At 44.5% G+C, this 72,089-nt stretch overlaps 1 long non-coding RNA gene across 1 annotated transcript; it reads right to left on the bottom strand.

Annotated features, from left to right (window-relative positions):
• Positions 1-17,964: 17,964 nt before the first annotated feature.
• LOC147000239 (uncharacterized) lies at positions 17,965-70,248 on the bottom strand. The gene is made up of 4 exons (XR_015046096.1): positions 69,855-70,248; positions 67,008-67,100; positions 18,641-19,073; positions 17,965-18,214 (listed from the first exon to the last, which is right to left on the bottom strand). It is a non-coding gene; the product is annotated as an uncharacterized LOC147000239 (long non-coding RNA).
• Positions 70,249-72,089: the final 1,841 nt, after the last annotated feature.

Raw genomic sequence — 72,089 nt, 5'->3', positions numbered from 1 at the left:
AGATGAACCCAGCAAGAACAACCCTGATATACTGTAGCTCAACCAATTTAAACTTATCCACGACTAGCTTACAAATAAATGAGATTCAGACCAGACTATGGTTATTTTATTTGGCTTTGATAATTACTCGGGGGTATGTCCTAATCTACTTTTCTAACTGTAGGCCTGGGCACCTCCCCAGTGACGTTCCTCAAATCCTTGCTGTTTCTCTTGGCCATGTGCTCAGGGTCCATCCTCTCTCATGGCTCCTTTGCCTCCCTCTTCCTCATTCTCCACACCAACCAGGTAACTTCAAACCCACCTATCTCTAACTCCTCTAGTCATTGGCTGTAGCCATTTTTATTTAGCCAATAGTTTTAAATTAAGGAACATGGTTTGCTCAACAAAAGCTGGTAACCATCTAGGACTTAGGGTACAGAATTTAGTGTTGCAACACATAGCAACAGACTAAACCTCAACAATGTACTTAAAAAATAATTTTGGCAAAATCTTTGCTATGTAAATTTTCCATCTGCCCTAGTAACCATCTCCTGTCTCTGTTAAAATTGTTGAAGGTATAACCTGGGGCTCAGACCTAAAAGAGATTTAAGGATGACAGTGTATGAAAAATGCACAAGCCTAAGACACACACACACACACACACACACACACACACACACATATGTATATGTTAGTAAAATCTTCTATCTGAGGTCAGCTCTTCTTTGGGCATTTGCCACAGCTGCTAGCATGCTCTGTTCCCCAACCCCCAGTAAATATCTTCCCCCTTCTTTCTCTGTCTTGTTTTTTGTTTTTCAAAGGCAGGGTTTCTTTGTGTAGCCCTGGCTGTCCTGGAAATCACTTTGTAGACCAGGCTGGCCTTGAACTCAGAGATCCACCTGCCTCTGCCTCCCGAGTGCTGGGATTAACTGTGTGTGCCACTACCACCCAGCCTTTTATTAATCTTTTAAGTCTGTGGAATGATTTCTCACTGGAAAGGCATGTTATTCCCATTACAGAATTCAGACCAATACAGAAAGTGATTACAACTCAAGATAAAGCAAGCCAAAGGATGGATATCAAGGGGTTTCATATGGGAAAAAAGTGTGAAGGCTGGATTCCAGGAAGACAAGATTCTAGGAAGGGGGTGTGGCTTGCACTGGACCATTCTGGGTAGAGGCTATAGGGCAGGCACAAACAGATAACATGTCTGACTTCTGTGACCGTGGGAAGAAGAGACTGCATACGTGGTGGGCATATGACGGTAGTGTGGTACACTTACAGTACACTCCAAAGAGCAAGATGAGATGCAATAATCAACAGAGAGTTGACCTGTTAAAAAACCATGGCTCAAGGAAATTTGTTTAGCTGCAAGAAGGTTGGGTAGCTTAGGAAATGGGAAATGTCTCTGATTATCCTAAAAATATGGTTTGTAGGACATGGATTCTTTCATTTTGTCCTATTTTTTCAGGCATGGACATGAAATGATTTCCCCCCCTCGGTTACAATCACACAATATTAGCTATTTCTGGCTATGTAACATAGTTCTTGAAGAAGTACTATTTCTAGAAAGCATCCTGCCAGTGAATCGTGCAACTTGGCAGCTGGTACTTTGCTCAGTATCAGAAGAGAGGCCCTGCATGTCTTAACAAGCTTTCCCAGGACTAGTCTCTGTGTCTCTGATGTGTTATTGTACACAGATGCCAACCACGCAGTGATTTGGGATCTCTGTGATTGTGCTAAGGGTCTTGTGTGGAATCAACAGTGAAACCGGGGAGCCCAAAGGACGCACGGAAGAAGTGAGCAATGATGGAAGGAAAAGGAGGGGTGGGAGGGAGGATTTAGAAATAAGTAGCACCTACAGAGTCAGGAAAGAGAAGCCCGTGGTGGAGGGAAAGGAGGACACACTGAAAAGGCCAGGCTGACTCCATGACAGGTTTCAAATTGGCAGTTAAAGACTAGGCCTAAAACCCCAGGCTTCAGGCAGCTAGTCAGAAACTGCCCTCTACCCCCAACCCCCAATCTGGCCTGCAGCAAGGACAGTGGGTCAAGCAGTTTCCAGCCAGCCCCAAAGCCCCAGTAACAGAATATCAGAGATAGAGAAGACAAAGCCCACCTACCGCAGGATTCCCCAGCAACAGTTTCCAGCATCCTGGACCCAGGTAATGGGCCTGGAATGCCTAGAGGCAGAGTAAGACAAAGCAGACCTACGGGGAATTCTCCTAAGGTGTGAGCTCACTTAGGGGTCTCTCTATCTTGGGAGATTCCAGCATGCTGGACTTCTGCAAAATAAAACATGGACCATTATAATACCAGTCTCCTTAACTCCTTCACCAGGGATAGATCTTAAATGCATGGGCCAGAGGCAAAAAGGATCAGAAAGGCAACATAGACTTTTAAAAAGGGAGGGGAAAAGAGAGACACACAGAGAGACAGAGAGACAAAGTGAGAGAAGGAGAGCAAGAGAGAGACAGAGAGCCAGAGCGAGATTCTATGGAGGAGGTGTCCTAAGCCAGATCCTATAATTAATGACTGCCTCAAGTCATCTCTCTGGTTTTGTAGCTGGGTTATACTTAGGAAGTCCGGTCAGGGAGTAGGTGTCATTTGTGATTTAAAACTAAAGAAAATATAAAGGGAGAAAATAGCAGATTTTTAAAAAGCCAACCAAGCCCTCTTTCTTAAAACACTCCCTTCTCATTGGCTGTGTGAGAGTGCCAACTTCCTGTATCCCTTCTCCTGGGCCTCGTGAGGTGGCTGGCCGGCTTCCTGTGTCCCCCGTGGCTTCATTCACATTGTATGTGTTGCCTGGGCTGTCTTATCTAAACTCCAGATGAGGGAGTAGCCTCACGGTCCCCACCTCTGCCGCAGCTACCTGAGCAGTGCAAGGGGAGGTCTCCAGTCCTGGTTTATACATCCATCACATATACACACAGATGGACCCAAACTCCGGTTTCTGCCGCTTCACTGCATCCTGACTCAGAGATATAAACATATACTTGATGCTTCTGCTTGGACATCACGCAGACATCCCAGAGTTTATGAAGACAAAATTACACGCTTGATGTACCTGCCCAATCTTGTTCCTTCCACTCTCAGGCTACTGCCATCCATTCAGTTCCTCAAACAAAAATCATCGCTGGTCCTCCCTCTGCTTTTTTTTTTCAGCCGATTAATAAGCAAGTGTCAGCCATCCTGCTTTTAAATATATTGCAAACTGACCGTTTCATTTCTTCGGCTCAGTTAACCTCACAGTGGGAAGCCCTGTTCTCTGCTGCCTGGACTACTACTGTGTCTGTCCTGCCTGCTCTCTGCCAAGAAACAGAGGGCACATGCTCACTGTGGCCTCCAACTCTGTGCTCTGGCGCCACCCTACAATTCCAACCCCGTCTTGTTTGACTCTCCGTGTTTATTCTATTTCTTTTTTTTTTTTTTTTTTTTTTGGTTTTTCGAGACAGGGTTTCTCTGTGTAGTCGTGGCTGTCCTGGAACTCACTCTGTAGCCCAGGCTGGCCTCGAACTCAGAAATCCGCCTGCCTCTGCCTCCCGAGTGCTGGGATTAAAGGCGTGCGCCACCACGCCCGGCTCGTTTATTCTATTTCTGATCTTTTATCAATTCCTTTAACGCGTGCGTCTTTGAAATGACATGGCTGAAGACTGGGCAGGAATCTAGGAGGAGAGTGGGACCGAGAAGGAGACAACAACAAGCAAGGACTCTGTGGGGTGCTGAGCGCTCCTGAGACTGACACTGGGTGCCTCCCAAAGCTGTTAACAGATAGGAGGCTGCATTTGTGCCCTCCAAATTAAGGGTTGTCTGGAGGGCATAAATACCCCTTTCAGGCTGTACTTGGTATTCCTATGCTGAGGTGGGCGGCTGAAAGCTGCAGGTGTATTTGAAACTACAGCAGAGCTAAGGACCAAGGAGGACGGGGAGCCTGTTGGCCCTGGAGACCAGAGGAGTCTTCTGCTCCATGATTTTCTTGTCTTGGAGGCGTTGGTTGTATACGTTCCCTTGGCTTCAGCTTCTCTTCCTCCCATTCTGAAAGCAGCTGCGTCCCTTTGGTCTCCGTGTAAATCTCATCCCCTCAGAGGTGCGGGCTCCACCCCCCAATCTAAAGGAGGCTGCCCTTATGGCTGTCCATCTCTCCACTGTCCTGGGAAAATGCAGCTATGCAGTTAGCATTAGATGTTGTTCCTGTGAGCCACAAGAAATTGCAACTCTGTCTGTCCTACTTGTGTCTGCATGCCCACTGCCTGGAATCATGCTGACATACTAGGTACATCAGTAAGTGAATGAATGAACTTCAAAACCCTCAAACCTGCTTCAAGTCTTCCCTTTTTAGGGACCACCAGAGGCGTAGTATTCTATAAGCTTTCTCAAAAGCTACAGAAGTTGTGTTTTCTTGGAAATAATGGGAATGGTTGGGAAGGGAGAGATCACATATGAAGAGAGGAGGGTTCGGCAGACCCTGGTGGAGCATCCACTGTAGGTGAGACCCTGTCTAGGTGTTGGAGATACTGATTTGAGTGACGTGAGGTGCAGTGCCCGATCTCAAGAGGCTCAAAGGAGTTTTAAAGAGGCCATAAAGTCTGAGGTGATACTGAGGTGATAGAAGACAAAAAAAAAAAAAAAAAAAAAAAAAAAAAGCAAATTGTCTCAGTTACATGTGATAAAACACCATGACCAAAAGCTACTCAGAGAGGAAAGGGTTTATTTAGTTATGTTTCCACATTACTGTTTATCACTGAAGGAAGTCAGGACAGGAAATAAATAAGGCAGGAATCTAAAGGCAGGAGCTGATACTCAGGCCACGGACTTACTGACTTACTCCTCACGGATCACTCATCCTGCTTTCCTATAGAACCCAGGACCACCTGCCCACCGCTGGCTGACAGCCCTTTCTTATGGAGGAATTTTCTCAGCTGAAGTTCCCCTTTCTCAGGGGACTCTAGCTCATCAAATTGACATAAAACTAGCCAGGACACCAGACAATGTTTGTTTTTGAAGTGTGTTCAAAAACTGGTGTGCTTGACTGGTGCGTGTCACAGCAGTCAAGAGGCTGAAGTTGGAAGGTTGTTTGGGTCCATGAGTTCAAGACTCAAGAGTAACTTGGGCAGCATTGTAAGACACTGGGGGGGAGGGTAAGCAGGGAATAAAGGCATTTGTAGAGAGATTTGTGTTAGCATGTATATAACAATTTCTAAAGGGTTATTTTGAAACTTTTAACAATAGCCGTTACCAGAAATGACTCAAGAGTTAGGCAGAAAAGATTAAAAGTGATTTAACTTTCAATTTATGCCTTTCTACATAAATGTATTACAAGTGCATGAGTTTACTCTTTAAGAAATATGCTAATCAGGGCTGGTGAGGTAAGATGGCTCAGAAGGTCAAAGTGTTTGCCTTTAAGACTAATTGTAAATATAACTTTTATTCGCCTGATTAAATTGTTATCTCAGAGGCTTACTGCTGAATAAGCTCACCCTTTCTAGTTCTTTCAGAACACTAACTGGTTGGTTCAACTCAACTGTTCAGACCCAAACTCTTCTTTCAGCTGAATGACTCAAACCAGCTTCTGACTGAATTGCTCTGCTTGACCTGCATTCAATCCCCAGGACCCACATGGTAGACAGAGAGTACAGGGTCCTGCAAGTTGTCTTCTGTCTTCCACACTCATGCCATGGCATGAGCATGTATGTGTGCAGGAGCATGTGTGTATGTATGAACATGAACATGAGCATGTATGTGTGCAGGAGCATGTGTGTATGCATGAGCATGTATGTGTGCAGGAGCATGTGTGTATGCATGAGCATGTATGTGTGCAGGAGCATGTGTGTATGCATGAGCATGTATGTGTGCAGGAGCATGTGTGTATACATGAGCATGAACATGAGCATGTATGTGTGCAGGAGCATGTGTGTATGCATGAGCATGTATGTGTGCAGGAGCATGTGTGTATGCATGAGCATGAACATGAGCATATATGTGTGCAGGAGCATGTGTGTATGCATGAGCATGTATGTGTGCAGGAGCATGTGTGTATACATGAGCATGAACATGAGCATGTATGTGTGCAGGAGCATGTGTGTATGCATGAGCATGTATGTGTGCAGGAGCATGTGTGTATACATGAGCATGAACATGAGCATGTATGTGTGCAGGAGCATGTGTGTATGCATGAGCATGAACATGAGCATATATGTGTGCAGGAGCATGTGTGTGTGGAGGAGCATGTGCACATGCATGAGCATGAGCATGAACATGAGCGTGTATGCATGCATGAGTGTGTACATATGCATGAGCATGTATGTATGCAGGAACATTTGGATGAGCATGTGCATATGTAAATGTAACTTTTTTAAAAAGCGAGCTGATGAAGAGCAAAACAATCTAGAACAACAGTGCTTGCCTTTCTCCATCTCAGGAGACGCTTGAGTAAAAGGCTGTGTCTGAAAGCACTTTGAAAAGCCAGACCATGTTGGGTGATCACGATGAGCTATTGGAAACGATGGTGTTGGGACAGAAGATCCAGAATCCCGAAATGTGTGTGGTTGCTGACACAAATAAGCGTGGACTTACAGTATTTGCATAGTGGTTAGTAGTAAACTCACAAGGACTCTCAGCAGTGCCTGAGTATCAACAGTACATGGCTTGAACATTCTTAAGTAGCCGTGCTGGATCAGGGTTGGCAGCTGGGTTTTTTATGACAACTAAAACTCCTCCTCCTGGGAACTGACCTATTTTTTTCTTCCCCATTTAAATAAAGAGTAAAGTATCCGTTCTTGTGAGTGCTTGCTTTATTTTCTAGTATTGACAGTGAGTGGGAGATCTAGCCCGCATGTTGGTGTAGTTCTGTAACCCCAGCCCTGAGGAGGTGAAGCAGGAGGATCAGTAGTTTTGAGGTCAAGCTGGACTACAGAAAGAGACCCTGCTCAGACAAAAACCAAAACACAAAGAAACAAACAAGCTAAGTGAATAATAAACACATTTTTAAAATTCAGTATTTATTTCTCTTTTAAAGCCTAAAACAAGAAGCCTAATAAGACAGTGCACACAGGACTTTCTCCAGATAGACACCTTAAAAGCATGCAAATTGTAGAAGCGATCTGGTTTGGGCCTAAAAAGAGGAACTGAATGGGGAGATATTTCTCCTAGGTTTTGGGTTTTGTTTTTTCTTGCTTTAGGACAGAAGGGCCAGGGACCACTTAGAGAAATGCATCTGTTTCTACCATTTTGTTTTTCCAATGCCCAGGTGCTGTATTTGGGGGAATAGTATATCCCCAAATCTTATCCCTCAGTTCCCACAAATGGTGGTGAGGTGCACAGGGGTGGGGGTAGGGGGGTGGTGGTGGCATTTTGAACAGCCTTAAGGAAGAACAGAGGCTCCATCATGGAAAACAAAGTCTCAGGATTTTGTAGAAGTTTGATTCCACATGCACACAAAACTACATCGAAAGTACGGGGCTCGAGGTTTTGTGAGCATTAAACAAGGGCTGCCCCCCGCCCCCGTGCCCTTTTGCTTTTGCGTTCCTTCGTGGCCCAATCTGTCGCAGCCCCTAAAGCTCCGGGATGATTTTTCTCCCCTCAACGATTCCGATTCCGATTCTACAAGCAAGCTATTTCCAGCCTCCAGTCCCTTCTCCCAGTGCGTTGTTCTCTGGTTCCTTATTACCCCTCGGGGTCCTTGACAAATCAGTTTCTATCTCTTCAGCCACAGCTCCTCCCTGATAAAACTGCACCGCATTGAACTTTGTGGTTCTGTCCCTCTGGCAGAGAGTGTCAGGCTCCATCCAGCTCCAGTCTCCCTGTACCATGGCACAGAAGAGGTGAGTCTAGGAGCGCCTCCCCCACTTCTAAGCACTTTCCTCACCCCGTGCCCCCAGGGAGCTCTGCTTGTCATCCTAATTTATTTGCTTGTCTGGAGAGCAAAACGCAGAAGCGGCTGCAGTGTGACAACCCTTCCCTGCTCTCTGGAGTAGTCCCCCTCCAAGTAGCAGCTGCTAGGTACAGTGTCCCCAAGCTACTCCAGACAGCTCCCCACCTCTCTCGCTGCCTAGGTTCCAACCGCGTTTTGCTTTTGTGGAAGGAATCTCGTCTTTCTTCTCCACACTTGTAGAGAAATACCGGGGTGCTTGGAAAGAAGTCACAAAAGCGCTCCTGCTGCCTGCAGGTTGACGATGGAGGCACAGAAATATCTGCGCTGGAACAGCAATTTGTTTGATATCTGATTTCAAGCGCATCTCCCCCTTTCACTATGGATTCCACTTTTCTCTAATCCAGAGCAGACATTCCTTCAGCCTGGCTAGCCAAGGAAAAGGGCTGCCTATGGGCCTTGGCAGGCAGTAGGGGTTAGTGGTGTAAGTTGGGTTCCTTTGCCTATTGGGGGGATATAAAGGGTTGATCAGTTGTAAACATGTACTGGGATACACATTTTGGCTTTGTGGTCACTGAGATAGTGGTTATTGCCTCTTAGAGTATTCCTGATGGACCAGCGACTTTATCAAGAACTTTTCTCTAATTATTAATTATTATTATTTTATCATTTGGGTGGCTGGGTTTATTATTAATGTTGGTAGGTTTTGATTTGAACCAATTCAAGCTTGATTAGATTATATTAAAGGCAGGGTTTTGGGGAAGCTGCTCTCTAGTGAGTTCACTGGCCCCAAGGATCCAGGCCAGGGAAGTCAACATGGGGCTTGGGGGTAGGGGAGAAAGAGAGAAAGGGCTTGTGGGAATCAAAAGAAGGGAAGAAGATAGAGATAGTGCAATAATTTGTATATCCTTGGCCAGGGAGTGGCACTATTAGAAGGTGTGGCCTTGTTGGAGTAGGTGTGTCACTGTGGGCATGGGCTTTAAGACCCTACTCCTAACTGCCTGGAAGCCAGTATTCTGCTAGCTGCTTTCAGATGAAGATGTAGAACTCTCAACTCTTCCTGCACCATGCCTGCCTGGATGCTGCTATGCTCCATCTAGATGATGACAACAGACTGAACCTCTAACCCTGTAAGCCAACCCAATTAAACATTGTCCTTTATAAGACTTACCTTGGTCATGGTGTCTGTTCACAGCAATAAAACCCTAACTGAGACAGAAATATAGATAGATAGATAGATAGATAGATAGATAGATAGATAGATAGCAAAATATCTGGATTTATAGGGAAGAGTCTCTGGGGGAAAGGCAGCCAAGCCCAGCCCCTGGGCTGGAGAGTTTAGGGTTGAGGGCAGAGTATGCCAGGTAGGGACTGAGGGATGCTGGGAGAACCTGGAGGACAGGTCTGTTTCAATATGTAAAATATGTACCTCAGTCCCTTGTCCCAGGGTCCAAAACCACACAAATTTCATTTAACAGTTTTGGAGACTAAAGCTTGGAGCAATTAAACAATTCATATAAGCTCCCACAATTAGTAAGTAACAAAATACATTCTAGTCACTCAGATGGCTACTTCAGTAACTACTCTTTACATTTTTTTAAAATTAATTTTTAAGGTTGTCCTACAAGATAATGGTTCTTATTTCATTTTCATATAGACATGTCATTATGCTTTGTTCTGACTAGGTGCCCTCCCTCTCTGGCCTTCCCTGTGTGCTCCGCCCCCATCCCCACCCCATCCCCACCCCTTGTTCTTCACAGCACTATAATCCCAACTGCTCCGAAATCTCAGGTGTTTTGAGTATTGCCACAAAACAGTTTTGTGAGCCTGAAGCTTCAGGTCAGGTTGCCTCTTTCTTTTGGTTTTCTTTCACAGGAAAAAATTCTACACCTTGAAACTCATGCACAGTTAAAAATAGCATATGGAATTGCTTCTGGGTTATGTGTGGAAGACCAATGTGGAACATAAATAAACTATAAACAGAGGCTTGAGTCTCATTCCCCATATTTCTCCTTCTGTATAGGCAAATGTTCCATTATCTTATAGACGTGAAATTTGTTGGGACGTAGTGGGACACACTTGGGAGGCAGAGGCAGAGGCAGTCAGATCTGTGAGCTCAAGGACAGCTTGGTTTGGGAATAAAGAATTCTCAGCTGGGCCGGGCAGTGGTGGTGCACACCTTTAATCCCAGTGAAAGGAAATAAAACTTGAGACCTGTGATTCATGTAATTTATGTCAAATAGCCCAAAGAGTTGTTTGTGAGCTTTAAAACCTGGAGCTGAGAACTTAGCAGAACAGGCCAGGACATGCCCGGGCAGGCCCATCGTTACATGTCCTGACTGGCCTGGTGCCTCCCTATCTCCCGCCCTTCTGACAGTCTGTTGATGTTTAAATTGACCAATCATGTGAAACTGTGCCAATTCCTCCCCCAGCCCCACCCCTTTTCTATAAAAGTCCCTAGCTTCCAAGCCTCGGGGTCGAAACCACTGTCTCCTGCTTGAGATAAGTTTCGACCCAGAGCTTGCGCTCCACCATTATGGCTCCGCCATGTGGTCGAAACCACTGTCTCCTGTGTGAGATACATTTCAAACCGGAGCTCCGCCATTATGGCTCCACCATGTGGTCAACACCTCTGTCTCCTGCGGGAGATACATGTTGGCTCGGAGCTCCATCATTAAACTACCTCATGCTTTTACATCAAGATGGTCGTCTGTTCATGATCCTTGGGTGCACGCCTAACGGGAATTGAGTGGGGGTTTCCCCACTAGGCTCTTTCACCAGCACTCAGGAGGCAGAGGCAGGCAGATTTCTGAGTTCGAGGCCAGCCGGGTCTACAGAGTGAGTTCCAGGACAGCCAGGACTATACAGAGAAACCCCGTCTTGAAAACAAAAACCAAACCAAACCAAAACAAAACAAAGAATTCTCAGCTGGCATTGCCTTTCTGGAATATGCTGGGTTTACAGGTCTCAGAGGTTCCGAAGCTTTGTTTCTAGGTTAGAGACACAAGGAGTTTGAGGCCAAAGTAGCTGCTCCCCAACCCTCCACCCCCCGTGGGATGTGTGGTGTGGCTCAAAATAACCTCAAGTAGAAGAGTTGACAAACAAAATAGAGGAGAAGAAGATATTGAGGAAGAATAAAAGAGGAAGAATAAATTCTACCTATTCCCCAAGTAAATAAATGAGTGTGGCCTACATGTGTGTGATGGCCACCCTCCTGTCAGACATTAGGAAACAATGGCTTTAAGTGAAAATGTATCTTTGTTATCAGGGAATTTTTAGTTTAGTGAGGAAGTCCGAGTACCTTCAACACTCAACCACATCGGTAAATTTCAAATTATAACTCCTACTTAGTGCCATGAAGACAACATTCACGGGCTGAAGACAAGGTACTACTCAGGTCCAGTCTCCATCCCTTGAGAAGTGGGAGAGCAGAGATCTCAAACAAGGTGGAGCTGAGCAAGATCAGCTCCATCAGGGGTGTGATGTTTATTTCTAAAGTCGCCTCTCCACACCCAACTGGTTCTAATTGTCACCTCCTTCTCCTGGTCCATTGCCTCTCCCCTTACGCCATGCTCCTCCATCACTGTCACCTCCTTCCAGTGACTGGACGGTTACTGCTCAAAACACTGGGTGGTTGTCTGCTCAAGGGCTCATTTGTCAACAGCTCAGCTGGGCAAAAACATCTGGGAGCCAGTTGCTGAAGCCCTTTCTCCCTTCAGCTGTCTGCTCACCCACTGGAAAGCTTTTCTGAGTCAAATGTCCACCGTGTTCTTTACACTTACCAGGTTCATTCTCGTTTTGGCTTATAGAATACTTTGGCATTATCTTTTTATTATATGCAAAACATATAGTTTGATAAACAGAGAAGAATATGGGGAATATTATTTTCTTTTATTTTCACTCTACACTAGAAAAGACTGGAAACACTCACATTTCTGAGATAAAGTGGCACAAGGCAGTAATCCCACGGCACTCTAGGGTATCCTATTTCATGGGTCATGCTGTTCTCGCTTGTTCTAAGTTGCATTGACTTTCAAACCATTGTTTTTTTAGCTACAAGAAAATCTGATCAGTTTCTAGTAGGTCAGCCATTAGGAGTTCTATTTAGTTGAAAATTGAGAGGTTAATATTTTTATTAGGAATTTCTTACAACTGTTTTTTGTCTCCTGGTGGGCTTTTTCTGTTTGGATTCAAGGACTCAGAAATCCAGTGGGAGACCACTGTCATCAGAGACAGAGCATAGGTACTCAAAACACACTCTTGTTTCAGTTCTTCCCAGGGAAGCAAAAGGCACACAACCAGGAAAAACAAAATCACAAACCTGACCCCAGACTCCCAGCCACAGGACTTGCTGTTCTCTCTTAGGACACAACAGAGACAGTGAAAGCGCTGGAGGGGCACCGCCATCACCTCAAAGCAGTAAGTCCAGTAGCTAGCTGCACCACACGCAAAATGGCAGAGGATGCCGCATTTTCTTTTTTTTTTTCCAGAGCTGAGGACCGAACCCAGGGCCTTGCGCTTGCTAGGCAAGCGCTCTACCACTGAGCTAAATCCCCAACCCCTATGCCGCATTTTCAAAATGAACAAGTCTGTCTTGTTCCTGAGAGGTGTTCCCTTCCGGAGGTGCGTGTAGGATTTTCTTTTAGAAGAGGTTGGTAACTGCCCTGACCCCTTTCAACCCGAGCTTTCATTTCTGCGTAATTGCTGTAGGGTGTTTGCCCCATCTCCCAAGATAGAATTATAGGAATTTCATTATTGAGAAAGGTCAAGTGGAAACTATTACTAAGGCAGAACGTGATGCTTCCCAAAGGAACGTGCATTCTGAAATTCATTCAGGCAACAGTAGTCACCAGTTCAGGCATACAGTGTACATCCCTCGGCTCTGTCCCTGTCTACTGGGGAGGAGAGTAATCCAAGTGGCCACAGAGGTATGTGGGAATAAATAACCATAGCAAGTGCCAAATGCAAGGGAGAGAGCTGGAGAATAGAGAGAGTTCTCAGCAGCCTACATCTTGAAAGCCATTGTCTTTTTTTCTCATTGCTTTTGGCTATTTTCTGCCCATGTCTTCTGCTGTCTGTTCTAGAACATAGACCTAGTAGGAGAGACTGGGAGTGAGTCATTCACATACTAGTTTAGAACCTTTGTTCAGCCCCTGTAGGGGAGCTCCTGGATGGCTCCTGAGTCAAAACCCGAGTTGTCAAGACAAGCTGATGCCCTCTGAAAACTTTGTCTGCAACATCTTAATTCACCTCTAAGATACTTTTGACTAGGAGGAGACCACTGCACTTAATAATGTGTTTTAGCTACATGATCTTGTTTTCCCCACAGGGGAACTATTTTTTTTCCTTAGTTCCCATTCACAGGGAAAAGAGCAGACAAGATTGGTGCATCCCCCTTTTTGTCTCATTGTGACACAATAAACTTTATCATGACACAATTCTACGTTTCCTTGGTGGGTCTATAAATGTTATGAAGGTGAAGCCAGCAAGCACCGGTACATAGAAATAATTATTTGCTAAATGAATGAATAAATGAATGAGTACTTTGTAACAAAGGAAACCTGTTTTCTAGTGGCAGAAAAAGAGTTTGCCCCAATTTCCCAGTGGCATGTCACCAAACAAGTCTCAGACAGGCAGGAATTCAAGGCAACAATAAATGTCAAGGGCCAACCCAATTTTTCACATGCCTAGACTGAAAACCTATAAAGGACATGTGGAAACACACCACACTTATCTTAAGCCTTTCCCCAAAATGTCTCCCTCCACCTTTGACATGTCAGCTCTGCTGCCAGACGAGCCAGGGGGAACCCCTCCCCCCACACCTCCCTTCATTTTTCTTGCTCTTCCTCATATTGAGATGATTTTTCAGGAAAGTTCTCTTACATATTGAACCTAAAACCTTTAAGGTTAGTGTGAAGGACCAGCCTCGGCTTGGAGAGGGGTTCCTGAGAGAAGGGGTGTCTGGGAGCGGTGAAACAAATGACTCGAAGTCAAATTGTGGGTCCAAGTTGACAGCCTATATTCTCTTCTAGGAGTCTTTCAGACATTCCTCTCTCTCTCTCTCTCTCTCTCTCTCTCTCTCTCTCTCTCTCTCTCTCTCTCTCTCTCTCTCTCCTTGAGACAGCTTTCTTTTGCTGTTCTAAACACCAGCCCCTTGATTCCTAGAAAGAGACAGCAAGCACAAGCACAGACAATAAGCTAGCTGGGTGGCTGGGTGGCACCCCACCAATAAGTTACCATTCCTAACATATCCAAATGAGCTCTGTTTCAGGCTGACCTTGAACTCAGGAATCTACCTGCCTTTGTAAGCATAAACAAGAAATCTCAGCTGGGTAGGATATTGCCTTGGGATCACCACTCCCTAAATCTCTTTATCTCCTTCCTTAGTATCTTTCTGACAAACTGTCTCATAGTGCAGCTGCCTCTGTTATTTTAGGTCTCTGGAGATTTTATACAATTCATATTGCATCCTTATATTTTGCATAGTTGAGAAATTATATATTTTCAAACTCGTGCTTTCAGGGTTCTTTCCCACAGCCTTAAGGGCTGTCCTGAAGGTCACAGCATTCTACCACTTTGCTGAGACATCAACAACTTGCCTCCTAGACTCCTGCTGTCTTTGATTATCATGGAGTTATTAACCTTTGCAGAGAGGACATTCCTCAAAGGATGAATGTGAAAAATATGTACATTATTATACAAACAAGCCCTATGCCCACAGCAAACCCCAATACTCACAGAGGCCCACGACTGCTGGCTTTGTTCCAGGGGCAGGAAACCATGACATACTGTCCCTTACATGGTCAAGCCAGACTTAGCAGGTTAGAATCATGTCTTCATCAGGAGAGCAGTAAAGTGCCGTTGATACCAGCCACCTAGGACTCAATGTCCTGACCTCATTCTCTTAGTTAGAGTTTTATTGCTGTGATAAGACATCATGACCCAAGCGACTTGTAAAAAGAAAACATTTAATGTTGAGGCTCATGGTTCAGACTGTTAGAGTCTATGACTACCATGGTAGGCAGCATGGCAGCAGCAGGCAGACAGGCATGGTTCTGGAGCAGTAGCTGAGAGATTACATCTGACCCACAAGCAGGAGGCATAAAGACAAAACTAACTGGAAAGAGTGTGGGCTTTTGAAACCTCAAAGCCTGTCCCCAGTGACACAACTCCTTCAACAAGGTCATACCTCCTAATCCTTCCCAAATGGTTTCACCAACAGGGGACCAAATTCAAATGCATAAATCTATGTGAACATTCTCATTAAAATCACCACAGGCCCCTTCTCTTTTCTGTGCAAGCAACTTTGTTAACCCTTTATCTACCTGGATACTGTGTGTGTTGCAATCCCTGCTTGTCACAGCACCCTACTGCTGGTTCTCCACTGACACAGGGAAGACTTCAGGCTAAGAGATTATACCAAACTTTAAGACCTCCAGGTCTTTCAACTACACCATCCCTACTAAGAAGGTAGATATCACTGGATTTTATACCTGACCCAGTTTTTTTCTGTTCTGGGCCTTTGTTTTGGACCCAGATCAGAATGAGGGAAACTGGCAAGGTGGTCCACAAAACTGTATGGCTTCCTGCTGTTGTCACATTCCTCCCCACCTGTCACTCTTCTGGGGTGTTGAGTTTCCTGATCTAATAACTATTCAAATGTTTTCACTTGACTAACTGTATGCATCTATTTTGTTTTTTGTTGTTTTTGTTTGTTTGTTTGTTTTGTTTTGTTTTCGAGACAGGGTTTCTCTATGTAGCCCCGGCTGTCCTGGAACTCACTCTGTAAACCAGGCTGGCCTCGAACTCAGAAATCAGCCTGCCTCTGCCTCCCAAGTGCTGGGATTAAAGGCGTGCACCACCATGCCCAGCTTGTGCATTTATTTTGATAAGGTTTGGAGTCCTTGCTAAGATTTGGAGTTAGGGGTGAATTGGATGTTGTTGGTATTGCCTTGAAACTCCAGGCTTCAGCACATCACCCATTGTCTTAGACTGAGTTTTATTGCTGTGAAGAGACACCATGACCGTGGCACCTCTTATAAAGCAAACCATTTCATATTGGGGCTGGCTTACACTCTCAGAGGTTTAGTTCATTATCATCATGTCAGGAAGCAGGGCAATGTGCCAGCAGACATGGTGCTGGAGTAGAAGCTGAGAGTTCTACAGCTTGATCCTCAGGCAGCAGAAGGGAACCATGTGCTACACTAGGTGTAGCTTGAGCATAGAAGACCTCAAAGCCTGCCTCCACAATGACACACTTCCTCTAACAAGGCCACATCCCCTAATAGTGCCACACCCTATGGGCCTATAGGGGTCATTTTAAATTCGACCACCATACCCACATACCCCCAGTATTGTACGTGAATGGAAGAGTTTCTGGATAAGGTAAGCCATGCAGCGTTCCATTGTGAATGATGAGTAGTGAAGGGGAGAAGGTGGACTCAGTGTGGAGGCGTCTTGAGTTTACTGCTTCACAGGGGAAAGAGTAAATTAATAATGTGAATATTTCAACAGCATCTTCATGCCATTGCACAGGGAGAATAGACTCACTGTAGAAACAGTGAAAGTTCCACGGAGTTCTTGCAAATACAACCATGGCGTTCGGAGGGGTTCTGTTGTTTTCCCAGAGCTGGAGATGGAACCTCAGGTTTCACAGTGACCAGGCAAGCACTCGCACATGGGCATTACACAGCTGGTCCCAGCCTCAAGCTTCTGACTGGATGTGGAGTCAGGCAGGGTCATAGTCTCTATTTGGCCTCATTTCCTCCCGTGTAACTGTCCGTAAGTCTCTGCTCTTCCAAACCTCATTCTCATTTGCAAATGGAGAGGCTAAGTTGGATAATCTGCAGCATACTTTTTACAGCAGGAAATCTCTGGTTTGATGAAATTCTCTGACTATTAAGGAAACTAGAATAATCTTGTTGGTTTTGGTGAGGTGAAGCAGGTTTCTGGGCTGTCACCTGAAAGGAATTTCTTAAACCACAAGCCAGTAAGTTCCAATTTCAATGAGACAACCTGCACTTGAATTTAAATTGCATTTTAAAAAGTCAAATCCCTCTGCAGTCTGTCTGCATGGATTTAACCCCCTGACTGTTTCAAAATGACTTTCAAAACAAACAAAAAAAAGCAAGAGGATCAATGATTATATTAAAAAGATAATTCTAATAATATTACTCTCTCACAAGGAAAAGAGAAAACTAAAACCTCTCACTATTAGCTATTGTGGGAATCAATTTTTTTTTTATCATTGTGAAATGTGGAAAGTCTGGAAAAAGACACCCCCTAACCTTGCTGGGACTCCAGCAGCTGCTGTATCAGGAAGCACCGCTGCCCAGGGCTCAGCAGCAAAAGCCTTTCCATGCCTGAGTACAAAAGAGATTTGTCAAGTGACATGCCTGCTCTGCCTGTCTTAGACTCATGGGTGGGTGTGGGGGAGCACACACTCAGCCCACACTCATGTATGGGAATCAGAACTCTGGAGGCTGGACATTGTAAGAAGCACCTATCTATAACAAAAGACTGGATAAGTGCAGGTCTAAAAGGATGCTCAAAGGGAAAACCTTTGCAGAAATGACAGTGCTGCCTCAGGGGTTCAGAGTGCTTGCTGCTCTGTAGTGAGGTTAGGGTGAGGACCCAGCTCTCAGCTGCCTGTAACTCTAGCTCCAAGGGAGCTGATGTCTTCTTCTGACCTCCAGGATACAGACACATATGGACATACAGACAAACACACATAGACACAGACACACAGAGAGACAAACACGCACAGAGTGATACACAGACACACAGAGATATATACACACACTCACATACACACACACACACACACACACACACATGCATACACACATCCATGCACGCACTAAATAAATAAGTAAATCCTGGAGCTGGAGGTAGTGGGACGGTTCAAGTAAACCCATTTGCTGCTGAAGCCTGAGTTTGATTCCTGAGTCCCACATGGGGGATGGAGAGAATTAACTCCCAAAAGCTGCCCTCTACCTTACCTACCCGGGTACACAAATAAATAAATGTAACAATCATAAAAAAAAGAAAATGACCCAGAGCCCTTCAGAAGAAAGGATGTTTGATATTAATTTATCAACATGTAATTAGGACTAAGATTCAAATATATACTCTGTCAAGTGTAAAGATTCTGCCTTTTGACTTCTAGTTCCCAGTACAGCTTCTGTCTACTAAAGGCAAGAGAGCATGGGCCTTCACTGTAGCTCTGTCCCGGGGTTCTGGAGCCATGCTTCAGACTTCATGACCCTTTCTGTCCAGCTGCACGCCGGTCACTCTCTTGATGTGCCTCGTAGCATAGTTCTGGGAAGTGGTAAGATGAGCTTAACAAAGGAGCCGCAGCCAGGTCCCCTCTGTTCAGAGGAAGAGGATAATTTTGAATTAAATACAAGAATTACATGATGTGAAATGGAAACTAACTACTCCCTGCAGAAACTATAATTGCTTTTTTTTTTCTTTTCTTTGTTGTTTTGTTTTGTTTTGCACACCTAGAGTCACACTGGGCAGCACTTACCAATCTGGTAGTCTACAGTCAAGCCAAAGACTTTCGCTGTTGCGTTTGATTTCAGATATTATATTTTCCTTTATTACATTAATTGACATAGATCAATAGCACCTTAATTACCATGTAAATTTAATTTGTTTAATAGTTTCCAGCACACCATTTGTTCAAATGTATGATGATGTCTTTTCAGTGCCCTAAGTTAGGAGAGTCCTACACAGGTCACAAAGCACGTACCTTTTCAGTATAAGATAAAGCTGGAATGCTACACCCACCTGGCAGAGCTCCAGGAAGGATGCCTTCAGCTGTCCGGTTCTGTGACCAGGTTACTCAGTGGCTCTCCCCTCAACGAAGTGTTTGGAAAGTTCTAGCAAACCTGGCTCTTTGCCAAGCAACCAGGGGTGCATTTTCTCCTTGTAAATTGAATGAAACACCTCTAGGCAGACCCACCCATGGACAGCGCCGGGAACAGCTGCGTGGAATTAAATGGCATTTGTGCCTTGTATTGGTGATGGCCAAGAGCCAGGAATTCTACGGGCCAGCTGCTTACAGCCTACAGCACGCACCAAGAGCCAGATTGATGGTGGCTGGAGCTGCAGCCTCTCTGCGGACAGGCTGGGAATAGTTAATTTCTCTATTAAAGAATGTGGTGGGGCTGCTCCTCACTCCAGGCTCGGCTTTCCAGAGACTTGAGGAACTCTCACATGTCTACACAAGAAAAGAGAGAATTCAACAATTTTGCTACAGATTCAAAGACCATCATGCAATTAATCCAGCCAAAAAATGCCACAGGCATGTGTCCTCAGACCCGAAGAGTAATTACCTAGTGTGTTCACGTGCAACTATTTATCCAATCGATCTTATATTTAGCTACTTATTTTTGAGGTAGCTGACCTCAGCCTTACAGTCCTCCTGCCTCAGCCTCCAGAGTAGCTGGGAGTAGAGGCTTGCACTACTCTGCCAGGCTTTATGACACATTTGAGCACTAGGGTTAGAACTAGGAAGGCTTGCTAGTAGGAAGTTATTATTTCTTTCTCCCAGATAAATATGAAGATTATCTGGGAGATGAAGTGTGCTGCAGCAGCTGAGACTCTCCTGTGGTGGGAACCAGGCTCCTCGGGTGACAAGCTGACAATGCTAAGTGAAGGCAACTCCTTATATAGATAGAACTGAACAGAGAAGCCAGAACAAGACTCAGATGTCTGCAGGAATTTATTGTACAGTGAAGTCTGTGGTTTGAATCAGTGAAGAAGGTGCAGGTTGTATGGGACAACTTAGGAAAGAGCAGAGTACAATCTTACACCTTAGGTTATTCTTTCTGTCTAGATCTTCACTGATTGTCATGTGAGAAATCTTTTGCAATAGCTTCTGGTTGTGAACTAGCCAGTTGCATTACGTGTTTCAGCCAAAGGCTTGCTCTTAGAACCAAAACTGCTGACCATTTAACACCTAGTAACACTTTCTCATTTAGTTCTGTGATTTGTTTGGTGTCTATCCTGCTGCCAGCTGGAAGGATGGATATAACTCTGTATATTATTTCCCTGAAGATTTGCACGCCTTGTTTCTGACTATGATCCCCAGCACCTGTGTTCTCTGCCTTCCTAGTTGCAAAGTACTGACTTTGCTCAGATAACTGACCGAGTGGATAGGAGGTGTTTGTTTGTTTGTTTGTTTGTCTTTGATTTGTTTTGGGTTTGCTTAGTGTATATAGATATCTCTAACTCTACACTTGACCTAGTTCATCTCAAGGACTATTTATATGAGGCTTGTTTCTAGCCACTGAGACACGGGAAAGGAAGAATTGTGGGAAAACACCTGGAAAAAAAAAGTTTTAACTTTTCTAAGACCAAAAGGAGGAAAAACATCCCTCCTTTTCCATTTTGTGAGGTGCTTTCTCATTTGCATGCAGGACCAAACAGCCATCCTTTACTTGTGCGAAGAGACAGTCAATGTCGAGGCCACCAAAGATGAAGCTAACAGCCAGAAGGTGGAGGGAGCCATGGTCCATGTCACTGATGTGGTGAATGGACTTCCTGCAGCTACTCTTCTTCTGGACTACATCACAAATCCGAACACATTTTCTTCATCATTGAATCAAGTAGATTGTCTGTGTGATGTAGAATCCTAGAGTGGTCTGTGAATGTTGCATACACAATGAAATGCACACATAGAATGAGAAGACATCCTTAAACAGCGAGCTCAACATTGTCTTCAGGTAGATTCTCTGGCCTCTCAGAGTAGCATTTTGTCACATTTTGTGGGCTAACTCTAGACAATATTACTATAGCAGAGGCACGATCAGGATGTTTATGTAGTTGAGAAACACTGATGGCAATACTGAAAGGGGGGGTATGTCAAAATTTACAATCTTATTTAAGGTTAAAACATTTTCTTTCTTTTTTTATTTTTTGTTTTTTGAGACAGGGTTTCTCTGTATAGCTATGGCTGTCCTGGAACTCACTTTGTAGACCAGGCTGGCTTCAAATTCAGAAATCCGCCTGGCTCTGCCTCCAGAGTGCTGGGATTAAAGGTGTGCACCACCATGTCCAGCTAAACATTTTCTTTCTTTGTTTCTTTCTATTTATTTTAGTTTTTGTTTGTTTGGGTTTTTTTATTTTTTTTTGCTTTTGTGTTTGTTTTGTTTTGTTTTTTTTCCTAAACACATTTTCTCGGTGTAGCCCTGATTGTCCTAGAACTTATTCTATAGCTCAAGTTGGCCTAGGATTCAGAGATCCATTTGCCTCTTCCCCCTGAGTGCTGGGATTAAAGGTGTGTGCCACTATGCCCAGCTGAAACATTTTCTTATACTCCAAATAGAATTGTCTGTAATTTTAGTTTCTTGGCATTAATGAAAGCAAACCTATCAAAAATATATTCAAAATGTACTTCAGGAAAAAAATCTGTATATAGGCTTGTGTGATCTTCCTCTTCAGAATATCAAGTGGCATGACCATGACAGCGTTGAGTTCTGATTTTATTTGAAATATTGATGGGAAGGTGTTTTTTTTTTTCCTTTTTTCTTTTTTCATTTTCAAGGTCCAGATGTCTGTTGGAAAACTCAGAATAATAATGGCTTAATAGCGGTTTAATAGTTTGCTCTCCTGTAAAAGCTGTTTGGAAGCAGTTTTCATGGGCAAATGTCCTTGTTCCTATGTTGGTTACTTCTTCACTGTTGATCTGACATTCTCAGAGCCTGCTCTACATCCAAGATGGCTGCCTAACCTCAGAGCCTGCTCTACATCCAAGATGGCTCCCTAACCTCCAGTCATGTCTTCCAATTTCCAGTCAAGAGGGGAACGCATGCCACCCATCTTCCCCTTAATGACATTCTTTGGAAAACAATTGATATCACATTGACTGATATTTAGTATTTATAATAGAGTCCGGGAAAAGTTTTGAATAATCAGTTAAATAAAATCTGGGTGTCTAGAAATCGGGATTCACATTCTGTGGAAGAGAATAGATCCTAATGACAGTGGGCTGCTTGTAGTGTAGTGCAGATACAGAGAGATCTGCCTCCTCCCTGACTTGGACAGCTGTCAAGTGAGCCGATTCTCACTATGGAGTGAAGGGATTTGACTTACTGTTACAGATGAAGCGTCTAACTGCCATATCCTTTTCAATGTGTTACTGGTGTTGAGTTGTGACGTAGCTGCTTCCTTCCATTGGATTCTATGGCTGCTCTCTTGTTTTGCTGTTGAAACCCCAGAATGATGAGCACTAGTGCCCTTCATGCTTGTGAGGAAGTGCATTGCTCAGAGCCCTTAAATGTTCTCTTCTGCTTCGAGTAACAGGGCCTCAAGCATGCCAGGTGGGTGTTCACCATGACGCCACACCCCAGCCCGGTGTCTTACCCTTCTGATAACCATTTTGGAGTATAGAACCCTAGATTGGTTAAATATAATATCTTTTAAAAGTTTATGTGTTCTTTCACTGACAAATAAATAATGTATATGTCTATTGTGTCCATGTGTATTAACATGTATAGACTGTCAGCATCAGCAAACAGGACCCACTCTGAGGTAGAAGAGAACTGATTCCACAAAACTTCCCCCGACCCTACAATAATAATACAAACAAGAGAGTTTTAAAAGGGGGTACATTGTGATTAAAAATATGTATGTGTTACTAGTAGGATAGGTAAGTAGAGCTAAGATAGATTATCATAAACATAATTCTCTTTTTGTGTGAAGAAATTTAAAACCTACACTCTTAGCAATCTGGAATATGATAAATTATTATGAACTACAGTTATCATGTTGCACAGCAGAGCTCTTGAATTCATTTTCATATTTAATTGAAACTTTGTATCCTTTGGTCAACAGCAGCCCTTGGGAGCCATACTTGTGGGCTGTTTCTACAAAGTGAACATTTTTAGATTTTACATTTGGGCAGGATCATGTGCCATTTGATTTTTCCACTCAGCACACCTTCAAGGTTCAAGCTCATTATTGCAATGACAGCATTCCTTCCTTTTAAGGGGCTAAGTAGTATTCTATTGTATGCAAACACCACTTCTCCATCCATTCACCCTCTGACAGATTTTTATGTTGCTTCTGTATGCTGGCTGCGGTGGATAGTGCCACAGAGGCTGAAATAGCTCTTTCATTACCCAGTTCTGCAGTGGTTCTCAACCTTCCTAGTGCTGCGACCCTTTAATACAGTTCCTCGTGTTGTAAACCCTAACCATAAAATTATTTTCATTACCACTTCATAACTATAATTTTGCTGCTGTTATAAATTATAATGTAAATATCTGATATGTAGGATATCTTGTGACCTCTGTGAAAGGATCATTCGATCCCCAAGGGGTCATGACCCACAGTAGAGCCACTGTAGGAGTGAGTCATATGGTACTTCCATGCATAGCTCTTTTGAGGCACTTACCATAGCAACTGTGCTAATTCACCTCCCGCCAATAGCATGGAAGGCTTTCTTTCCTTTACATCTTCTCCAATACTGTCTCTTCTTCTTTTGTTGTTGTTTGCTTTTTAATAATAGCCATATCTCAGTGTAGTTTAAATCTGCACTTCTCAGATGATCAATGACAGCATTTTCTCATACACATGTCATTTGTATGCCGTATACTGACAGATGTCTGTTTAAGGACTTAGCCCATTTACATATTAATATTATTCGTTTTCTTCCTGTTGAATTATTTGCAATCCTAATAAGTTGCAGATAGTGACTGTCTTAATTAGGGTGTTATTGCTATGATGAGACACCATGACCGAGATAACTCTTGGTCATGTTTAAATGTTTAAAGGAAACTTTTTTTTTTCCCCGAGACAGGGTTTCTCTGTATAGCCCTGGCTGTTCTGGAACTCACTCTGTAGACCAGGCTGGTCTCGAACTCAGAAATCTGCCTGGCTCTGCTACCCAAGTTCTGGGATTAAAGGTGTGCGACACCACTACCCGGCTAAGGAAAACATTTAATTGGGGCAGGCTTACAGAGGTTTGGTCCATTATCATTATGGTGGCAAGCATGGCAGTATCCAGGCAGGCATGGTGCTAGAGCTGAGAGTTCTATATCTTGATCCGAAGGCATCCAGGAGCTGAGTGTTTCACAGTGGCAGTAGCATTAGCACTTAAGGCCTCAAAGCCCTCCTCCATAGTGACATACTTCATCTAACAAGGCCATAGCTCCTCCAATAAGGCCACACTTCCTAATTGTGACACTGTTTGGCCAAGCACTCAAATGCATTAATCTATGGGGACTATATCTATTCAAACCACCACAGTGTCCCTTTACCAGATCAATTGCAGACTATGTCTCCTATTTTGTAGACTGTCTTTTCACACAATTGTCTTGACTGTGCTGACATGTTTAAGTTTGATACCACCCATTTGTCTGTCTTTGCTTTTCTTCTCTGTGCTTTCAGTGATAGACAAACACACCATCTCCTGTACTGATGTCTTAAAGCATCTGACTGTACATTTTTCTATTAGTTTTGTGTCTTATGTGTGTAAATCTTTAAAACATTTTGAGTTGGTTTTTTTTTGTACATGGTGTTACACATGGTGCCATTTCATTTTGCATGTGAGTATTCATTTACTGGAGAGCTATGTTCCTTTCTCGTTATGCGTGTTTTGCACCTTTGTTAAAAAACAATTTGTCATAATGGAAGAATTTATTTTAGTTCCTCTATTTTTATCCCATTTTTCTATGTGTCTGTTTTTATGCCAGTACCATTTTGGTTTGATTACAGTAGCCTTGTATTTTGAAGGTAGGTGTATAAGGAATTTAGTACAGAAGGAAATGTACTTCAACACAATAAAGGCCATCTATGAAAAGCTCACAGCTAACAAGATATAATATGAAAAGTTGGAAATTTGTTTCTCTTGAGTCAGGGACAAGACAAAGATAATTGTTTATCTTGCCTTTGCTATTTCACACAGCACTGAAAACCCTAGGCACAGCAGTAAAGTAAGAGAACTTAATTAGAGGTACAGACCACACCAGTCAGAACAAGTAAGAGGGCCACCTGTCCTTGGAACCCTCCCACACCCTCTGTTCAGATCTCAAGTTTGAAGCCACTGATACTCTTCGCACTCCACTGCCCATTCTCACCCCTATACAAGTGTGTATCTGCTGCTTACATGTAGACCATGCCAGTCTGAAGAACAGGTTCAGGCCACGTGTAGGTCAGAAAAACAGATATGAGAACTCAGACAAGGCTCATTGCTAGAACAAGGGCCACAGCAGCCAACAGAGCTCTAATCCCCAACTTGGGCTGAGACTCCCTGCTGGGCCAGAGACCATACCAGTGACCAGAACCACAGATAGGTGGTAGGTGGCCCACCCATAGCCTTTCTTCTCTCAGTGCCCCCATGCTATCCTCAATTGCTACTCCCCTCCTCATCACTGTGTCCTACCCCAAAACTCGGGCAGAGACCCTTGCTGGACCAAAGGCCAAATTAGCTGCCAAAAGTCCAGCTCCCAACTCTGATGGAGACTCCCTGATAGACCAGAGGTCATATGTAAGACACCAGAAATACAGACCAAAAGAAGAACCAGAAACCAAGAGACAAAACACTCCTTTGACAAAAACAAACTCACAAACCAACACCAAGATCTATAATAACCCCAAACCCAGATGCCAGCATAAGAACAATACCAACACTGGGCGGTGGTGGCTCACGCCTTTAATCCCAGCACTTGGGAGGCAGAGGCAGGTGGATTTCTGAGTTCAAGACCAGCCTGGTCTACAAAGTGAGTTCCAGGACAGCCAGGGCTACACAGAGAAACCCTGTCTCAAAAAAAAAAAAAAAAAAAAAAAGAAAAAAATCAACAACAGCCGGAGCAATGTGGCACCACCAGAGCCCAGCTATCCTACTACAGCAAACCCTAAATATTCTAACACTGCTGAAGCACAAGAGACAAACCTTAAAACCAACTCTATGAAGATGTTAGAGGTCCTTAAAGATGAAATGAATAAATCCCTTAAAGATATTCAAGATGGGTAAGTGGTTAAGACTACTTTTCCAGTGGTCCCACTTTCAATCCCCAGCAACAACATGGTGGCTCAGAACTCTCTGTAATGGGATCCTCTTCTGATGTGTCTGAAGAGAGTCACAGTGTACTCACATGCAATAAATAAATAAACAAACAAACAAACAAACAAATCTCCTTTTTAAATTAGATTTTTCTTTATTTAAATTGCAAATGTCATCCCCTTTCCTGGTTTTCCCTCCAAAATCCCCCCTATACCTTTCCCCCTCCCCCTGCTCACCAACCCACCTACTCCTGCTTCCTGGCCCTGGCATTCCCCTATACTGGGGCATAGAACCTTCACAGGACCAAGGGCCTCTCCTCCCATTGATGAGTGACTAGGCCATCCTCTGCTACATATGCAGCCGGAGCCATGAGTCCCTCTGTGTGTTTTCTTTGGTTGGTAGTTTTAGTCCCAGGGAGCTCTAGGGGTACTAATTAGTTCATATTGTTTTTCCACCTAAAATAAATCTTTAAAAAAAATGCAGGAAGAAACAAACAGGCAAAGGAAATTAATAAAACTGTTCAAGACCTGAAAATGGAAATAAAAGCAATAAATAAAACACAAACAGAAGGAATTCTGGAGATGGAAAATCTAAGTAACTGAACAGGAACTATAGACATAAGCATCAGCAACAAAACACAAGAGATGCAAGAAAGAATCTCAGGCATTGAAGATACAATAAGAAAATAGATACAAAAATCAAAGAAAATGTTAAATCTAAATTTTTTTCTTTCCCTTTCTTTCTTTCTTTCTTTCTTTCTTTCGTTCGTTCGTTCTTTCTCTAGATAGAGTTTCTCTGTGTAGTCCTAGCTTCCTGGAACTCACTCTGTAGACCAGGCTGGCCTCAAACTCAGAAATTTGCCTGCCTCTGCCTCCCAAGTGCTGGGATTAAAGGTGTGTGCCACCACTGCCCGGCAAATCTAAAATGTTATGATGTAGAACATCTGAGAAATCTGGAACACTACAAAAAGACCATGCCTAAGAATAACATAAAAGAGAAGAAGAAGAATCCAAGCTCAAAGGCTCAGAAAATATTTTTAACAAAATTACAGAAAATGTTCCTGATCTAAAGAAGGACATGCCTGTAGAGGTACTAGAAGCTTACAGAATACCAAATAAATTGGACCAGAAAAAAAGTCCCCTTTCCACGTAATATTCAAAACACTAAACTTACAGAACAAAGAAAATATATTAAAAACTGCAAAGAAAAAGGCCAAACAATATAAAAAGACCCATTAGAATTATACCAAATTTTTCAATAGAGACTCTAAAATCCAGAAGGGCCTGGAAAAATGTCTTGCAGACTCTAAGAGCCCACAGATCTCAGCCCAGACTATTATACCCAGCAAAACTTTCAATCACCAGAGATGGAGATAACAAGATATTCCATGACAAAAATGTAAACAATATCTATCCACAAATCCAGATTTTACAAAAGGTACTAGAAGGAAAACTCAAACCCAAGGTTAACTATACCCATGAAAACACAGGAAATAAATAATCTCACACCAGCAAAACCAAAAGGAAAGCCCATGCATGTGCATACCTGCACAAGTGCACACACATATATGTATATACACACACCACCACCACCACCACCATCACCACTACTACCACCACCACCACCACTACTAACAGCAACAACAAAATGACAGAAATTAACAATCAGTAAGACAACTAAAGGAGATCAAGAAATAAAAATTGGAAGGAAAGAAGCCAAAGTATTGCTATTCACAGATGATATGATAGCATGCATAAGTGACCCTCAAAATTCTACCAGAGAACTCTTATAGCTGAATATAAGATTAATTTAAAAAATCAGTAGCCCTTCTATATTCAAATGACAGGCTGAGAAAGAAATCAGGGAAACATCTTTCATAATAGCCACAAATAATATAAAATGCCTTGGCTGTATCGCTAATCAAGTAAGTGAAAGGCCTGTATGACAATAACTTCAAGTCTCTGAAGAAAGAAATTGAAGAAGATATCAGAAGATGAAAAGATCTCCCCATGCTCATGTATAAGTAGGATTTAACATAGTAAAAATGGTCATCCTACCAAAAACAATCTATGAAATCTTCTTCAAAATTCTAACATAATTCTTTACAGACCTTGAAAGAACAAAACTTAACTTCATATGAAATAAAAAACAAAAAACACAGGATAGCTAAAACAATCCTGAACAATAAAAAGAATTTCTGGAGGTATCAACATACTTGACCTGAAGGTGTACTACATGGCAATAGTAATAACAACTGATACACACACACACACACACACACACACACACACACACACAAAGGTTAACCAATGTAATCAAAGACTCAGAAGTAAATCCACAGAACTATAGACACCTGATTTTTTGATAAAGAAACCAGAAATAAACAAGGGAAATAGAAAGCATCTTCTTCTTACAGATGGTGCTGGTGTAACTGGATATCTGCATGTAGAAGAATGCAAATATATCTGTCAACCTCACAAAGCTCAAGTGTAAGTGGATCAAAGGTCTCACATAAAACTGGATACGCCGGGCGGTGGTGGCGCACGCCTTTAATCCCAGCACTTGGGAGGCAGAGGCAGGTGGATTTCTGAGTTCGAGGCCAGCCTGGTCTACAAAGTGAGTTCCAGGACAGCCAGGGCTACACAGAGAAACCCTGTCTCGAAAAAACAAAACAAAACAAAACAAAACAAAACAAAACAAAACAAAACAAAACAAAACAAAACAAAACAAAACAAAAAAAACTGGATACACAGGAGACAAATTCCTGAACAGAACACCAACCGCACAGGCACTAAGGTCAACAATTAATAAACCGAACCTTATCAAAGCTTCTATGAGGCAAAGGGCACTGTCAACAGGACAAAACAACAGCCTACAGAACTGGAAAAGATTCTCACCAACCCCACATCCAACAGAAGACTGATATCCAAAATACATAAAGAACTCAAGAATCTAGACATCAACAAAACAAATAATCCCATTACAATATGAGATATAAGTCTAACTAGAGAATTCTCAAGAGAGGAATCTCAAGTGGCCTAGAAACACTTAAAGAAAAGTTCAACATCCATAGCCACCAGGAAAATGCAAATCAAAATGACAGTAGTACCTGTCAGAATGGCTAAGATCCAAACAGCCCATGCTAGTGAGGATGCAGAGCAAGAGGAACACTCTTCCATTGTTGCTGGGAACGCAAACTAGTACAGGTACAGCCAGTTTGGAAAACAATATGGCGATTTCTAAGAAAATTAGTAATTAATCTACCTCACGAGCCAGCTATACCCCTCCTGGGCTTATGCCCGAAGGATGCTCCATCCTGCTACAAGGGCATTTGCTCAACTACGGTCGTAGCAGCTTTATTCATAATAGCCAAAAATGAGAAACAACATTGATGTCCCTCAGTCAAAGAATGGATAAAGCAAATGTGATACATTTACACATTAACTCAGCTGTTAAAAAGGTGACAGCATGAGGTTGGGGATTTAGCTTAGTGGTAGAGTGATTGTTTAGCAAGCACAAGGCCCTGGGTTTGGTTCTCGGCTCTGGAATAAAAAAAAAAAATGATATCATGCAAGTTGCAAGGAAATGGATGGAACTAGAAAAAAAATCATCCTGAGTGAGGTTACTAAGACCCAGCAAGACAAACATGGTATGTATCCACTTATAAGTGGATATAAAGTAAAGGATAATCATGCTACAATACATAGACTGAGAAAAGCTAAATAACAAAGAGGGCACAATGGGGACACAAGGATCTTCCTGAGAAGGGGAAATAGAACAGATTTCACAGTGGACTGAGAATGAGGAGGGGTCAGGTCAGGAGATGGCAGGGGAGAGAGAATACTGAGGGGAAAACTAGACTTGGGGGACATTTTGGGGTCGAGGTATAAACCTAGCACAGTGGAAACCCCCTGGAATCCAAGAGGGTAACCCTAATGAAGTCTCCTAGTAATGGGGCATACAGAGCCTGAACCAGCCAAGGCTTCCAGTGGAGGGATTAGGACCCTTACCTGTGGCCTCCCTTCCCCCCAGCCTGGAACCTGCCTGCTCAAGGGTGGAGCTACCGGCTCATTCGTCCTGCCACGCCTACCTACTGCTGGAACCTGCCTTTGCTGCCTGGAGGCACACACGTGTTCGTCCTGCTACTGGACCCTGAGTTACTTGGCGGGAAGTTGGGTTCCCTCCCCCTTCCTTTATTAACTGAGTGTCTGGAATTAATAAAATTGAGCCTTGATCAGAACTTGTTGTCCTGGCTCCATTCTTTTCTTCCGCCCCGTCTAGATTCCTCTCTTTTCAGAGAACTGCCATTTTCAGTTGAACCGTTCGTGTTGTGGACTGCGGGCAGGCCGCAACACTTACCCAACCACAAAACCTTTGACTTACAATTTATTCTGCCTGCAAGATGTGCTGGGGTAAAAGTGATGCAGCACTTCTGGGAAAAGCCAACTGATGACTGGTCCAAACTGAGGCATATGCCATGAGAGGGGACCTACTCCTGCCTGGAGACCCCGGAACCACAGACTAGATAACTCAGAGACCTAGGATAGAAGTGAACATGACTGGCAACAGCAGCAGCAGTAGCAGCAGCAGCAGCAGCAGCAACAACACAGCAACAATAACAACAGTCAATAGAATGATTCCTAATGATATTCTGCTCGGCTTGAAGACCAGAGCCTAGCATAATCATCATCTGCTAGGGTTCATCCAGCAACTGATAGGAGCAGATGCAGAAACCCATAGCCAACCAATAGGCAGAGCTCAGGGAATCCCACAGAGGAGGGGGAAGAAGAATTGTAGGAACCAGAGGGGTCAAGGACACCACAAGAAAACTCTCACACAATCAACTATCCGAGACTCCTAGGAGCTCACAGAAACTGGATAGACCATGAAGGAGCTTGTATGGGTCTGACCTAATCTCTTGGCATAAATGTTATGATTGTGCAGCTTAGTGTTCATGTGGGGCTCTTAACAGTGGAAGTGGGGGTGTCTCTGACTCCTTTGCCTGGTTTTGTGGCCCTTTTCCTCCTACTGGGTTGCCTTGCCCAGCCTTGATATGAGGGCTCATGCCTAGCCTTATTGTGATGTGTTGTGCCATGTTTGGTCAATATCCTTGGGAGGCCTGCTGTTTTTCTGAAGCGAAATGGAGGAGAATTGAATCTGGGGAAGAGCGGGGTTGGGGTGGGTGGGGGGACTGGGAGGAGAGGAGGGAGGGGAAACTGCTGATAGGGTGTAATATATGAAAGGAGAATTAATAAAAAGAAAAATAAGAGAAAGAAATTAAAGGCAACCAAATGAAAAGGAAAATGTTCAATTGTCCTTGATTGCAATCAACATGATTTAGTGTAGAGAAAACCCCACGGAACCCAAACAAAGCTGTTAGAAATGATTAATAAATCTAGTAAGGTTTTAGGGTGTAATACCAACTCTCAAAGCCCAGTAGCTATTCTATATACTAGCTATGAAATATCAAAACACACAAACAAAAAACCAAAACCACAAAAACTAAGCACACAAATCTCATTTACAATAACAACTAAAACCAAAAGCAAACAAAACTTAGGAAGAAGTCTAACCAAAGAGATGAAGGGCCGATAGAGAGAGAACTGAAAACACACTGAAGGCTGGGGACACAGCTCAGAGGTGCAGTGCTGGCCTAGAATGTAGGCTATAAAATAAAGCACTATAAAATAAAAATGGATAAAATAATAAGACAGACAAATGGAGAGACATTCTATATTGGTGAATTAGAAAATTAACGCCAGTCGTGGTGGCATATGCCTTTAATCCCAGCAGGCGGATTTCTGAGTTTGAGGCCAGCCTGGTCTACAAAGTGAGTTCCAGGACATCCAGGGCTACACAGAGAAACCCTGTCTCGAACCCCCACCCCCCAAAAAAGAAAGAAAATTAACATTGCTAATATTCCTGCACTATACAAAGAAATGTACAAACTCATGGCAATCCCTGTATAAATTCCAATGATACTTTTCACAGACATAGATAAAATAATGCACAAAAGACCCTGTATAGACAACCAAGTTGGAAAAGAATAATCTTGGTGTCTCTTTCCCCCCCCCTCTCTCTCACACACACACACACACACACACACACACACACACACACACATATAAAACCAACCAAACAAAAAGCTCAAACATGAACAAAGTGAAGGTGGTGTGATGGTTTGCATATGCTTGTCCCAGGGAGTTGCACTATTAGAAGGTGTGGTCTTGTTGGAGGAAGTGTGTCACTGTGGGGGTAGGCTTGGAGACCTTCTTCCTAGCTGCCTGAGGATGCCCAGTCAGTCCCTGGCTTCCTTCAGATAAGATGATGTAGAACTCTCAGCTCCTCTTGATCCATGTCTGCCTGGATGCTGCCATGCTCCCACCTTGATGACAATGGACTGACCCTCTGAACCTGTAAGCCAGCCCCAATGAAATGTTGTCCTTATAAGACTTGCCTTGGTCATGGTGTCTGTTCACAGCAGTAAAACCCTAACTAAGACGGGGAGTGAAAGTTATGCTAGGCACTTGCTTTATGCAAACAGGGTGCACCAGAACCACAGGGTGCACGCCTGTGGGCGTGGCCAAATGACACCAATCTTGGACTTTGACTAGGTAGTGATTGTGTCTCATCCTGTTGGTAAGAGCTCAACTTCACCAGTCTCATAAGACTGGTTAATAAGCAAGAAGGAGGAGGAGAAGGAAGAGGAGGAAGAGAAGGAGGAGGAGGAAGAGAAGGAGGAGGGGGATTTGATGATGTCCCTGAAGTCTCAGGCATTTGAGTACTTGGTACCCAGGTGCCATTCTTTAGGAGGTTTAAGAGGTGTGGCCCTGTATACATCACTGGAGGTGGGGTTTGAGGGTTTAGTGATGTCATTGCTAGTTCATTTTCTCAGCTTCCTTCCTATAGTTCAAGATATGAGCCTCCTGCTTCTACTCCAGCCACCATGAGTACTGCTTGCTGACATGCTGATCTAACTGAGATAGATGAATTAGAACTGAGTATAACTATATGCATAAAATGCCATAACAATATCCATTATTTTATATGCTAACTTAAATTCATTTTTTGAAAAAGAGTTAAAATTAATTCAGAGAGTATTTGTCAAATACTACCTATTTGGTGTCTCTATATTTTCTACCTGAGGACAGTGCCCCTCTTACCTCAGCCCTGCTCGTCCTGGGGCACACAACCCACCTATGCTGACAATTCAAGCTGTGCAGACAATTCAGATGTGCAGGCAATCCAGATGTGCAGGGTGGTGGAATCTGATGAGTGCCTGCCAGTTTCCCTTGAGGGGCGTAAAGCTCCTCAAATCTGAAGATGCGATTTCCTCACAGGTTCTCTGAGGGATTTGTCCTGTTTTCCTTCCTGCCTTACTTAATATCTCTATAAGAAAAAAAAGAAGTGTTATCCTCTCCCATCCCAGAAAGAAAGAAAGAAAGAAAGAAAGAAAGAAAGAAAGAAAGAAAGAAAGAAAGATAGAAAGATAGAAAGAGAGGAGAGGAGAAGAGAGGAGAGGGAAAGGGAGGGGAGGGGAGGGGAGGGGAGGGGAGGGGAGGGGAGGGGAGGGGAGGGGAGGGGAGGGGAGGGGAGGGGAGGGGAGGGGAGGAGAGGAGAGGAGAGGAGAGGAGAGGAGAGGAGAGGAGAGGAGAGGAGAGAAGAGAAGAGAAGAGAAGAGAAGAGAAGAGAAGAGAAGAGAAGAGAAGAGAAGAGAAGAGAAGAGAAGAGAAGAGAAGAGAAGCACAGCTAAATAAGCCCAACAACGGTTCTTGTGTGGAACTTTGGCATGATTTAGAAACACAAAAAATGCCAGTTGTTTATTCTAGATCAAGCCGGCAGATTGTCACGCCTGGGGCCTTGTATGTAAAAAGCTCTTTGGAAGTTAAATCTGTTTTATTGTAATAGCAAGTGTTTTTATCTTTTCCAACCCACAGGCAACTGAAGTGTTTTTCTGCAGTCAGACTGGGACAGGAGACTTTGCAGATAAATTACCTCTTACTGCACTCTGGAGACCGCAGCCGAGGGTCTTGACGGAAGAGGCTATTTGGCGGATTCTTAAAGAGGGCAGAAAAAGAAAATGGAAGAGTCCTTCCTGATCCCACAGTCATTTAGGTTGGAGTGAAGTGGAGTTTACATTCAGGCCTCAGATGTCCCTTTTTGAGGTAGGATTCAAATAGATTTGTAAGAATTATAGTGACAATTAAAAAAATCCAACTCAATGGGAAAATGTCACTTCCTCACTTAATGGCATCTGGGAAGACAGGAGGCTTACAGAGTGGCTCTGCTCTGCACAGCTTGTGTAGACACAAAGCAGCCCGTGGCCCAGCCGAGGTTTTGTGTTCCTGGCCTTTAGTCTACTCTCTGCTGTCAGACTACCAGCTCATTAGTATTTAAATCAGCTCATAAATATTTCCTGGAAATTCGCAGTTGCTTAAGCCTTACCCGGATTCATCTTGTTCTCCTTAGTCTTCCTTACGCCTTTCTTTCACAGGCTGGTGCTTTGTGGGAATGCGGATCTCGTGACATATTAATCTCACTGTCGTGTGGTGATGGAAAAGGAAAGGAGGAAGTTCTGTTGAGGATGGAGACAGAGCTAGGGAACGGATGTGGAAGGAAATTTTACTCCATTTCCTTTGTACAAATATAATTATCTAATGATGGACCATGAAAGTCCGCATAAAATAAAAACAGCTCAAAAGCCAGAGTTAAGGCAAATCGACCTGAATGAATGTTTCTTTCATGGACTTTCTTGAAAGCTCAGAAAAGGGGAAACAGTTCGCTGGAGGCAGGTCCTTGATGCTCCCACTGGGGAGATGGTTCCGTGGCTACAAAACAGCTTCTGTTCTGCATGAGAGCTGCAATCCTAATCATCAAATAATGACAGAGGGACCAGTTCCATCGTGGTACTCCATACGGTTCTTAGCATTCTGCCAGAGTTCAGCTGTGGAGCGCACAGCTACGGTCTGGAAGGCGCCCCGCAATTAGGATGTCCACAAAAGATTTGTCTTTTCGATTATGCTCGGTTTATTCACACAAACGTTCCTTATAACATCATGCCAATATAAAGTTAAATAGTCATTTTACCAAGCAGGGAACAGTTGTTCGGGCAGAAATGCGGAGGCAGAGTTCCACTGGCTAATTTTCTTTCTTGAGGATGCTCTGGAAGCTTGCAGGCCCGACCCACATCCACCATGAAGTCCTTCAACTGTGGCTGGCTGGGCGGCGGGGAGTGGGAGGAGGAGGCTACACTGATAGAGATCCAGGGGGTCCTTGAGAGTGTTAGCCAATGGCTAGTGCTGACCCTGACTAGCAGACCTGTGTGGGCCCAGCAACAGCGCTGGCAGTTCAAGGCTCGCTGAGGCCAGGGTCACACACAGTCTCAAGTCCTCCTGTGCATCAATATCATGGAGTCTCTGCAGGGCGATGCTAGAGACCACTCCCAGAGTTCTAATGTTTGTATTCGTTTCATTGGGAGGTAGCTTTACAGCTCAGAGCTAGCATTTCTGCTTGGGATTAGTTCAATAACATATCATGGCCTGTTCCATTGGTAGGTTCCGAGCTGAGCTGCGAGGTGGCTGGCCAGGGCTTTGTTTCTGAGGCCTGGCTCTAGCTCTCTCTCTCTCTCGTATTTTTTTCTTTTTTCCCCTTTCCTTTCTTTTATTAAAAATAGATTTTTTTCCTCCAATAATATATCCTGATCATGGTCTCCCATCCTCCTCCCAGTTGCTCCCCACCTCCCCTCCCATCCGAATCCACCCCCTTTCTGTCTCTCATGAGAAGACAAACAGGTTTCTAAGGAATAATTATAAAAATAAAATATATTAAGATAAAACAAAATCTATCATCACTTTGGGGCAGGGCAGGACAAACAGGAGGGAAAGAGTCCCAGAGAAGGCACAAGAATCTGAGACCCCACTCCTTGTTCACACACTCAGGCATCCCATAAAACCCTAAAGTGAAAGCTGTGTTGTGTATGCAGAAGCCCTGGTGCACCGCTGTGCAGGCCCTGTGCACATAGTCTCTGTGTGCTCACGAGCTGTGCTCATGTTGATTAGAGAGTCTTGCTTTCTGGGTGTCCTCCATCCCCTGTGGCTCTTGTGCTCCTTCTGCCTCCTCTTCCACGGGGTTCCCCAAGTCCTGAGGGGAGGGATTTAGTGGAGACATCCCTTCCTCCTCCATTCTGTTGGAGAATTCCAAAGTCTCCCACTCTCTGTGTGTCCACCTGCGGTTCTCTGTATTGGTTCCCATCTGCTGCAGGAGGGAGCTTTTCTGATAAGGGTTGAATACAACACTGACTCATGAGTAGAGCAGAATACCGTTAGGAGTCATTGTATCACTACGATTTATTATTATTTTTAAACAATAGCATTTGTTTTTACCTTAGGTCCCCAGGCTACATAGTCTCTGGTTTTTGGTCACCCAGGCACTATTGGGTGTCACCCATGGAGAGGGCCTTAAATTGAGAAATTGGTTGGTTATTCCCACAAGCTTTGTGCCACCACTGCTAAAGGAGCCTCTGCAGACAAGAGCATGGCAAATGTGGCATCAAAAGGGCGGCCCCTTCCCTCTTCCCTCTTCCCTCTTCCCTCTTCCCTCTTCCCTCTCCCTTGTAAACCATAGATGTTTTTTGTTTTTGTTTTTGTTTTTTTTTGTTTTTTGTTTTTTCGAGACAGGGTTTCTCTGTGTAGCCCTGGCTGTCCTGGAACTCACTCTGAAGACCAGGCTGGCCTCAAACTCAGAAATCCACCTGCCTCTGCCTCCCAAGTGCTGGGATTAAAGGCATGCACCATCACTGCCTGGCAACAGATTACAATTTTAAAACTAGTTACCTAGGTCTATTTCCTTATTTGGCCATTTCTTCCTCCTGAGGTTGCCCCACAGAGTCCAGCTATCATCAAAAGGCCTCTTTGGCTCATCTAATTAACATGCCCAATCAAAATCAAACAACTTATTTTAACACAGGGTTTCTCCTTTTCCCTTTATAAACTTGGTCATGTCTGCCTCCTCTCTATCCAGAGGCAGTCCTTTGTCCCTCTGGGGCAAATATCCTTTCCCTTTCTCCCTTGTTCCCTTCCCCTTCTCCCTCATCTCTGTCTCCTGTCTTTGTCTCCCATTCCCTGCCCTTTGCACCTCTGAGGCACATAAATCTTTGTGCTGAGAACTTGGTCTTGGTGCATCCTAGGCCTGCCCTGGTCCCTGCAATTGCCCCAGCATATCTTGCAGGCAGGACAGCATTACAGTGGCTTGCTGTTTCTATTTTTCTGTTGGTAATGTGCAGAGATGCTAGAACATAGCACCCTAAGGCTCTTTGTAGGCACCAGCTGGATTTCTCCATGTTCAATAAGTTGTGTTGGTGTCGGTTTGTAGAGAACAACCTACAGTTTTAGCAACAGCCTGGGTTGTTTGAAGATTTTCTATGGGACCCTTTGGCCAACAACTCCATTAGATGTAACCCAATCCCATACTGACTGAGTTGAACCAGTCAGCCAGAGTTCAGAAAAAAACTAGAAAGGATGCGCTTACTCAACAGTAAGCCTCTGAGACGATAAACGCATTCAGTGAGTAAAGTTGTGTGTGTATAATACATATGTGTGTGGGACAGGGGTGGGGGTGTTAATAGAACCATCTTCTGAGCTTAGCAGCTTCCATAGACACTGTCTACTAAGCAGTGTTAGTGCCTCCTTCCAACCCTGACAACCAAGGTCCCTGTGGCCTCTAGCATCAAGACTAGATAGCACTTGTAAATATGCCTGACAATCTAAAAGCCAAGGTATTTTTAAATGAAAACTCGAGGCAAGGAGCCACTGTTTTTCACCCTGAGCCTACACAGGCTGCAGATCAGAGAGTGGAATTAATTCAAGGTGGAGCAAGCTTTGGACGAGGATGGAGGCCCCTGGAGGGAAGTCATTGCTGTTTCCAGACTAGTTGGAGTTTGCAGCAGGAGAGCTGATGGGATTTGAGTTAAAGTTTTACTTAAAATGTATTTAAAAGCATGAATGAGGGGCTGGAGAGATCACTTAGTGGGTAAGAGCACTGACTGCTCTTCCAAAGGTCCTGAGTTCAAATCCCAGCAACCACATGGTGGCTCACAACCTCCGGTAATGAGATCTGATGCCCTTTTTTGGCGCATCTGAAGACAACTACAGTGTACTTATGTATAATAATAAATAAATCTTTAAAACAAAACAAAACAAAACAAAAAACCAAAACAAAAGCATGAACGACGAGTCTTCATGATTGGTCAGTTGCTTCACCTGCGGACCTATCTTTCTTTCCATCCTCTGGCCCACTGTAGTTACATTTCTATTGCTCTGTGTAAATACGTTAGAGTTCTTTTCTGTTGCCTAACCTGCTGCTGAAAAGCTTTGGCTTTTGAATCCATCCATTCACATCTCTACACCCATGTTTTCCTTTTGCAGATTGAAAATAAAGGCCGCTTATATTTCATACTCGAAAGATAGCCCCCACTGCCTCGTCTGCTTATTTGTCGGTAGGCTAAGCTCTGTGCTAAATCCTGGAGAAGAGATTCGACCTCTGACCTTAGGTAGTTTGTTTCTTTTCCTGATGAAATTCACAACAGATTAAGACATCAAAACAACCCCCCCCCCCAAACCAGCCCTGCCTGAAAGGAGCCTTCAGTGCTCAGGTGGCCTCCAAGCCACCCTCTTTAGTGCTTGCTTCTTACTAATGGCCTTCCACCCTTTCTCCTTCCCTCCTTTTCATCCCAGAAAGCCTGCAGGGAGGAGCTGGTTCCCGTCAGGGGCTTTCCGCACTCATCCTTCTGGACCCCCGGACTGACTGATGCTGCTGAAATGCCTGGAGCTGCAGTGCAGTCAGCTCAGAGGAAAGGGCAAGTGAAAGAATTCACAGTCCCGCACTTTCCCTGTGACAGACAGGGCCCAGTGCTTCTTTGAACACTGCAGTCCTGGGAGCTGGGAAACGCAAAGAGACAAAGGAGAGACAGGTTTTCCAGAAAGGGCTGTGGTTAGGCAGAAGGTGGGTTTAAGCTTACAGCCTTTGTTGTGGGAGAGGGAAGTTCCCTGGTCCCAGGCTTCCCCTTTTCAGCATCTCAGTGAAAGACTCTTTTGTCCTTCTCTGCTCCTTGTGCTGAAGGGCCAGGTGCAGACAACGTTCCCAAGGGAATCACAACTTTGCTGCCATCAAGGTTGATAGCCCTGTTTTGGCAACAAACCCCAACCTTACCACGGATCAAAGAGAGCTTGGTACAGGCAGTGAGGAGATTGAGCTGTGGAGGTCAGGACCTAGCATGGATTTTGGGGGAGCTGAGGTTCAGGCCAGACAGGACCTCTCCCTTTCTGTCAGGTCTAAAGGAAACTCCATTTCCCCCAATTCTGTTGGTTACACAAATGCTAGCCTTCCTTAGGAACTTGAGAAGCTGGTCCCCTATACCATTTCCCTTATCACTAGCAAAAGGGACAAATCGTTGAATGTGGTGCCCATTAGCATACCAAAGCACTTGTTAGCTTCCAGACACCCTCAGAGTCACAAGTGCCTGTTAAACTTCTCAGAGTCCACCCTAGCTCCTCACCTGCCCCCCGCAACTCACCCCCTCACAGACTTCCTGCCCCCCACTCTCCTTATAACCCTGCTATTCAGTTTAGCTTCCTGTTTTGCCTGCACTCTTTGTCTTCATCGCTTGCTCTCTCATCTCTCTCTACCTCTTTATTCCTCTCTGATCTTTCCTGGTTCTTTCATGCCCAGGTCTAATCTGTTGGCCATGTTTGATCTACTATTTTCTCTCCACTCTTCCAGATGCCTCTACCTGCTCTCTTACATCTATAATAAAAACCTTCCCCTTAATTATACCATGGAGCAGTCATGCTGCCAGTTTTCACACTCTCCTCCTCTCTGTTCTAAGATGTGACAGTTTGGCCATATCTGTATGTTCTATGCTCCCAAAGTCATCGAGTGCCCCCTTGCCCACCTGACATCCCTTTACCTCAAGGCTCTCATTGCTTGGGGATTTCTAGTAAGGTGAGAAAGACAGGTTCAAATAGTAGATAGATAAAACACTTTCTGCAGCACCTCATCCCAAAATCTTGCCCTCCCTCTTCATGGTAAATAATGACTATTGTTGGGGGGGCTAGGTATATAGAGGTTTTGTTAATATTTCTATTATTCTTGGATATTAAATGCACATATGAAATTCATAATTTCTTGATATTATCATTCTATATCAAGTAGTATATTTTTTAATTTTGCTAATATCTTGAAGTTACCGAGAGTTGGATAAGTACTCCAGGCTGAACCAATAAAAGTCATGATTAAGACTTCTCCAGTCACTGGTTCCCTTACAACTGGTGAGTCCAGAACTTGTTAGGGCTCTCTTGCAGCTATCTCTGTCTGTAACAGGACATTTACAGTCTGATTCTTACATCTCCGACATTTTAAAGATGCTTTGTCATCTCTGGCTCACAGAAAGCATTATCTGTGCTTCCATGGACTGCTTGAGATTTTCATGATAAGTCTTCTGTTGCTTCTATTATATGATGTCATGAATATGGCCTGGTAATTATCTATGTACTTATATGTCTCTGGACTTGACTCTTTGCAGACAATTACAAATTATCTGTCTGCCTGACTTTTGGTAGTCACTCATAAATGCTTATTGCATAACTATCTGAATAAAAAATTGGCCTCTTCTAATGGCTCAAGAGACTCTAGCAAAGTTTTGGCACTATCTTGTGATAGATAATTATTCAACAAACATTTACTGCCCCATCACTATTCCGTGAAATTTATATTGTATGCATATTATTCCTACATTAACTCTGTCCTGGGCCGGGGTACTTTTTTGGTCCAATGGGATGGAGGAGTATAAAAATTGTGGGTGGAGGCTTGGCTCCTGCTTGAGCGGCAGGCTTGCTATCTTGAATATTGTCCTTACATAGGAGAACAGCACATAGAAAGATACTGGTTCCATGCGATGGGGAGCAGGATGGAACACAGCCATTCTCCTGAGGATAAGCACAGCCTCTGTAAGCTGAACTTTCATCTATCTGCAGAGATATGACTGGGAGATGCTTATTATTATCTGCCACGAAAATGTGGAAGTGAGTTTGTGTCATAGTATTATTGTGGCTAATGGCCAATGGAGATATACCTACACCAGAACCATGTGGGGTGAAGGAGGCGTCTGAACCCACCCTGGGCCTTTCAACTCTGGGCTATAGACATGTATCACCATGTTACTTACAAGGACAGAGAAAGCAGTGGGTTGGCCTCATTTGTTTACTAAAATCTGATCCAAGAGATTTGGAACTGTAATGAAGCCAGGGAACAAGATTTTCTCACAGAATCGTTTCACTTAAGAAATGGACATTCTGGAACATGAAGTCTTCTTAAAGAGATTTATAAATGCAGCATTGCTCAGAAAAGCCATCTATCCATGCTCCTGGCCACTTAATGGTTGCTTTTTAAAAAATGGAATAAATCAAAATAAGCCACCCATACAACATCAATGGCAACCACTATTAACACATTAAACAGTTATTCAGTATCTAATTGTTAAAAAAAATACTAGACTTTCTGGAAGGCACTGGAAAAGAATCGAATACGCCTAAAATAGTCTCTTTACCCAAAGACCTTCCAGGCTACTTAGCTATAGTCCTTCTGTGTGAGGATGGATGTTGGTATTTGGGAGTCTGAAAGAAAAAGGGGTGATGCGGGGTTTTGTTTTGTTCATTTGAGATAAGGTCTTATTCTGTAGCCAGGCTGGCCTCAAACTACAGTGATCCCTCCACTCTGCCTCCTGAGCGTGGGGGTTTTGTGTGTAAGCCATTTCTCTTTGGGACCCACCCAATTTTCTGGTGTGTGAAAAGGATTCTTTGACGTGAACCACAAGACTAGATCATCTATCTGTCCCTCACCTTGAATTACTTCAGTACCTTTGTCCCGCCTTTTTCCTAAGATGCTATATCTTGCTAGGAAATTCGACCACTCAGTTGCTGTGCAAGAAGAGGCTGGGCTACTGAACTTGGGTCCAGGCCTTGCTATTATGGGGCCCTGGGATAATTATCCTTTCAGATCATGAAATCTGTGCCTCAGGAAAGCATTTTTCTGTAGCAGACAAAAAATCAAAGGGTTGAAATCTTCAGAGAGCCTTGCTCGGTGATTAATATGCAGCACCAGGAAGCAGTGATTTCTGGTATCCTGTGCCTCTGTAGCTCCTTGGGTAACTAAGGGAATGGATGGGTTACTGAGGTAACCCTTGACTGTGGGTCTTCCCCTAACAAGCCGCGTCTAGCTGCCTGAGCTATCCAGACTCTCTTGTCCCCGCAGTAACCTGCCAGAGCTCTCTCCTCCCTGCCCTTTTCCCTTCGACCCCAGGCCAGAGTCCACCCGAGGGTCCCCACCAGTTCTCAGTTCTTCCACTACATAGAGCGGCATCTGGGATGTCTGAGAGTAAGAACCTGTCGTCCCTGGACTCCATGTGGCCCAGGGACCCCAGAACTGGCTCTTCCGCGGTGCCCAGCAACATCGGTGTTGCCAAGAGTCAGAGCCAAACTCCAGCAGGTCCATGGGGACCCCAGACTGCACCTTTCCCCACCCCCAGAGCAGGATCTGGTGGCTTCTCACAGTCCAACACCCGCCCCAGTGATTCAGTGAGGTTTCGCGCAAACTCCCTGGGTCTGCCTTGACCAGCAGCCCTAGCCCTGAGCAGCACGGGACCCCACTCTTTTGCCCCACACTTGACCACTAACAACTCAGGATTCATGGCATACTTATTTTTTTTCCTCCAGTGACATAATGCATGCATTTATTAATTTAATAAGTTCTCTGTGACCTTCCTCCCTTTGCTCCCCCCCCCCATTGTTTATCCAAACTAAGGGTTTGACCTATGGATTAATTTCTAAAAGATGAGTAGACTCACAGAATGAGTCTTTATCATCTGTTCCCAACGGCATCAAAAGCTGCAAACTCAAGCATTTGCAGAACAGGATTTGTGTTACTTGATGTCTTTTTCTGCCCAGAGCACAACTCTCAGGTAGGGGGCCCAGGAGCAGTGAGACCGTGGGCTGGCTTCTTTGTAAAGTTGTCCCTCAATCTACACAACTCGCCATCTCAGGATGTTATTTTCAGGGCTGAGGCGCCTTCTAAGTGAACAATGGAGAAGTATCAGCAGTGACCCACATGGCAGGGCTTAAGGGAGCTCACAGCCTTGCAGCTGAATGGTGCTGTAGAACTGTAATCACCATAGCCTTTGGCCCTCTGAGTCAGATACAATTACTGCTGTCTGTGGTGCTTAATTTTATGTCTAAACAGGCCTGGATTAAAGGCAACATATGATTGTCAGGAGTGTCTATGGAGGTGTTTCAGAAACTGAGTGCAACCAGTGGGCTCTTCTAGGTAACTGGGTGTCCAGTCCATCAGGGGCCTGACTGTAACAAAATGATGGAGGAAGGGTGAATTCATTCTCTTTGCCCAAGTGGAGACATCCTTCATCTCCTGGCCTTGCACACTGGTACTTCTGATGCTCATTCAGGCTAAGGCTTTTATGGTCAGCCCCCTGATTCTCAGACCTTCAGACTCACACTGAATTATACCTCCAGCTTTGCTGGTTCTCTAGCTTGCTTACAGCACACTGTGGGATGTCTTGTCCCACATAATTGCATGTGTCAATGTAAGACATTTATTTCTTTGTGTGTGTGTGTATCTCTGTTTAGCCTATGGGGTCCATTTCTCTGGACAATACAATATAATACAGATCAAGAATGGTTCTAGCAGGGCAGCACTCAGAGGTAGAAGCAGGTGGATTTCTGAAATTGAGGCCAGCCTGGTCTGCAGAGTGAGTTCTAGGACAGTCAGGGCTACACAGAGAAACCTTGTGCAGGGGAGGAGAGGCTCTAAAGGGACAGAATTTAAAGGATATAGTGTCTGAATCGCTTCTGGGGTTTCTGGAACTGTTTTTAGAGTCTTAATAATATTAAAGATTCTAGTGGCTGCCTTTCCAGTGGTAAAGACATCCAAGAGAGTTCATGGCAGGAACATTAAAGAAGATATGCAAAATATTTCCATTGGATACTTACAGTCAATCACTTACAAGAAGTAGGAAATAGGTATATGTGAATATGATAAAAGTACAATATAAAGTACAATATAATGTAACATGCATGTTAGGTGTGATGGGTTGTATATGCTCGGCTCAGGGAGTGGCACTATTAGAAGGTGTGGCCCTGTTGGAGTGGGTGTGGCCTTGTTGGAGTAGGTGTGTCACTGTGGGTGTAGGCTTTAAGACCCTCATCCTAGCTGCCTGGAAGTGAGTTTTCTGCTAGCAGCCTTCAGATGAAAATGTAAAATTCTCAGCTCCTCTTGCACCATGCCCTCCTGGCAGTTGCCATGCTCCCACCTTGATGATAATGGACTGAACCTCTGAACCTGTGAGCCAGACCCAATTAAATGTTGTCCTTTATGAGACTTGTATTGGTCATGGTGTCTGTTCACAGCAATAAAACCCTAACTAACACAGACGTTTCATAAAATATATTACAGATTCATTTCATTTATATGTATATGTGTCTGTATGAGTATATGCACATACGTGTGTATACCCTGACTATCTATAAACACTAGAGGAACGCATCAGATTCCATGCTAGCATTAGAGGGAATTGTGGGATATCTGGCTAGTTATTGGGGCTGGGATCTAAACTCTGATCCTAATGTTTATGCAACAAGTACTCTTTTTTTTTCTGTTTTATTTTGGTTTTGGTTTTTTGAAACAGTGTCTTACTATGTAGCTCTGGCTGTCCTGGAGCTTTCTATGTAGACTAGGCCGGCCTTGAACTCACAGAAATCCACTCTGCCTTCCAAGTGCTGGGGAAAAAGGTGTGTGCCACCCCATCTGGCTTCAATAAGCACTCTTAATTGCTAAGCCACCTTGCCAGTACCTGGCATAATATATTTTTAAAAGAAAACTTTAAAGTACTTATAAACAGTTTTGTAGAACTAAGGAACACAATGAAATTGACTGGTTGCCCTATAATCACTGAACAAAAAAGAAAAGGAAAGGAAAGGAAAGAAAAGGGAGGGGAGGGGAGGGGAGGGGAGGGGAGGGGAGGGGAGGGGAGGGGAGGGAAGGGAAGGGAAGGGTTAAAGGGATTCAAGTACCTAACTCAAGCATCACATGAATAGCACAATAACAAATACTTGTGTAGAGAGATATCCCTGTCTACCTGAAAGGCATTCTTATCTCTGTAGCCACAAGGCTGAAATTGCTGAAAATCAAACGCAGAACCTCATCCTGAATTACAACCCAAGCCAATTCCTGGCTCTGCAGTATCTACCTTTGAAATAAAGGCACAGAGTACGTAGACAATACTTTAAGTTGACATGTGTGAAGACCCTGGTGAACCTAAGGAGAGTAAGCTCTGTGGCAACGACCCCCCCTAAGGTGGTATTAGCCTTTTCCATCTCCTTCTAAGAACATTATTCCCTTCATTCCTGAAGAAGTTATAACAGTCTCTTCTGAGGCAGTTGCTGTGGTAAGCAGTGCGGATTATCTTTGAGACCCAGCACATCTGTAATGGTGAGGTACAAAATTTGGACTCATTAGGGAGAATGCTATATACTGAAAAGTACTACTTGAATTTCCTCATTTATATAAGCAAGTTTCTCGGGAAGCTGTATGGGACTGGATACTGAGGGTTTAAGGTTAATAGCTGAAGTAATATAAACTTGGATCAGAATGCATTTACTGGTGTTGACTGCACTATGTAGAGATCCTGCATGTAATGCTGCAACTCAGGGAATCAGAAAAGGCTCTGGGTGGCTAAGTGGTCAAAATATGAAACAAAGATGGCTTACCACTAGTAAATTAACTGCCTGCCATTCCTTGGTTTAATGTAAAAGAAGGGATTCCAAATCTTCAGAAAAAATATTAAAATAATAATTAGAAAATTATTAGAATATTACAATAGATTGCCATTTACAAACCATCCATCCCTCTTTTGCAGAAGCTGCACACCAGCCCCCTATATCTGCTTGCTGTCAACTATGGACACCCCCACTGTGTTCTTCGGCATGGAAGCCAATGGTGGATCCTTGGGTACCATCCCCTTTGAACTATCTGTAGACAAGATTCCAAAGTCAATTGACTGAGCTCTGATCTCTGGGGGGGAAAAAAGGATTTGGGTCTAAGGGTTGCTTCTTTCATGGAATTAATTCCAAGATTCATGTGCCAGGTGGTGACTTCGCATGCCACAATGGCCCTGGTGACAAATGAAGTATGAGGATGAAGGTTCCATCCTGCAGTGTACAGGTCCTGTCTTCTTGTCCATGGTAAATGCTGGAACAAACACAAATGGTTCCCAGTTTTTCAACTACACTATGAAGACCATGTAGTGGGATGTCAGCATGTCGTCTTTGGGAGGGTGAAAGATGAACATTGTGTGAGCATTTTGGGTCCAGTAATGGCAAGCCCAGCAAGAAGACCACCATGGCTGATTGTAGCAGCTCAGGTACTTTTTGTTTTGTTTTGTTTTTTGTTTTTTGTTTTTTGTTTTTTGTTTTTTGTTTTTGAGACAGGGTTTCTCTGTGTAGCCCTGGATGTCCTGGAACTCACTCTGTAGACCAGGCTGGCCTTGAACTCAGAAACCTGCCTACCTCTGCCTCCCAAGTGCTGGGATTAAAGGCATGTACCACCACACCTGGCTAGCTCTGGTACTTTTGACTGACATATGTACCTCTCAGCCTCCAGGCCATCCCTTCTACAGCTTGGGAGAGCACCCCTTATCCATCTGCTTGCAACCTCCTGGAATCAGTGTGCTCTCACTGTGGCTCTTTGGGCTCATATTATCCTCTTCAAATCCAGATGGATTTCAGAGTGAAGTCTATGACCATGAATAAAAGTTAAATAAATAATAATAAAAAGAACTACTCCCCCACACTGGCGGCATCTAGAAGCACACCCTTCACTAATGGTTTAAGAAAGAAGATTGCACAGGGAGCCCTGCACCCCTGAACGACTCCATTTCTCTAGCTTCCAGGTCTTATAGTAGGAAGTGAACCCACAAAATGAGAAACCTATGCTGGACAGCAGAGGCGAAAGGGCTGTACTAACTGATCAAGGTAGGCTAGATGTAATGATTGTAACACACAGCAAGTCAAAGCAGCAGTCAGAATAACTCAACTTCCATAGACCAGGGCAGGGCCAACTGTTTGTAGAATTTGTTAGAAGCAAACCAGGTAGGAGGCCTCTTAAATTCTTAATTGATCTGAATGTGCAGAGAAGTTCTAAGTCATCTGGAAATGATAGAGCACACCTATAACCCCAGCACCTCAGATGTAGAAGATAAGTTCAAGGCCAGCCTGGTTTTATAGACAGATTAAAAATATATATATCTCATAGGCCTGGAGAGATAGCTCAGAGGTTAAGAGCACTGGCTGCCTTTCCAGAGCTCTTGAGTTCGATTCCCAGCAACCACATGGTGGTTCATAACCATCTGTAATGGGATCTGGTGCTTTCTTCTGGCCTGCAGGCATACATGCAGACAGAACAATGTACACACACACACACACACACACACACAAGAAAAGAGAAAAATTCTAGGTCAAGTAAATAGAACTCTAACTAAAATCATAGAAATAGAGTCACAAACTCTAAATTTCCAAGCATGAACCTACTTACAGATCCAAAACACCCTGAATAAAGAGGGAGTCAGATCCCTTTGAGGGAGGAGCCCGTTATACTGAAACATACACAATGTTAATATTTTCCCAGTCTTCCTTAAGGGACAGTCTTTCACGAGGGTAACTGCATATCTTCAAGGACTACTAGACAGTGGGAGCTACTAGAAAGTGGTGCCAGGGCCTCCAGAATTTCACCTGTCCTCCAGTTAGAATAGAGGCTTCCGCAAGTCAGGTGATGGGTGAAATTTTGTCTTAAGTCTCTTTCATACTATGTCTAATGAGTTCCTGAATCCATTCTGCAGTCATTTCTCAGGTTCCAGAATGCTTAATGAGAACAGAAATAATTAAGCAGCTGGCAGACTTTCCACACTGGTTCCCTGAGCTGTAGAAAGAGGGCTTTTATGTCGGAAAATGCCAAATGGAAGCCATTAGATAGATGGCTTTCTGCTAGGGAAGTAGTAATCAGAAGTAGTGTTGCATCCCCAGAGGGGATTGGGGGGGGAGCCAACCTACTTCCAAAACGAGGGACTTGAGAGGCAGAGGTGATGACTCCTGCCACACTCTCTCCTTCACATCTCCTTGGCCTCTGGAGAAGGTGGGTGGGTTTGCAGAATGGAGTTTTGCAAGCCTAACCTGAGGTGACTTTATTCCTGGAATAGCTGCTGCTATTCCAGGTGGGTTTCATTGCTTGAGCAAATTAACACATCTCCTGACACATGCTATGCAGTTACTGGTGTGAAACAAGCGCTTTCCCTCTTTCGTCATTGCAAGAGCCACCAGAAGCTGCTCGCTCTCTGCTGACACAGCCAGCAGAACACTTTCGCTGCCCTGCCTCATGGACTGCAATAATTCTTCAGCCCTATGGGAGGACTTAGTTCACAGGCATTTTGATAGGGTGTCTCTTAGTGAAGATCACACTGGCTCCTCCAATGAAGACATTGGGTTGATTGGACCTTGTAAGCAAGACATTATCAACTAGTTCAGAGCCATTGGTAAAACATTTGTGGGACTAAACTTTTGTTTGTTTGTTTGTTTTTGTTTTTCGAGACAGGGTTTCTCTGTATAGTTCTGGCTGTCCTGGAACTCACTCTGTAGACTAGGCTGGCCTCGAACTCAGAAATTCGCCTGCCTCTGCCTCCAAGTGCTAGGATTAAAGGTGTGCGCCACCACTGCCCAGCGTGTGACTAAACTTTAGAGGTCTTCTAATTCAGCAAAGTTTTTAGGGATACAGTGGTATGTTGAGATAACCTAAGGCGAAGTTTAATCATTACACTGGCTACTCTTATATCCAAGAAACACAGCAATGCCTACTGAGCTTCTTTGAATTATAGAGGCAATAAAGACTCCATTTGGATGTATTACTGTCCATTTACCAAGCAAGCCAAAAGCTGCTGGTTTTGTATGAGTCCCAAAGAAGAGAAGCCTCTGCATCTAGTCTAGGTTGCTGAGAAGACTGCTATGACACTTGGTCTTTTGTCAGATGCTGACTCACTGGTGCTAGAAGAGCAGGGATGGGGGATGAACCATTGAGGGAGTCTTTGGATTTAGAAGCGAGATCATGCCCATCATATGCAGATAACCACTGTCCTTTTGAGAACAGTCTTAACAGGAATATGGTGCCCTTGAATAGACTGCAGGCTGACAGTGGGTCACACAGTTGCCCTTGCCATGCAGCACGAGCTGCCCATTGCAAACTAATCTTATCTGACTCACCCAGACATAAAACTGGGCTCTGTAGCATGTAATTATAAAAAACAATCCAGGGCTGGCCAGATGGCTCAGTGGGTAAGAGCACCCGACTGCTCTTCCGAAAGTCCGGAGTTCAAATCCCAGCAACTACATGGTGGCTCACAACCATCCGTAACGAGATCTGACTCCCTCTTCTGGAGTGTCTGAAGACAGCTACAGTGTACTTACATATAATCAATAAATAAATCTTTAAAAAATAAAAAAATAACAATCCACACTATGTCCAGCTATGCACTGGCAACATGGCCTCTCCACCCCCATGGGGAGCCGAAAGCCACACAGTCTTCCCAGAATCTCGCAGTTAGCTGCTGTTGAGCCACTCACGTCTTCCCAGGCCATCCCCCTACTGGCTCTGATTCCCTAGCATCGAGAAATGACAACTCTAGAGACTTGTAATTTACCAGCCAGAGTCATAATGGTAAATCGCCAACCCCCAAAGTGCCACAAAAAGAACTCAAAATTCAATTGATATAAATACAAGCTGCACACCTAGATTGGACAGATGTGCCCTACATTACTTAATTGTCTATCTAAGAATTCCCCAATTACTTATGGCTCCGAGGACCACGTGGTTCTGGCTCATCATCCTCTCCTATAGGTTTCATCTTGTCTCCTCATCTCTGTCTCCCTCTCTCCCTCCCCGCCCCCCCCCCCCTCTGTCTCCTTCTCCCATTTCCTTCCTGTTCTGTCTGGAAGATCCCACCTCCATATCTTCTCCCAGTGATTGTCTTCCTGTCATCTTTAACAGCCAATCAACTAGCTAGGGGAAATTCCACTAAGGGCATACATCATCAAATGAAAGCACATGTGGAGACACACACAGAGACATACACACACGCACACACGCACACACACAGACACACGGACATGGACACACAGACACACATGGACACCCTGTAATCTCCACCTAGGGCCTCATGGGGGAATTTCCTATCATGAGCTGACAGCAGAAGAGGAGACTCAGATATGTGACTAATGTGTTGTCAGGAAGAAGACGGCTGCAACACTATGGCTTCTTGCTAGGAGTGGCAAGGTCAAGATCATGGTGTCAACATTGACCTAGTTTCTAACTAACACTTTCTTACTGTATTATAGTATGAAGAGCATCACACGGTAAGATGTTTACCACTCTAACTGGTGATGTGGACCTGCGAGAGTGAGGCCTGTAAGTGAGGCAGACTAAAGTCTCATGCAATGGCCAACTTTATTCAGAGCATCAGGCAATTTATACGTTGAGAGAGTAAGCTGACGGCGGGTTACCAAATTGCCATGAAACTTGAGCTGCCCACTGTAAACCAATTTTATCTGACTCACTAAGACATAAAATTGGACCTGAGTCACTTGAGTAAAGTGTACAATCACAAGGCCAAGCCACACATGGCAAAAGCAGGGTTTTCCACAGAGGCACATGAATAACACAGCTGTAGCAAGAGGCACATGACTAACAACAGCTGAGGTAAGCTCACTCCTATCTGGTACACCTGGGAGGGTCACATTCCAAGAACAACCCGTGTTATGGGGGAACAGAGATCACAAGAATCTTGTCTTGTTTGCTTGGAATTTTCTCACAAGCACCAACAATTCTCCTTGCACAACTTCATTCTTGGACTGAGTTCCAATAGCAAGACAGCGTAAATGACCCAGAGAGTACCCCCTGTAACAAAGTCATTGCCACAGTAACTCACTACTCTATTAACCCCTGAGTCTTGGTGACCCCGTCATATCTCAAAGGCTCTACTTCCCAATGTTCCTGCTCATGAACTTTGGAGGCACATACTCAAATCACAGCACCTCCTGTAACTGCTGTTTGCACCCCTGGATTCTGTTGGTACTCATCGGGGTGCAGAAATGATGAGGAGAGGTACAAACACAGTGTATGATCATGAGATTGTCACAGGCCAATGCGGACTTACCTCACAGCAGTGACAGAGACAGAGCAAGCCTCGAGTGTTAGGGAGAAAGGCAAGCCCATGAGGATGTATGCAGGTGCACCAGACACCATCGTCTGAGAAAGGTGTGTGGACCCTTAGCTTGATATGAGATTTAACTGGGAGGTAAAAAGAGAATAAAGAAAACAAATGTCGTTATATGTGTTGTTTTGAAACTTCAAAGCGCACGCCCAGTGACACACCCCTCCGCTGAAGCCACGCCTCACAGTTCTTCTCAGTCATTTGTACCCTACTCTGCCTCTCTCCATCTTTCCTGCTCTTGGACTGATGCTAAGGGCTGGGTCTAGGGTAGTCCCTGCTGTGACTCTCTAAGGGACCAACCCGGAGCAGTTCTTTTCTAGTCTGATGGGGATGAGTTACTGGGAAAAGAGAAAACTTAACGGCAAAAGGACTTTCTTTTCCTTCCCAGAGGGTTCTCTACAAAGTGGTGAAATCAGAGATCCCCTTGTTCTATGCTGGAGTGCAGGGGTTCTCAACCTGTGGGTCGGCAACAGGGTGTAAAACAACCCTTCCACAGATACCTGCTATATCAGATATTTACAGTACATAACAGTTAGCAAAATTACAGTTAGAAAGTAGCAAAGAAAGTAATTTTATAGCTGGGGGCGGGGTAACCACAACATTAGGAAGGCTGTGAACTACTGTTCTAGTTAAACTGGAGATGAAATATTAGCACGGCAGGGAAAGGCTGAGAGGGCCGAGAGAGTTCCCTGAGTTTTTGCATAGATCAGCAGTCAGGACTGTATCCACTCTTGGCCAAGGTTGACACAGAAGAACCTAAAAGAGGCCTGGCCCATTAGGAGATGCATCCCACTGGGGGGGGGGGTGTAGCCCCGTAGCAGCTGTCAGCACTGTCCCCACATCGGAGGCCAGATGGGAGCTCGGTTGCCTCCATTGGTGCCAACAGGGATAGACACTGACAACTGATGACCCCTGGGAACAAGGACATGGCAGAGGATGCCAGCATGGACAGATGACAACCAAGGACCAGATGAGTCCCCTCTATGCCCCAGATGGTCCTCAGTTTCCTCTTTCTTCCTCAGGACAAAGAGGGAGGAAGAAAAACCCAGAATGGATTAAATTTACCAGGAATCGATCTGTTTCCAGTTCTGCCATTGGGCAGAATGGGAGCTTCCTATAGAAACAAGGTCAGAATGGACCTCATAGTACAGGCCTGTAATCCCGGCACTTGGGAGGCAGAGCTAGGATTACCATGAGTAGCCATTTGGGGGTTGCATAATGAGTTCCAGGGCAGCTTTAGATTACTGGTTAGACTCTGCCTTAACACCTACCATGCCAAACAACAACAAAAAAATTAGAGTCAGCACGGATAATATAGACTTTTACACTTTTGTATAAGTTATGTGGTTATGTGGTCAGAAATCTTATGACTGTTGCTTGAAGTCTTGCTGACTGCTGAGTGGAGCATAAATGCTTCCCTCTCTGGGTGGGGGGGAGCTCACAAACAAACTCAGTGTGGTGATGTACACTTGTAGAGGTTAAGACAGGAGGCTAGACGATTTGAGGCTAGCCTGAGCTACATAATGAGTTCAGAATCAGTCTGAGCTGTACATAGTAAGACCCCCCTCTAGTAAATTTGCAGACCAAAGGATGGCATGGGGAATCATTTCTCTCTGCCATGTAGAAGGGAATTTTTGTGTCACTTTCCGAGGTTGACAGAAAAATGAAAAATGTGACAGGGTGGCAATGTCACTGACTCGTTGTAGAAGGTGCATTCTGCAGCTTGCTTTCTAGAGCTCGGTGTGATAGTCGCTCTCCAGGGGAAGCCGGCTCTCCCTGCTCCTAATGCTCTAGTGTTCCTGCCTCTGCTCAGGCACCCTCAGCTCCACAGAACACAGGCTTAGGAAGAAGAGGCAGCCACACCCTAGTCCTCAAACCCATCCTCATTAAACACAGCTCCCCAATCCTGATTTCTCACTGGGGTTACGTGAGGTGCTTTTAAAATCGTTGAGTCCAGAGCTCTCTGTTGGAGAGTCTAGTTTACCTGAATCAGTTTGTAATTATGGGATACTAGAGGAGACCGACCTGGCTTATGTTAACTGGGCTCTTCCTACAGAGCACACTGTTAAAACTCCCCTCACGTTAGAGAGACTCCCGGATGCTCAGTTACACTGGACTACCTAAAATGAAAGCTGAACTTTGCAGTGTCCTTTGCAATAAGACTTGGTTGAGAATTTAGGATGTATTTAGTATAATAAGTAGCAGAGAACAGAGCTCATGGCGGTTTAATGAGGGGAATTTATTTTTTTCCCATGACAATAGGTCTTTAGGTTGAAGTCCAAGGCCAGAACAGCGGCTCAAAGATATCATCAAACTCCAGGCTCTTCCTGCATTTCCATTGTGCCATTCTTAGCACAGTGGCTCCTCCCCTCACACCACATGACACAACAGCTGTCTCAGTTCCAAGCATCACTTTCCTGCAGGAAGGATACCAGAGATGTGGCTCCTGTTTGTTGTCTGCTGTCACGTTGCTGTTTTGTTTCTTTGTTGAGGAAAGCAAGAACTTTCGCTGAATCTCCCTATCAGCCTTCCCCGTGTATTTCTATGGAAGAACCATGACCCGTGGCCACCCCAGCCACAAGCGGAAACACAAATGAGTGTTCAAATGTTCCTAGCCTCTGTACCGGAGTAGAGTAAGACAAATAGAGGTGGGAAAGAGGTTTGGTCGGTTACCCAGCAGAGTCTATCTCATTTTCTGGTTATATCTAATCAGCTGTTGCTGTTTCTGAATCACCCAAAACCAGAGTGGTTTCTATTTCTGAGGCACATTTGCCAAAGTATTTGAGAATATTCAATTATGCTATGAAGGGCAAAACAGACAAACACGATGCCTGCAACTCTGTGAGGTGTGAGGCATTGATCGTAAGTAAGTGAGATCCGGGCAAAACTCGTAAGATGTGCTGAGTAAAATAGTGGCTACATTAGTGGCACGGGGTTCCGAATCCTTACGATGTAATTAACTGCACACCACCGTTGTCTTTCCATAGGTATCTGGGAGCACAACATGGCAGCATGAAGTTGTGTAGCAGCTGAGCTCTTTGAGAAGCAGTCTCTGAAATGGAGTTGATCACACAGATGTCCTGGGGAGTACCCTCGGAAGCCTTTATTATCATCCCAAGTGGTCTCTCAGTGTGACATTGTTGTCCTTCTATGCATCTGAGGACAATTCCTAGAGAGTAGCCACTCTGACTTAGGTTCTCCTGCCCTGATCTGAGGTTACCACCAAGTCCTTCAAGACTTTACCTAGCCTCTTGAGCCATTCTTTCCATGTTGTTTCTTGTTTATTTTGTTTTTTGTTGTTTTGTTGTTGCTTCATTAAAGGCAAGTTCACTGAGAGTCTGTTCCCATTGTCCATGTATCCTGCCTACCTCCTCCTCCCTGCTTGTTTTCCCTTCTCCGATAATCTCTCTGCCATCGATTCTACCCTTCATACCTGGACCCACAGCTTCTCAGGTCAATCCTGCTCCCATTCCCTCCGACTCAGAGCTGGTGGGCTGGCTCATGGGGAGAACAGGGCTGAGCCCCACATGAGGCTCAGATGGTAACAGTGCTGGGACAGGAAGGTATCTAATGATGTCTTCCCTTAGGGTCTCTCCCTTCCCTTCCAGCCTGTGCAGCCACCCCAAAGCCAGCAATGAGAAACTGGAAATCATTCTCTAACACAGAGTCTACGCTGCCGCTCTAAGCTGAGCTTGGCCATTTTCATAGCAGGCTAAGCTGGAAAACGCGGAGGGAGTATTTTGAAGATGCCCTGCAGCTGGATTTGTTTTATGCTAGAGCAGTTTTGCTGCCTGGCTGCTTCCTGTTGAAAGCACAGATGTGCTGAGATGCCGTCACTGTAAACAGAGCTAGACTGATCAGGCAGAAGCCTGCCTCTTGTGCTGACAGATCTACCTTGTAAATTGCTGGCAGTGGTATGGTTTGACAGACCCAGTGCTGGGAAGCAAAGGGCTTCAAAAATAACATCTGAAAGGGGGAATTCCTTAACACGGGCTTGAACAAAACCTCATTCTGCCAAGGACATTAGCCTTATCCAATGCAGGACCACTAGTTGATAACTGAAGAAACCGAGGCCAGGTCAGGCTGGGTCACACAGGTAATGAACACAGCTTGAACTTGGCACCATGGCTAATTTTTGTTCCCCTGCATTATGTTTTAATTCATCATGTCACCTAAATGTCTCTGTTTTGCTATTGTGTACTGCAGAAGATCCTGTGTTATTCCCCAAACAAAAATAGGAGCACTGTCTCGCTGCAGCTGGAAAAGCTCTCGGTTCCTGTCACAGGAAGGGACAGCTAACGAGTTCACTAATCTGCCTGTTGTACTCATGCCTCTCCGCAAGGCTAATTACTTGTTTAATTAAGGCATTTGCTTTGATTATAAATGCCATCACATAACATATCCGATGAATCTAGGACCAGCGAGATGGCTCAGCAGTTAAGTTCTTACTGCATTTGCCAAAGCCTTGAGTTCAGCCCCCAACATCCATGCCAGTGGCTAATAACCCCCGCCCCCGCCCCCAACTCCAGCTCCAAGGGAGTCAATAGCTCTGGTCTCTGCAGGTGGGTCCCTGCACTCACACAAACATATCCACACAAAGACACACATGCTTGCACATAAGTATTTACAACGTGATGCCTCTTGACTGCATTCTGAGGATTTAACCCACATTATGAAGTCTTTCATTAGAACTTACAGGTAGAGGAGATAGCTCAGTGGGTAGGTAAGTGCTTGCCACGTAAGTGTGAGGGCCTGGGTTCAAATCTCCAGAAGTCACACTGGCTGTGTCATGTGCAGGCAGCCATAGCCCAATGCTCCTATGGGGAGATGGCAGGGAAGAGACAGGGGCACCCCCTGAACACAGCTAGCCCAGTGTAAGCAGAGGAAACACAACTAAGGGACCTTGTCTCCAACAAAATGACGACAAGGACAGTCACAGTCTTCACATATATGCCACGGCATGCGCACACCATGAATGTACACATACATCATACATGCACACACGGAGGGAATTTATAAAAACTGTTATCATTTCTTCTATGCTCTGCTCAACACTTACCCCAAAAGCTGCCTGCCAGGTAGGAGCCAGGAGCCAGGGTAAAAGAAGGACCATTCGGGCTCTCTCTCTCTCTCTCTCTCTCTCTCTCTCATGTTCCCAGCCAGTCTCTTCTCTCCTCCTCCTCCTCTCTCCTCTTTTTCTGTCCCTTTCTGTCCCCCACCTTTTCTGCTTCTACATCCTTCTCCAGGTCCCCTTCCTGCCAATAAATTCCTTTATACTAAGCACGTTGTAAGGCTGATTTCTCAGAGGGATCACTTCAGCCCAGGCTACACACTACACATTACCGTCCCACATAACACCACAGCTGCCGTTTTAGAAAACACAACACAAACCATAACAGCTAATTACCTTTGGGATGTTTGAGTCTTAAGCAGGTGCTGGAGAGACGGCTCAGCTGTTCTTTGAGAGGACCCAGTTTCAAGTCTCAGCACCCACATCGCAACTCACAACCACCTGTATCTCCAATCCCAGGGGATCCAACGCTCCCTTCTGGCCTCCAAGGGCATTGCATGCATGCAGTGCATAGATACACATGTGGGCAAAACGTGTATATATATATACACACACACACACCACAATCTTGAATAGAATTATATTTAATTCTAGATTAAAATTAGAAATTGTTCTCCATTTTATATATTAGTTCATACATATATGAAAAACCCTTAAGTGTGTGGAATTATTTGTGAAAGTCATATTCTTCTTGGTCAGGATTCCAACAGGCCACATGAGGCTAGTTATTTGTTTACAATTTCTTTGTGTTCCTGTGGCCTCTTTTCCTTTCTGCCGTGCAGAGTGCTTAATGAATATTAACTCAAGAATGCTCACTACAGGATAGCCAAGGGGGGAGGCTGGCAAATACTAATGTACTGCACTCGGTAGGAAGCCTGGAGTCTGCCTGGAAGACCGACCGCAGCTGACTTGAGTGCTGATGTATTGCCTGAGTGTCTTGGGCACTGGATGGAAAGCATTTGATCTATATGCGACTGGTCATTTGCTTCTGGGCATCTTTTTAGTTGAGAAAAGAAGAACCAGCAACAATACCGTATACTGTTGAACCAAAAAAATAAATCAAGTTGTAAATAATATAGGATGTTCTTTCTGAGGCAAAACCAAAAATGAAACATGGGAGGAAAAAGACAAAAACAAAAAAACCCCACTGTTCTAATTTCATTCTGTTGCTGTGACAAACACTACAGTCAGAAGCTACCTAAGGGAGAAAAGAATTTACTTGGTTTATATTTCCACATTCCATATTTCCTTCTGTCACTGAGGGAAGTCAAGGCAGGAACTTAAACAGAAACCACGGGGGCATGCTGCTCGCAGGCTCCCTCCTAGGCAAGCGCTTGCTTAGCTAACTTCCTTATGCATCCCTCATACATCAGTATTGATGCAGTCCACAGTGGCCTAGGCCCTTCTATAGCAATTAGCAATCATGAAAATGTTGTGCCCACAGGCCAATCTGATCAGGGAAGTTCCTCAGTTGAGGCTCTTAGTATAACATGACCCTGGATGTGCCAAGTTGATGATTCAAGTTGACCAGAACGCCCACCAAAACCTAAAACTGAGCCAACGCCGGTCTTGCATCAGGCTCAGTGTTGAGTGTAAATGTATGTGTGTCTCTAATCTTCACACCTGCCCTGCAGGATGTTCTGGGAGCAGATGTCCTTGCACTCACTGGTCACCAGGGAGACCAGGAATGTTAAACACGCAGGATTGTCTTTTCAAAGTAAAGGGTATGTTATACCCTTTATAACCTGTTTTTCCACCCAGAAGGCTAGAATCTGGAGGTGATTAACAGCCTGATTTTCTGAAATGCCAGGCATATCAAGCTCCCACAACCAGGAGTGGAGATACCTAATAGTCTAGGTGACCCTTACATTCATTATCTGTATAGCCAGGGGCTTCTCCAGGCTCCCACCAGCAGGACCAGAGGTGGATAACGACCCAGATGACTTCTGTGCTCTCTGTATGATGGAGACCAAGCCAGATCCTTTCTTAGACCAGTAAGCTAAGACACGTAGCCTGCCTCTGGAACTCATCTTCTTGGAAGAAATGACATGTACTTGAGTTGAGTTTGGTGTAATGACGCCTCCTTGTGCACTGAGACGTGTGTCACACCAGGAAACTTTGTTTCCAAATTGCAATGTACTTAAATATGCTTCCAATAAACCACCTGGTGTCAGACTCCTGAAGTCGGCAGAGCCAAGTTTCCTTCTTGCCTCTTAGCAGATTGTTTCGCTGTTGGCTATGAGGCCCCCACCCCAGTCCCCCAGTTAATGCCAGGCATGGGAAACCTTCCAGCAAGTGTGTGTGTATTGTGTGTATTGTGTGTGTGTGTGGGGGGGGGGGGGTTAAGGTTAATTACTGTTCTATTGATGTGAAGGGACACCAGAACCTAGGCAACCCTTATAAAAGAAAGTATTTAACTGGGGGTGTGCTTACACATTTAGAGGATTAATCCATAATCAGGGCAGGAAGTAGACAGTTACAGTGGAGGAGCAGTAGCTGAGAGGTTTGCAGTTCGATCCACAGGCAGCAGGCAAAGAGAGAAAGACACTGGGCCTGGGATGGGCTTTTCGAAACCTCAGAGCCCACCCCCAGGAACGTATTTCCTCTACAAGACCACACCTACTCCACAAAGCCACACCTCCTAATGCTTCTAACCACTCTCAAACAGTTCCACACCTTCCCTGACTACACATTCAAATATATGAATCTATTAGGGCCACTTTCATCCAAACTACCACAGGGTCTGAGACACTCCCCAAACAACATATGCTATTGTGATTGTCCTCGGTTACCTGCCACTTGAATGGAACTGCTGAAGACATTCTTTATGCACTATGGACATAAGACTTGAAACAAGTGGAGACACATTTGGACACATCTTCCCTAAGGACTGTTTCTCATCGTACCAGAAGATCCTATACAAACTGCCAAGGGAGAAGAGCAAGCAATGGTCCCAGCCAGCTACAAAGCCTACCGACCATGACTGGCTAGACATCCCCCATGGTGCAAGACATCCCCCATGGTGCAATAGCAGCACTTGTATCTTGTGGCATCCAACAACTGTTTGAATGGATTTAAAACCTGCTCAATAAGAGGGAGTTTATGCCCACTACCACAAATCTGGCCAACTACCAGGGGATGGAAAGGACATAGGTCCTAGAGGAGACCCAACTATCTCCACTTTCCTAAGCCAGTATAATTTCTAACCTTACTCTAAACTAACTATCCTTAAATGCACAGGATTGAACTGCCTTTCAAATTCACAGCTACTGGGACTTCTGACTGTGACCTCATTTGGAAACAAGGTCTTACAGGGTAAGGATTTGCTTTTAGGCTCAGCATTTAGCCTTAGGCTCTGCATTCAGTAAGGGTTGCTCTCTATGAAAGAGCTGAGGACACACAGAGACACCTGAGGAAGGAGGCCCAGTGAAGACACAGATGGCAGTGAGGTAGCTTGAAGTCACCCAAACCAGGAGCCTCCAGAAGATGGAAGAAGTAATGAAGAATAATTGCATGAGGCTCCGGAAGGGTTGTGTAGTCCGAGACCTTGTTTGTGATGCCAAGGGGCAGTTTTCCAGAAAGATGGCATCATCTTCAGGCACATTCACCCCCCACCCCCCTGTGTTGGCATCAAAGCATGACCTCACGGAAGGGAACCATTATTTCCTGGGATTTCTCAGTGATGAGGCTTAAGGATTCCTCTCTGTGCTTCTCTTTTTTTTTTTTTTTTTTTTTTTTTTTTTTGAGACAGGGTTTTTCTGTATAGCCCTGGCTGTCCTGGAACTCACTTTGTAGACCAGGCTGGCCTCGAACTCAGAAATCCGCCTGCCTCTGCCTCCCGAGTGCTGGGATTAAAGGCGTGCGCCACCACGCCTGGCTGTGCTTCTCTTAAAACCACTTTTACTGGGGTTGTCATGTCTGCCCACCCCTCGTTCATTTGTTTGTGCTGGAGACATTCCCTGCCATGCTTACATTTGAAACTCCCTGGCTCCTGCTCTGTGGTCCTTGTTGCAGTCTTAGGCTGCCTGGAAACACAGAAAGGGAACATCTCTCAGGACCTCTCAGACCAAGAGTTACAGGCAACTAAGGACTTCTCAGATGTGGGACAACACATTGTCCCTAACAAGAGCTCCCCAACTGGTTTATCTAATACTAAGTGCTCAGCCCCGAAATCATACAAATAACACTATATGGACTGAGAAGATTGTGTTTATATATTTAGGAACACATATGTATATATACATATTATTCATATTCACCACACTTAAAGAAAAAGAGGCCAGAGGCTATGAATTTGAGAGGGGGGACATGGCAGGGGTTGGGGAAGGAAGAAAAAGGGAAAATGATGTGATTTTGTTTTTATTTTATTTTATTTTTTGTTTTCTGAGACAGGGTTTCTCTGTATAGCCCTGGCTGCCCTGGAACTCACTTTGTAGACCAAGCTGGCCTTGGATAGAAATCCACCTGCCTCTGCCTCCCGAGTGCTGGGATTAAAGGTGTGTGCCACCACACCCAGCTTGTGATTTTATTTTAGTTTCAGAAAATAAAGTAACTATAGCATTAAAGAGTTGGAAGCCTGGAAAGTGGACCACACCCCGTTTCTATTCTTATTCCTCGACATCTGTTTGAGGTCCCTATACAAGGGCTCCGAGACTGGCTTTTAACTGTGCCTTCTCCTGCACTCTCGAGCAGTTCCCAGGGTCCTTCCCACAGTCCTCTGAAGTAGTTCAATGTGTGAAAAGTCTTCATGGGTGAGAGTCTGGGGATATACCCAGGCAACTTACCCTTTTCTAGCTTCACCACCTTGTCCTGATGTCTCCTCAGCACGGGCTCATGGGAGGGGACCGCATGGGGATTAGGAGTGGTGCGACAAGATGACAATTAGATAGAGAACTTCCCACCATGCCCCATCTCTGTATTACTGCAGCAGCCAAGACCACATGAAACAGAATCTGTCTGGCGAAGACATGCTTTAATTAACTCTGGCACCAATTCCTAACTTTCTCTAGGGAAAGACTTCCCTCTCTAGCAAAACCTGTTAAAACGCTAGTAAGAAATGTGCCATCCCTCCATGCACCTGTAGCTTCATCTTGCATTAACAGCTTGCACCGTCCTTCAGAGGTAGCTTCTTCATGGGAAAAGAAGCTTCACTCTGTCTTATTGTTTCTGGTCTATATGTAGTTGGGCCTGAGGATTAGAAATAAGATGATAGTCCAGATCGGAGGAACCGAATAGAAAATCATCCAGATCAGGATGTCTCTAGATGCCAAGAGCCAAACTGCCATAGTGATGAATAGACTGTGATATGAGCAGTAACTGATCAAGGGAAGCGTACGTCTAAGAGAGACAGAAAGCAGTTCTGAGGTGTGGAAGGGCAGAGAAGAACTTGGCTACAGGAAGAAACATAAAAACAAAGACCCTGAGCTGCTCAAGGGCATAATGCTGGCCGAGCGTTGGTCCACAGCAAGCACCGGTTCTACTTGAGACCCTGTTGGCAACTGGGGGGTGGTACCCAGAAATCTGTAGCTTAGTCAACCCTCGAGGTAATATGGATTCATTCAGAAAGTCAAAGAACCATAAGGTTCAAGTTTTCTCTTCAGTAGGAAGACTGGAACTCAAGATGCCTGGGATGGAACTGTGCTGGGGCAGGGTTCTCAAGGGTCTGTGCTTCTTCACATGGGCAGTTGATTCCATACATGTCTCCTGGCCAGGACTTAAGAATGTCTGGGAAAAAAAGCCAAGGTGCACCCCATTCCCCACCCTGAGGGTTCCTTCAGATTCAAAGGAACTGCTAAACACTGAAGCCAGATTAATCAATCCCTGGCAATTTCTCCTACGACCTGGAATGGCCGGGATAGAAAACTAGCAAACAATTATCTCAGTGAAGCAGGGAGAGAGGGGACCAACATATCTAACTCCTATGAAAACCTTTGCCTCTTTCCCACAGAGGGGTTAGAGGTAGGCTTGTCTCTCCTGTTAGTCTGAAAAAAGCATTCCTTAACTGCTGGGAACTGGGCTCAGGAGCTTCCCTTACAGCAAGGAGCTGAGAGGGGAACAAAAGGCAGATCTTGTCTAAACCACAGAAAGCTGTGCTCCCCAGGCTGCCAGTTTGCCTGTTTTCCTTCCTATATGCACGCACTTCCTGTGTCTCTTCCTTCCTCTACAATGGCTTGGGGCCTTGGGTGCAACAGTCAATTCAAAATCAACTAGTCACCACCAGTTGTAGATTCTGGAGTCTTGTGGAGACTTGAGTCTATCATGTTAAGCTTCCAAGATGGAATTAGATATTTGCTAGTGTTCCTTCTAAGTTTTGATATTTTTCTGAAGAAAATTTTCAGTCAAGAGCTTCATTCCAGTGAGAAATGTATGTAGCAGTCTAGGCCTGTCATTGACCTTTCAAGAACACGCTAGTCCAGCAACTGTCCCCTGTCAGGCTACAGCACAGGGAGGAGCTCCGCCAACACCCGAAGGCTAAGAGGAAGAAAAACAGGAAATAGCCACAGGGCAGGCAGGTCAGCTCTCCCAGGTTTACACACAGATCGATCAGTGCCACCTCCTTCCTGCAGTGCAGATGCGCAAACTGACCACACCTCAAGAGCAGGCCCATTCCTTCACCTCCCCTCTCACCCTAGCAGAGGAGTTTGAAGTAGCCAATCAGAATGTATGTAGCCATATATGGGAAATGGGGGAGGGGTGGGGAGGCCAAACATATGCAAAAGCCTCAATACACCATCTGGGGCTAGGGCATTTGAAGGACGTCTACTAGAAACCTGCCAGCATAATAAACTGCTTCCTGGGGGCTTGGAGGTTCCATTTCTTAGACTTTGAAATCCTGCCTCAAGGTGTTGCTATTGTAGTTAGGTCAGCTTCCTAACTGCTTAATATGTAGCTCAGACAGCATCAGTGATATTGAATTGAAAACACTAATTTCAACATTTCTTTTTTCTTTCTTTCCTTTTTATTGGGTATTTTCTTTATTTACATTACAAATGTTTTTCCCTTCTCAGGTCTCCCCTTCAGAAACCCCCTGCCCCACCCCCTCCCCCCTGCCTTTATGTGGGTGCTCCCCCACCCACCTACTACTCCTGTCTTCTCACCCTGGCATTCCCCTACACTGAGGCATCAAATACCCTCAGGCCCAAGGGCGGCTCCTCCCACTGATGTCCAACAAGGCCATCCTCTGCCACATATGCAGCCACAGCCATGGGTCCCTCCATGTGTATTCTTTGGCTGGTGGTCTAGTCCCCAGGAACTCCAGGGGATCTCTCCTGTTGACACTGTTGCTCCCTCCATGGGGCTGCAGCCCACCTCAGCTCCTTCAGTCCTTTCTCCAGCTCCTCCATCTGGCCACCTCTGTATTTGTCAGGCTCTGGCAGAGCCTCTCTAGAGACAGCCATACCAGGTGCCTGTCAGCAAGCACTTCCTGGCGTCCACTATAGGGTTCGGGTTTGGTGACTAAATATGGGATGGATTCCTAGGTAGGAAAGTCTCTGGATGGCCTTTCCTTCAGTCTCTGCTCCACACTTTGTCTTCATATTTCCTCCTGTGAGTATTTTGTTCCCCCTTCTAAGAAGCACTGAAGCATCCACACTTTGGTCTTCCTTCTTGGGTTTCATATGGTCTGTGAATTGAATCTTGGGTATTCCGAACTTTTGGGCTAATTTCAACATTTCTATGTATATAATAACATAATAATATTTGTATCTATTTTTCTAATGTTCATGGATACTTTTTAAATTATATTTTTATGTTATTTGTTTTATTTTATGTGTATGAGTGTTTTGCCTGCATGTATGTCTGTGTAACACATGCCTGGAGTACTCACAGAAGCCATAAGAGGGGGTTAGAGTTCCTAGAACTGGAGATAAATGGTTGTAAGCCACTGTGTGAGTGCCGGGAACCTAATCTGAGTCCTTGGCAGGCATAGCTAGTGCTCTTAACCATTGAGCCAACTCTCTAGCCCTACAAGAATGTATCTTTAATTACATTTTGTAGACTATAGACATGAGGGGAGTTCAGCCAGAGAAAGTAGAACATAATAAACTATGAAAAGCAATTCAAGAACCTTTGGAGTACGGTCTCAAAAGAAATATATGCCCTGAGCCAATAAAATCCTGCAAGTCATTTACGCGATAGGTTGCTTTTACATGTTTGGACATCACTGACTGTAAATCGTGGGAGGACACACATAGATAAAAGTGGCTTTGGGCTCATGAGGCTTTTGCTAGTGACCAAATTGACAGAAGTATATTTACGGAAATCTGAAAAAAGGTTGCATTTCTGAGATTGATGAATAGGGGAAATGGAAAAACATTCAGAAAAGCAAAGGTAAAGTAATATTAGTCTCTATGACTAGAGCCTCTATAACTGCTCATCTCTAGGCTGTTAAGTCGTCCATAACTTGACTTCTCGCATAGTCATAGCACCTTTCAAAACTGTCAGCTGTAAGGATTTACCAAGGTGGCTCCTGCGGAAGAGTATTTGTGCTGTAGTTATTTTCTTGCTTCTGCAGGGATGCTAGACCAGAGGAAGGATGTCACCAGCCTCACAGTGAATTGCTGCCTGTCACAGCCTTTGAAAATGTTAAGTGCCAGAGAAGGGCCCAGCAGGGCTTCTACTAACCTTGTCTTATTGTTCTACCAAATAACCAAGGCGATGGCATGACAGTCCCTACATGGAGCTTAACATATCATTTGCATTTACAGTGTAAAGTTGTTATTAAAGGCAGGATATTTTTACGAGCACCAATGACGGTCTCTCTTCCCTCTTCTATAGTGCACAGTACTTAAGAACCTGCTGCCCCACCACCTGGTCATGTTTATTCATGTCAGAATCACGCTCCCACCAGCAGGAGTTTTCTTTCTCTGACTGCAATCCTGCCCCCAGTGCATCCAGGCTGATCAACCTCAGAAAGGGCACAACTTTGGGCACAATACGCTTAGGATGTGCGCAGGGTGGTGGGAAGGATTTAGTCAGGATGAGTCTCGATGAGGCCAGGCACAAACTGTCTTCTTGATCATAAGATCTTTAGGTAAAGGTACCTTCTGGTTCTCATGTCTTGACCATGTTACCATGCATGCACACAACTGCTAGAACTTTCTGGTTTTGGCACATATCATCACAAATATCACTGAGTGGAAAAGCTCTCAGACTTACAAACTAGTTTATGAGCATCCCAATGAGAGTCTGAGGAGGACAAGATCTCCCTCAGCCAGCAGCAATCCATCCCAAAAGGGGGCAGAGGAAAGGAATGCAGCCACATAGGGTTCTCTGCCAATATAATTCACTTGAGTAACATTTGAGGACCGTGGAATGTTTTGTTTTTAATACAATAAAAGGTTGATTTTTAAAGTAGAACCCAAGATAGGAGATAAAGATAGACAAGAACGTTTCTTGCTATTGCAGTCTAATTTATGCCTTTCTCTATTTAGCAGAAAGAAGAGTCTGGAAAAAGAGATGGGGGAGGAGGAGAAAGGGAAGGAAAAAATGAAGACAAAGATTGAATACAGTAAAAAAAAAAAAAAAAAAAAAAGGAGGAGGCCCCTGCAGCACCGTGTGTGACATGGGTAGCCCTACAAATGCTCAAGAAAGGCAGTGAGCACTGACCAGAAGGACCTTGGGTCTGACTCTGGCTCCTAAAACAGGAAAATAGAATTAGGCTTAAAGAATCCTGTCTGCCTTCACACCCAGCCACCCTGAGCCATTCATTACTAGGGCTCTGTCCTTCGATGACTGCTAGGCCACTTGGGAGACACCCTAAAGGGAACGTTGTGGTTTTGGTTATCAGGATTAAGACACTGATTAAAGAGGGGAGGTTGTTCCTGAAATGGAGGCAGACAACATCCCCTTGATTGGAGGACAGGAAGGACCCTACAGACTCTTGTTCAAGAGAAGGAAATGGTCCCCGAGAAGAATGGACACTAGAGGTGGCAAGGGACACTTCCTTCCCACATGGTCAGAGCAAGAGTGTAAGCTCCTTTTAAAACAAACAAAACAAAAATCGCAAAACTAAACTAAATTCAACAGAGCTAACTGTTGGAGTGATGTTTTTATGCACTGGGTGAGGATATGTCTCTGTCCTTCCTTGTCTGCCTAAGGCATCTTCTGATTGGTTAAAATAAAAACCCTATGGCCTCTGGCAAAAGGCAGAATAGTAAGGTGAGGCTTCGGGACAAAGAGAAGAACTCTGGGACAGAGCCAGTCCACCACTATGAGGACTCACCTTCGAGACACAGTTAGTCCGACATATGAAACCGAGGAAAGGTAACCAGCCATGTAGCAGAATTTAGATCAGCATAAATGGAATAATTGAGTTATGGGCTCGTTGGTGACAAGCCTAGCTATAAGGCCAAAATCTTATAAATAAATATAGTCTCTGAGTCATTATTCAGGAGCAAGGGCGAGCATAGAGAGGCCCAGCTACTGCTGGGAGTTCATTATTGATCAGTGGAAAATAAAGCTCCTCTAGAAGGAAGAAAATCATTAAAGCTAATTAGTAAAAAAACAAATGAATAGGAGAACCAAATAACCTTAGAAGGTAAGAGATGAAACAGATCATCAAGGTCACAGCAATGCTAGGTAAGCAATTGTTTTCCCCGTGGCTGGGGATTCAGACCAGTAGGGAACAGGCCCTGGGGATGCACACTCACCTGGGGGTGCACACTTACCTGGGGGTGCACACTCACTGGGGGTGCACACTTACCTTCCTTTCCTACCCCTGAGCACTCCACTGCCGTCTGGAGGAGAGCTTCGGAGAAATTGCCTCTTCCGTACTCCAGCAGGAGTTAGCCTACAACTAGAACAATTCAGGTTAGATTGTTTAGATCCACCGCCCCATATCTATGTCTGTGTCTGTGTCCTTGTCCGTGTGTGTGTGTGTGTGTGTGTGTGTGTGTGTGTGTGTGCGCGTGTGTGTGTGTGTGCACATGCACGCAAGCACCACTGCATTTAATTAGGGTTGCCTGCATGCCTGCATGAGCATGGTGTGTATGTGGTCACTTACTTGATTAAAGGCAACCTTCTAGCAGCTACACCACTGAGGAATTTGATTATCTGTTCCCTAGCAACCGTTACCTACAAGTGCTCTTCTTCAGTGGGGATGCAACCTTCTAAGGCCCTTCCCACAGGGAAGCCGAGTCTTTGACCCCACTGTTGGATGACTTCTATTGACCCCTGTAGACTCACCTGTATCCTTTCTGATCATCCCTAAGCTAGGGAGTTAGCGTGGTGCATGGTCTGTGTTCTTGAACTCCTCGCTCTCAAACTTCTAATTGCATTGACCAATAAACCACGCAGTGAGAAGCTTGAGATCAGGGAATTAACACTCTCACAACTGCATCAAGGATATGCATTGCTTCCCAATTCCCACCAGACTTCTTCTGTGGCTGCAGATGGACAGCTATGGCATCTCTGCAGGTTCTTTCCAGTGAGGAAAGACAGGCTTCCTTTGTCGGGGAGGACCCTCCTACAGATGCCTTCCCGTGTCTTGCTGGCGACAGTTGTTTGACGTACCCATTGCTTCAAACAAACTACAATACCATAGGAGACTACTATAAACATGATTGGCTTAGATGAGGAATGGGCAAATACTGGCTTGGGGATCAAATCTAGGCTGTTGCTTGGTTTTGTTAATAAAGTTTTATTGTAACACAATTACACTCAACCTTGAGTAGTTCTCTAAGGAACACAGGAGTCTAAATAAATGAATGGGGATTGTCAGGGCATTTATATACTACTTACAGCTAATTTAATGATATAGCAGCAGAACTGAGTAATTGTGACAGAGCCTGAGGTGGAAAACATTTACAGAACATTTAAATAATATAATAATACACTTTACAAGAAATCCTCAGGCTTAGACCCATCCGTCACCACCTCCTATGAACACATGGTAGAATGAACTCTACCCAACTAAATAGGGGATCGCACCAGTAAAGACAAGGGGAGCAGAAAATAGCTTGTTATTATAGGCCGAACAAGCCCGTGCTAGGGGTTGGTGTTTTCCATGGAGTGTGGTTGCTACACTGGAGAAGACCACCAAGTGAGGTTATGGGGAGCAGTGTTAGCTGCAGCCTGAAGGTAGTGGTGGTCCCTGCTCAGACCATCCCATTTGCCCAGGAGGCTACTGAGAGAAATGGGCTATGTCCCTGGGCTATCACAGAAGGAAGCTGCGGCCTTCTGCCTAGAGATTATGTACAGAATAGAGGCTCTCTTACTCAGACTGCCACTAGAATCTCCACAGGATTGGAATTACAATGATCCAACCTGAGAGGGCCGAGCACAGGCTACCACACTTCTCTATCAATGAAGTCTTGCCATGTAGTCCAGGCTAGCCTTAAACTCAAACTCCTTCTGCCTCAGCCTTTCCAGGACTGGGATTATAGGAACTTGTCACTGTGCCTGGATAGATGAGGCAGATAGCTCTTTGTAATTTATACCCTCTGTCTTCTTTTCACCCATTGGCTGGTGAATTTATGTTTAATTGAACTGAATTTAGTTTATTAAAGTTGAGATAATCCCCACTTAAAATTTCTTTCCACGCTATCATATTATTGAGTCAATTAACCTCTAGACACACATGACATAAATTCTCCAAATAACTGCACATTTCTGAAGGCTCTTAGATTATTTTTTACATAATATGTATATATATATATAATGTAAAAGTATATATAAGACAGTCTTTATTATATATAAATGTGTGTGTACAATGTGTGTATAAGTGTGTGAATGTTTACACTCATGTCTATGTGTGAGGGTTTGTGTACCGTGATGTACATGTGAGGCTGTAGAACGTCTCAGATGTAGTGCCTGGTTTTCTAGCTTCTTTGAGACAAGCTTTCTTTCTTTCTTTTTTTTTCCTTTTTTTCTTTTCTTTCTTTCTTTCTTTTTTTTTTTTTTTTTCTTTTCGAGACAGAGTTTCTCTGTGTAACCCTGGCTGTCCTGGAACTCACTTTGTAGACCAGGCTGGCCTCGAACTCAGAAATCCGACTGCCTCTGCCTCCCGAGTGCTGGGATTAAAGGCATGTGCCACTATGCCCGGCGAGATAAGCTTTCTTGTTGTTTACCACTTTATACTCTAGACCATGGCCTTGACAATGGTCTTCAACACAATTTTAATTTATATTTCGCTGATTAAGAACATAGCCTGGCGGCGGTGGCGAATGCCTTTAATACGAGTACCTGCGAGGCAGAGGCAGGCAGATCTTAGTCTAGACTTTGGTTCACCGGCCTCCAGCGGATCTCGGTCAACCTTTCTCATCTTCAGGTAGGAGTGCTGGGCTCACAGATCACCACCTATGGCTTTTCTCTGAGTTCTAAGATGGTCAGGCTTTCTCGGCAAGCACTTTGCCCACGGAGCTGTCTCCCTGGCCCTGGCGATTTGGTGCTGGGGATGGAAGCCAGGGCCGGTACAATCTAACCACGTTTGTTCTAGCACCAACTCACATAAACTTTGGTAAGCGGATTTGATCTGCTCTTCTCTTGCTACTGATCTTTGTCTATAGGTTGTAGCAGCATCCACCCTTGTTGGATGAGGGAGAGGGATTACCTTTCCTCCCCGGCAGAGGTCGCTGAGAAACGGAGGAGGAAAAGCAAGATGTTCACGGATCCAGTTAGAGAAGCCGAGGAACAATTCCTGTCCCGTGGGAGGACCTTAGAATCCTGGTTCTCTCAGGCCCTGGCCAATCTTCCTTCACCCAAGTGAGGGTTGAATTATTTGTGCAGCGAATCCACGGGAGAGAAGCTGACAACAAAATCTGTCTTCAGTCTTTTTCGCCCCTGACTTAACGTGAAAGCAGCAGAGAGCAGGTGGCTAAGAACAAAGGGAGTGAGGCGAGCGCTCCGCGGCGCCCTTGGCTGTGTGGGGTTCTCAGGAGTCTCACGTTTCTGCGACTGAATGTTCTTTTCTCTCTTTACCCGTTGGGAAGAAGGTTTTGTTGTCGCTTTAGTCCACGGACAGGAAAGTGATTATTGTTCATGATTCTTCGAGTATCTTAAAAGGATTTTAAAAGTCACCCGCAGTAGATTTTTCCCCCCAGTCAATGAATTGTATTTCTTTGACCACTGTTTTGTGTTTATTTAAGTGATTCTGTTAGGTTTTTTATGTTAATGAGCACAACTTCCCTGTCTTCAGACTTGGCAAACAAATACAATCAAGACCTAGTCAGTGTAAAATGGTTCCCTACTTCATACTGTGCAAATTATTAGCAGAAATCATAAAGTATCTATGTAAATAAAATTGTCTGGCTTTATATTAGATTATGTTTTAAAATTGTGTGCGTGCGTGCATGGGTATGGAGGTCAGAGAAAGCTATCAGGTGTATTTATAGCTGAATAAGATCCCATTGTGTCTACGATGTGGCATTTGTTTTAGGCTCCACAGTTACCTGGCAACAGCCAGGCGTGCCTGACTCGCTATAAAAGGGGCTGCTTGCCCCCTCCTCACTCTCTTCTTGCTCTTCCTCTCTTCCCTTCTTCCCTCCCTCTATGTCCCTTCTCTCCCCATTCCCCTTCCCCCCTCTCTCCACGTGCTCATGGCTCTCTCTCTCTCTCTCTCTCTCTCTCTCTCTCTCTCTCTCTCTCTCTCTCTCTCTCCCTTTCTCTGTCTCTACTGCCTCCTCAATTCCCCTCCCCATGCCCTAAATAAACTCTATTCTACACGGTGTGGCTGGCACCTCGAGGGAAGGGATGTCGCAGCATGGGTCCACAGAGGCACTCCCTCTACCCCTGCCCCCAACCATACTGCACCTCCACCAAACATATCCCTGGCTTCTTTTTTCTTTTTTATAAAACACAACATAGGAACCTCATTTTCTTTATCTATTCATTTGCTGACGGACATCTAGGCTAGTTCCATATCTTGATAACTGTGAATAATTCAGTAGCAAACATGGATGTGTGCATATCTCTGTGGTGTGTTGACTTAAAATCCTTTGGGTATACGCTGAGGAGGGGTGCAGCTGGATCAGATAGTAGGTTCATTTTTAGTCTGTTGAGACGACTCCATGGCGACAGAAGCAGTTGTTCATGCACAGGGTTTCTCGTCCTCCGTTCTCATCAGTATTTGCTATTATTCCCCACCCATTTAAAATTTTTTCTGTTAGTGTACAAAATGAGCTTCATTATGACTCTATTGGTGTTTTCTTTTTCTTCTTCAGAGTGTAATTTAATTTTATTTCTCTTTTCCCTTTTCTCTCTCTCCATCCTCTCCTCCCCCATACTCTCTCCCACTTTCCTTCAATTAATGGCCACCATGAATAACCAGTTGTTATTGCATGCACATATGCATTTGTATATACATATATATATTCCTAAATATAACCTGTTGCATAACCCAATGTTACTTGTATATAGGTTTTCAGGACTGACATTTGGGGACTGAACAACTGATAGGTGTGCTCCTCCCTGGGGAGGACCGTCTCTCCTGCTCCCAGCTCTCCTCAGTGGCCTGTAGTTTTTTTATATAGGGTTGAGGCTTCCTGGGCAGTTTGGTGTTGTTTTTCTTGATAGTAGGCAGCCTTGCTGGTTGGGGTGGGATGGAATCTCAGTATATATATATATATATATATATACATATATATATATATACATATATATATATACATATATATATTTTTAAATAAAAAATTAAAGTGTGTGTCTGTGTGTGTGTCCATGTGTCCATATCTGGAATCAGTTCTCTTCTGCCATCTTGTGGGATCTTGGAACCAAACTCAGGTTGCCAGGCCTGTATTCAAGTATCTCTTCTGGCTGAGCAAGCTCACTGGTCTTCAACATAATTTTC

This window comes from Mus caroli, unplaced genomic scaffold (assembly GCF_978045245.1).
Source record: "Mus caroli unplaced genomic scaffold, Mus_caroli_1 scaffold_19, whole genome shotgun sequence".
Classification (NCBI taxonomy): Eukaryota; Metazoa; Chordata; class Mammalia; order Rodentia; family Muridae; genus Mus; species Mus caroli.
This window is presented reverse-complemented; position numbering and strand designations above follow the sequence as displayed.